Source organism: Mauremys mutica, chromosome 1, assembly GCF_020497125.1.
Source record: "Mauremys mutica isolate MM-2020 ecotype Southern chromosome 1, ASM2049712v1, whole genome shotgun sequence".
Taxonomy (NCBI): Eukaryota; Metazoa; Chordata; order Testudines; family Geoemydidae; genus Mauremys; species Mauremys mutica.
Genome location: NC_059072.1, coordinates 368488625 through 368560713, shown reverse-complemented (window position 1 = coordinate 368560713; position 72089 = coordinate 368488625). Strand labels below are relative to the sequence as shown.

At 47.6% G+C, this 72089-nt stretch overlaps 2 protein-coding genes and 1 pseudogene across 2 annotated transcripts; 1 reads left to right on the top strand and 2 right to left on the bottom strand.

Annotated features, from left to right (window-relative positions):
• Nucleotides 1-14547: 14547 nt before the first annotated feature.
• On the bottom strand, nt 14548-15492 carry LOC123376196 (olfactory receptor 52K2-like). Its single transcript, XM_045028027.1, has one exon. The coding sequence runs from the start codon at nt 15490-15492 to the stop codon at nt 14548-14550; it is 945 nt and encodes a 314-aa protein (XP_044883962.1).
• A 24417-nt stretch (nt 15493-39909) lies between these two features.
• On the bottom strand, nt 39910-42411 carry LOC123376972 (annotated as a pseudogene).
• Nucleotides 42412-54008: 11597 nt separating this feature from the next.
• On the top strand, nt 54009-57476 carry LOC123374439 (olfactory receptor 52R1-like). The gene is made up of 2 exons (XM_045024442.1): nt 54009-54093; nt 56414-57476. The coding sequence occupies exon 2, from the start codon at nt 56481-56483 to the stop codon at nt 57474-57476; it is 996 nt and encodes a 331-aa protein (XP_044880377.1). The 5' UTR covers nt 54009-54093; nt 56414-56480.
• Nucleotides 57477-72089: the final 14613 nt, after the last annotated feature.

Sequence of the window (72089 nt, the reverse complement as noted above, 5' to 3'; positions counted from 1 at the left end):
ACAGCTGAGTTGCCTGTCCAGTACAAGGGCTGGTCAGGAAAGTGGACTTTTGCTGTCTATGACAATTATCCCATCCCCATGGTACTGGGGGAAGACTTGGCCAACCATGTGGAGCTGGCCAAGAGGGGGGGAGTAGTCACCCGCAGCCAGGCCAAACAAGCTTCCACTCCCATCCCTGTTCCTGAGCCGTCCACCAGGGCCCCATCTGTGTTACCAGAGACCCAGACAGAGGTGGTGGAACCAGATCCCATGCCAACATCTACAACAGCCATAGTACAACCAGTCCCAGAACCGGAACTGGAAGAACAACCAGCGCTTGCAAACTTGTCTCCAACCTCATCGCCAGAGGGCACCAGTGAGCCTGAACTGGCAGAAGCAGCAGACAACCCTACCCAAGAGGCTCAGCCAGAGCCTGAAATATCACCTAATGCACCAGCGGAGAGCGGTCCACAGTCAACGGAAACAACCTCATCACCTACATCGCTTCCAGAGGGATCAAGCCCAAGTCCACAGTCTACGGAGGAACTGGTGTCTCCAGCCTCAAGGGAACAGTTCCAGACTGAGCAGGAAGCCGATGACAGCCTTAAGAAAGCTTGGGCGGCAGCACGGAGCAACCCACCGCCTCTCAGCTCTTCTAATCGATCCCGGTTTGTTGTAGAACAAGGACTTTTATATAAGGAGATTATTTCTGGTGGACACCAGGAAGGCTGGCATCCTCAAAAACGGTTGGTAGTTCCAACTAAGTACCGGAAACAGCTCTTAAGCTTGGCCCATGATCATCCCAGCGGTCATTCTGGGGTAAACAGAACCAAGGACAGGTTGGGAAAGTCCTTCCACTGGGAGGGGATGGGCAAGGACGTTGCCAATTATGTCCGGTCTTGTGAGGTATGCCAAAGGATAGGAAAGCCCCAAGACCAGGTCAAGGCCCCTCTCCAGCCACTCCCCATAATTGAGGTCCCATTTCAGTGAGTAGCTGTGGATATTATGGGTCCTTTCCCAAAGAAGACCCCCAGAGGAAAACAATACATACTGACTTTTGTGGACTTTGCTACCAGATGGCCGGAAGCAGTAGCTCAAGGCAACACCAGGGCTAAAACTGTGTGCCGGGCCTTAACTGACATTTTTGCCAGGGTAGGTTGGCCCTCCGACATTCTTACACATTCAGGAACAAATTTCCTGTCAGGGGCCATGAAAGACCTGTGGGGAGCTCATGGGGTGAATCACTTGGTTGCCACCTCGTACCACCACCAACCAATGGCCTGGTGGAGAGGTTTAATGGAATTTTGGGGGCCATGATACGTAAATTCGTAAATGAACACTCCAATAATTGGGATCTAGTGTTGCAGCAGTTGCTGTTTGCCTACAGGGCTGTACCACATCCCAGTTTAGGGTTCTCACCATTCGAGCTTGTGTATGGCCACGAGGTTAAGGGGCCATTACAGTTGGTGAAACAGCAATGGGAGGGGTCTACACCTTCTCCAGTAACTAACATTCTGGACTTTGTAAGCAACCTACAAAGCACCCTCCGACACTCTTTAGCCCTTGCTAGAGAAAACCTAAAGGATGCTCAAGCAGAGCAAAAGGCCTGGTATGATAGACATACCAGAGAACGTTCCTTCAAGGTAGGAGACCAGGTTATGGTCTTGAAGGCGCAACAGGCCCATAAGATGGAAGCGTCATGGGAAGGACCATTCACGGTCCAGGAGCGCTTGGGAGCTGTTAACTACCTCATAGCATTTCCTGCTTCCTCCTTAAAGCCTAAAGTGTACCATGTTAACTCTCTAAAGCACTTTTATCCCAGAGAATTACAGGTTTGTCAGTTTACAGGCCAGGGAGGAGATGACTCTGAGTGGCCTGAAGGTGTCTACTATGAAGGGAAAAGTAATGGTGGTGTGGAAGAGGTGACTCTCTCCTCAACCCTGGAACGTCTACAGCGGCAACAGATCAAGGAGCTGTGCACTCGCTTCGGCCCTTTGTTCTCAGCCATCCCAGGACGGACTGAACAAACATACCACACCATTGACACAGGTAATGCTCACCCAATTAGAACCCCACCCTACCGGGTGTCTCCTCATGCCCGAGTTGCTGTTGAACGGGAGATCCAAAACATGGTGGAGACGGGTATCATCCGCTCCTCTACCAGTGCATGGGCATCTCCAGGGGTTCTAGTTCCCAAACCAGATGGGGACATACGCTTTTGCATGGACTACCGAAAGCTTAATGCTGTTACTCGCCCTGACAACTACCCAATGCCATGCACCGATGAGCTATTGGAGAAATTGGGACGTGCCCAGTTCATCTCCACAATAGATTTAACCAAGTGGTACTGGCAAGTACCACTAGATGAACCCGCTAAAGAAAAGTCAGCTTTCATCACCCATGCAGGGGTGTATGAATTTAATGTGCTTCCGTTCGGACTGCGAAATGCACCCGCCACCTTTCAAAGGCTGGTAGATGGTCTACTAGCAGGATTCGGAGAATGTGCAGTTGCCTACCTCGATGATGTGTCCATTTTTTCTGATTCCTGGCCCGAACACCTAGAACACCTGGAAATGGTCTTTGAGCGCATCAGGCAGGCAGGACTAACTGTTAAGGCCAAAAAGTGTCAAATAGGCCAAAACAGAGTGACTTACCTAGGGCACCAGGTGGGTCGAGGAACCATAAACCCCCTACAGGCCAAGGTGGAGGCTATCCAAAAGCGGCCTGTCCCAAGGTCAAAGAAACAGGTCCAGTCCTTCTTAGGCTTGGCCGGATATTACAGGCAATTTGTACCACACTACAGCCAAATCGCTGCCCCACTAACTGATCTAACCAGAAAAACACAGCCAAATGCAGTTAAGTGGACTGATGAGTGTCAAAAAGCCTTTACCCAGCTTAAGGCGACGCTCATGTCTGACCCTGTGTTAAGGGCCCCGGACTTTGAATAACCCTTCCTAGTAACCACCGATGCATCTGAGCGTGGGGTAGGAGCAGTTCTAATGCAGGAAGGACCGGATCACAACTTCCATCCTGTCGTGTTTCTCAGCAAGAAACTGTCTGAGAGGGAAAGCCACTGGTCCATCAGTGAAAAAGAATGTTACGCCATTGTGTATGCCCTGGAAAAGCTACGCCCATACGTTTGGAGACGGCGGTTCCAGCTACAAACCGACCATGCTGCACAAAAGTGGCTTCATACTGCCAAGGGAAACAACAAAAAACTTCTCCGATGGAGTTTAGCTCTCCAAGATTTTGATTTTGAAATTCACCACATTTCAGGATCTTCCAACAAGGTAGCTGATGCACTTTCTCATGAAAGTTTCCCAGAATCAAATGGTTAAAAAGTGTTCTTGGAATGTGAAACATATCATTGTTTACATCCTTAGTAGTATATGTACTAATGCATGTGTTTTATTACTCTGTTTTAAAGTTCTAGGGAGAAATCACCGCCAGTGTGGGTTCCCCACTGTCTGCGAGATTTGGGGGGCGTGTCATAACAGATAGTTAAGGGTTAACAAGCTCAGTAACCTGATGAACACCTGACCAGAGGACCAATCAGGGGACAAGATAATTTCAAATTTCTGTTTTCCTTGTTGGCTCTTTGTTCTCTCTTTTGGATCTAAGAGAGGCCAGACAAATCTTCAAATTCTCCAAGTTTTCCTGAAGTATTTTCGTCTATTCAGTATAGTGAGTATTAGAAAGGCGAACTAGTCTTATAATTTAATTTCTGCATTTGCAATTGTGTGTTTGCTGAAGAATCTCTTTATTTCTGTTTGCTGTTACTTTGATTATGCTGAGGAGGAGGGAGGGGAAGTCTCTCCATTTTTTATAAGTGAGACCCTGTAATTTTTTCCATCCAGGTATTACAGAGATAGTGTACTTTCTTTCTTTCTTTTAATAAAATCTTTTCTTTTTAGAACTTGATTGATTTCTTCCCTTGTTTGGATTTTCAGGGGAAGGGAAGGGGGATAGGGAAGCTCTTTGCCAGGGGATGTTGTGAAGGCCAAGACCATAATAGAGTTAAAAAAAGAACTAGGTAAGTTCCTGGAGGTCCATCAGTAGATATCAGCCAGGCTGGGCAGGGATGGTGTCCCTAGTCTCTGTTTGCCAGAAGCTGGGAATGGGAGACAGCAGATGGATCACTTGATGATTCCCTGTTCTGTTCATTCCCTCTGGGGCAAATGGCACTGGCCACTGTCCAAGGACAGGATACGGGCTAGATGGACTGGTGGTCTGACCCAGTAGGGCCATTCTTATGTTCTTACGTTAACAGCCAGAGCCCTGAAATGCCAGTGGAGGGGGTGACAGTGTCTCCGCATTAACACACAGCTGGCTCTTGAGCTCTTTAATCAGCTCTTACTCCAAGGGGAATTTTTGCCTTAGCAGGGCCTGAGCAAATTATGGGCCACAGCCTACGAATTTGGGCTTGTATTGTACATCTCCTAATGCCTTTCACCCTGAAGGATCCCCTGTTCCACCGAAATGCAGCCACCTCGGGGCTGGGGAGAATCAGCCAGGGCCGCCCAGAGAATTCCAGGGGCCCGGGGTCTTCGGCGGCGGGGGGCCCCCGCTCAGGGGCGGCTCTAGACCCCAGCGCACCAAGCAGGCGCGGGGGGCGGCATTTGGCTCCGGTTGAGCTCCCGCAGGCATGCCTGCGGCAGGTCGACCGGAGCCCGGGACGAGCGGACCTGCCGCAGGCATGACTGCGGCGGGTGCCGTGGTCCCGCGGCTCCGGTTGACCTGCCGCAGTCATGCCTGCGGGAGGTCCAGCCAAGCCGCGGGACGAGCGCCCCCTCCGCAGTCATGCCTGCGGCAGGTCCACTCGTCCCGGGCTCCGGTGGACCTGCCGCAGGCATGCCTGCGGGAGCTCAACCGGAGCCGCGGGAAGAGGGGAAAAACTCCAGGGGCCCCGGAAAACACTGGTGGGGGCCCCTGCGGGACGCGGGGCCTGGGGCAAACTGCCCCTCTTGCCCCCCCCCTCTGGGCGGCCCTGGAATCAGCTGGGGCAGGTGGGGGTACACAGAAAAGAGTGACATTTTGACCCATCATAGTGGATTAAACACATCCCCTGTGGCAAGGGTCCTGGGATATTTAATGGCTGTGCAGGGTGAAAAGCACAATAGAGCTACTCTTTCTATCCCATTCACCAATGTTGCACTAGGTTTACTGAGTAGCTGAGCTCCTCAGCAAGGGATGGGTAGCTGTGAATCTTGAGGCAGAAATGTCTTCCCTGGGAATCTGTCTCAGGTAGCCATGTGCAACACCTCTCTGACGCCAGCATATGCAGCAGCATCCCATGCTAAGAGCCAACGCTGTGTATGAACTGCTTATTATATAGCTCTGTGCAATCTCTGTGGACTTCACTCGGCCTCTATGGAACACGTCACATCTGGATGTAAACATGCTGGAGACGGGAGACATTATAGCAAATGTCTCTGTTTCCATCTATGCGCTTCTGTGCTGTTTATCCAGCTTTAGGAGTAAACAGTAATTAATGGACCTTCCCAAAGAGAGATGAGAACATTCGGGCTCTGTGCTGAGTCAGAGAGCAATTGGCCGCACATTGCATTTGTTTATATTTTAAAATCATTCCTGACTAGGAAGAAAGCTCAGGATAATTTGTAGATGTCTCTACCCTGTAAATGGTCAGGGTGCCTGGTTGGACAGTAGACAGAGAGATCTGGAGAAAGATGACTGAGGGGAGACATGAGCATTTTCTGGAGACACACAGTGCTGTAACTAGGGGATCAGAAATCAATAATTCTCATCAGTAACTATCATCTTACTGTGCAGAACCTTTCACTGAAGGGTCTTAAAACACCTAGCAAAGGAAAGTGACTCTGATCATATCCTCAATACACAGGTAGATAAACTGAGAAAAGGGTGACTTTCATCGTTAGTGAAAGTCAGAGAGAGAATGACAAACTGACCTCACAAGTCCTGATTTTTCTGCCTTAACCACAGACTTTCTGTCACTAAATGAAGGCTTCAGAAGAGGGAAATGGATTCACCCATTGGGTGTGTGTGACAGAGTTTCCTGGGGTGCAAACTTGAATATGGTTATGTTGCCGGCACAGAATGCCCGAGGACAGCAACAGTGGTTCGTTGCCCGGTGTGCTTCGCTCCAATAAACACACCAAGGTGGAGAAGCAGACAAAGTTTATTTGAGCCCAAATAAGGTGCAAGGGAGACATAGCAATCTCAAATCCTGCACCCAGCTGCAAACAGCTTTTCTCTCTTTATACATAACTTCAGCTAAGCATTTCTATTACCCCCTCCTACTTCTCCCCCTTCCTCCCCCTTCTTCCCATGTAGCAGGCCAAATCATACTTGGCAGCAAACAATTCATCTTGTTAGAGACTTTTCAAGACTGTTAGCTTGTTTTACTCCCTTTGATTTGTTATCCTGCTCCCCCTTAGCCAGGCGCAAGCAGGCCTCTTTATTATCTCCTGGTACTAGTGTTACACTGATAACAAACTGTTACACATTCCATTCTCGGTTGCTGGCTGGTAAGGTCGATTAGAGTTTAACATGGAGGCCCTCTGGGCAAGCATAGAATAACTTTGGTTCATTCAGGCCTGATACAGGAAGGCTTCATTAACACTGTGGTTTTCCACACTCCTGAGTTACCTAGGGCCATGCCTGATGCCACCAACAGTTACTGTTGAACTCTCTGGAATGCTTTGCCTACCAGCCCAGGTAATGACGTCCTCCCCTCTGTCCGGTGGGTCATTGGCATTTTCACAGACAACCATTTCTTCAGTAGGAGCCACATCCTGTCTTAAAGAGACAGAGCTCGTTTTCAAAAACTCACCAGGAACAAAGTCCTGACAAATGTGGACCTGGATTAGGGTATTCTCTGTCACCCCTATCACCATCCCTGAGAAGTCAGCTGTGGGACTGCTGCCCTCCTGGAGGTCCATTACACAGTTTCCTCTCAAAGCCTCAGGTTCAGTACGTGGGTGCAGAGATGCTGAACCAGCCATTCTGTCCTGGGTATCCTCTCTCAAGTGACCAGTGAAGAGACATTCCTGTACTCCCACTATTCCTCCCCCAGTTTCCTTCTCTCCTTCCCCAGGACACAAACCCCTGTTCTCTCTAGGGTGGGATCTATCCCCTGCTCAGCTGTGAAGGGCTCACAGCTAACAGACTGGAGAGTTGTGTCACTGGGAGGCGCTACTGTCCCCTCCCTTCCTGAGATGCTGTTGCCTCCTGCTGCAGTGTCAAAGTAACCCTCCTCCACCTCCTCAGTGGTTTCTACGAGTCCATCATCCTTCTCTGGGCTCCCCTCTGGGACACATCTACCTATGTTCCCTAGCATTGGGTATGTCCCTGACTTAGCTGCAGTGTGCACATTTTTGTCCCAGACAGGCAATAGACTCTCCTCCCCATGTTAGGAGCCACTGCCTTCTGCGCTTCTCTCAACCACCCCTACCCCTACAAGCATGCAGCTTCCCCCTGCTGCAGAGGAATCAAGGAGACTCTCTCAGCAGTTCCTGGAACTTTCCTCTTTCGCTCTGAACTTCCAGCAGAACACTCCTCCTTGCAGCAGGTGGACATTTTAATAGCCTGAGCTTCATGGGAGAATTCATTGCTAATTGTCATATCAATACGTGCAGCAAAGAGCACAGATCCAGACTAACACGGCTACCCTCTGATACATATCAATACGGTTATCATCTGCTACCTCCATTGATAATACAGCTTCCAAATCCTTGGTATCTGTGTGCACTTTAGCAAAAGGCACAAGCCTTTTGCATCCTCCTACTAATAAAAGCTCTCCCATCTGTCCTGGCATCATGTCACATTCTTGCACTATGCTCCTCTTAGGGAAAAGCAGGAGCACCCTGTCCCTGGGCTCAAACTGGGGGCCCAGCCCCCCGATTGTAGGTTCTCTCCTGGCACCCTTGGGCAACCTGCAGATTTTCTTTCGTAAGGGCACCTGAAAATGCAGGACATACTGTAAGAGTCCCTGGGTTCTCGATGGGGTGTGTTACCAGGCCTCTCTCATTCGATCCAGCAGGCCATGGGGCTGTCAGTTATACAGGAGCTCAAAGGCAAAGATTGGGGCACATCCCTATTAGTGAGCAACACTGATGGGATCAATTGGTCCCACTGGCACTTTTTTTTCTTCTGAGGGAAACATTTCAGGTCCTGTTGAAATATTCAACAAGGCCATCTGTCTGGGGGTGGTACACTGAGGTTTGTAGTTTCTTACTACCCAGTATTGTACACACCTGGCAGAGCAACCAGGAAGTAAAGTTGGTCCCCTGATCAGTGAGACTCTTCTGGGGCAGCCCAACTCAGATATATATCTCTGCCAGCTCCGCTGCATAGTAGGTCGGCCTTGGGTAAATGGGTAGCATAGTCCATCAGGACAAGGCTGTAACAAAACCCAGTGTTACTCTTCGGGAAGGGTCCCACCAGGTCTAGGACGACCCTCTCAAAGGGGACCCACACTACACAAGGGGGCCATGGGAGCTTTTGACAACTCCACCAATCTGGCACTGAGGCAGGAACTACAATAATCTCTCACCTCATGATGGACCTTCAGCCAGAAGAAGGGAGCTAGGATTCGGGCCAGTGTCTTCTATTGCCCCAAATGGCCAGCTGTGGGATTATCGTGGGCAAACCTCACAACGGCCTTTCTATGACAGAGGGAGGCGACTAACTGGGATCTGACTTCCTGAGAATGGGGGTGCTGATTGATATGGTAGAGGTAATCGATTGTTAGCTCGAATTGTGGCCACGGTTCAGCTCTCAAGAGATCATTCATGGCTCTGTCAACCCGGGCTACCTGTTCGTAAGCCCAGCTGAAGGTGAGGTCATTCTTGTGGTTACAGTAAAAAATGTGAGAGGGCAGTCATTGCTGGACACTCCTGCAGGAGCTCTGGTGATAGGTGCTTGGGACGTTCGTTCATCAGGGAACACCTTGGGGGTTCCTCTGTATCCCTCCACAATGAGGTCTCCATCCATGGCTACCTGGGTACCTGTAACAGGAAGAGAGCCTGAGACATAAGCCCTCGTATCAGAGTTCTGGTATGAGGCAGAAGCTGCTCATTTCAGAGGGAGTATCTTTTTCTGGCCTTAGGGAGAACTGGAAAATCCCAAACAGGAATTCACTGAGCTGGTCCATCGTTACGGGTGTGCATGTATTAATGGTCCACGGGAGTCTTCGGGATACTAGTACCATGATTCATCGGCAATACACCAGTCTGGGTGCCTTAGTCCCTTAATGGATCTTGTGGACATTGGGCTGTTCGCTCAAGGTCTGCCTAAGCATACTGGTGACCCTGACATGATTTGGTAAGTGACCAAACTGTTCTCTGTAGGAATCTCAATTGAACATGACAGAAAATCAAAAGCTGGGGAGCTCCCTCACCCCCACCCTGAAACTCTCCACAAAGCTTAATGAAGTAAGGACCTGCTGGGTTGCTAGCAAAAGAGATTGATATTAATTTTTAAAAAATGTAATGGGGAAGGAACATGTAATGAAATGTGTAAGACTAGGGCAGAGGCTGTAGTGTTGAAATGGTTAATACTGCAAACTATAGCCAAGGCTGTTAAAGGGTTAAAAGAAAACATCACAAAACTGGCTGGACAAGTAACACAAATAAATGAAGAGTTAAAGAAGACGGAGAAGCCACAGAGCTCTGAAATGCTCCCACTCCCCTTGCAGGGCAGCAAGCCTTCCAGAGACAGTAAGCACAGGAACAGAATCAAATATTAGAAACACTTTTAAAAATCCTACCAAGAAGAGATGTGTCATCCCTTGTTATAAATATGTGTAGTCAACAGCAGGCTTCAGGTAGCTCTCCTGTGCCTGAAGAATGGGGAGAGAAATGAAGAATGGTGGCCCTAGCCAAACTACCAAGATGAGACGGGGTCCACTGCACTGCAACCACCTTAGGAGAAAACCCAGGGTCTGGTAAAACTTGAACCCAAACCTAGACTTGTGCCTGTCAGAAGTAAGTGCAGAGAAGGAAAAAGCAGCACACAACACTGGCACTGAATTAATAAACCAGATGAAAAAAATGGAACAGTCCACAAAGCACAGTAGAAGACAGGAGCTGAGACTCGACAGCAGGGAAGTAAATACAAAAGAATTTCAAAGGAAAAACAGTTAAGCAGGTTAACACCTAGAATTAATGCATTAACACATGGAGTGGCCCCAAAACAAACTGTAGCAAGACAGAGCGCTGTGCGATCCATTTGACATGCACTCAAAGGCAACACACCCCGGGCAGCAGATTCAGGTTTGACAAGAGCAGGTAACGATAACTACCCCCAATCTCCTCTCAGAGGCAGGATAAAAACCCGGGATGCGGGTTCCCAACTGCTTTGACCCGTGGAATCACACTCCGCACTCAGGGCTAGAAATAGAACCTTCCTTCTCAATGATCTCTACATCTCTTCAGACCATGTAGACACTTGCATTTTACAGCTCTCTAAGTTGCTGGCTCAGGGCTTTGCACTTTGTAGTGTCGACTCAGCCTTATTTGACAGGAGGCCCTGACGCAGGCTACGTGTGCCCTGCCCCTACGCCAGAAGGGAGATGGGGCATATTCACCCCGTGCAGGACACGGAGGGGCTAGAATGGAATCTGCTGCCTGAGGATGGGCCTAGAACTCCAGAGGCAGGGCCTGGACGCTGCTGCGACTCAAAAGCACGTGGGTCCAGCATGTGAGACCCAGACCTGGGTTCCCTCTGAGTGATGCAGCCGTGCAAAAGTCAGTCAAGTGCCGGTCACTTCACTGGGACAGCTCTGCACATCTGCGTTTAACTGCCCCTCCCGCCCCGGTCTGCTGCCACCCTGCCCTGCCCTCTGCCTTGAAGCCCCTGGCCAGCTGCTCCCGGGACCCTCCTGCTTGCTGTGCAGAGGGAGGGGGATGCTGATGTCAGGGGGTCCCCTTCCTTCCCCCATCCATGTACCCCGTCTCCACAGAGTGGGGCAGGGGAGCAGGGCTCGGAGGGGGATGGAGGTGCTGGCAGCTGCAGTTGTCTGAAGGAGCCGCCAGACAGGTGGGTGCCACAGTGCTTAAAGAGACAGAGCATGGTCCCTCGTACCCTCCCCACCAGCCAGCACACACCCACTGCGTCAGTCTCACACACACAGTCTGTGTGTGTGTCTCTCTCTCTCTCACACACACACACACTCAATATCTCAGTCTCACATGCACACACATTTTCCATCTCTTTCACAGTCACTTCCCAACACATACATGTGGTGGTGGTGTTCTTACTTCTTCATACTCCCTGCAGTGCACATCAACCCTTTGTAATTTTATTCTTCCCAAGGGCTATTTTCAGTTTTTGACTGGTCTGTGCATTTCCAAAATATATTTCGCTCTTACTTTTAAATTTAATTTTTGAAGAGTGAGTGAGTTCTAAAATACGTAACCTGTCCTGGCTGGAGTAATTAGCCCGATGGTAACATTTTAAAACTATATTATATTTAGGCTTTTTGTTTCTACTGGTGGCGCACATCTGCAAATTACCTCAATATTGATGTACATAACAAAATTCATTGTGCACGTGGATGGAAAAACTAAAAGGAAAAATTGATTTTGTAGCTTTTTATTTTATTTAAAGTGAATTTTCTAACGTGATGTTACACCACTGCGGCTTTGGCTCTGGTGGCTACTGTTTCAAGCTTAACAGAGTGAAAGTCACCTCTGCTGCTTGCTTCAAATGTACAAAAAGAGCAGGAGTCCGTGTGGCACCTTACAGACTAAGATATTGATTTGAGCATGAGCTTTCATGGGCTTCAGCCCACTTCATCGGATGCATAAACTGGAACATATAGTGAAGATATATATACACATACAGAGAGCATGAAAAGGTGGGATTTGCCCATTCTAGGAGGCTAATTAATTAAGATGAGCTATTATCAGCAGGAGAAAAAAACGTTTGTAGTTAGAATCAGGATAACCCATTTCAGAGAGTTTGACAAGAAGTTGTGAGGATACTTAGCGTGGGGAAATAGATTCAATGTGTGTAATGGCTCAGCCATTCCCAGTGTCTATTTAAACCTAAGTTGATGGTATCTAATATGCATATTAATTCAAGTTCAGCAGTTTCTCATTGGAGTCTTTTTCTGTTGCAAAATTGCCACCTTTAAATCTGTTACTGAGTGGCCAGAGAGATTGAAGTGTGCTCCTGAGGTTTTTGAATGTTATAATTCCTGATGTCAGATTTGTGTCCATTTAGACAGTCCAGTTTGGCCAATGTACATGGCAAAGGGGCATTGCTGGCACATGACGGCATATATCACATTGGTAGATGTGCATTTGAATGAGCCTCTGATGGCGTGGCTGATGTGATTAGGTCCTATAATAGTGTCTCTTGAATAGATATGTGGACAGAGTTGGCATCGGGCTTTGTTGCAAGGATAGGTTCCTGGGTTAGTGTTTTTGCTGTGTGGTGTGTAGTTGCTGGCGAGTATTTGCTTCAGGTTGGGGGGCTGCTCTTGGAACACATAAATCTACAATCTCTTGGAACAGATAAAGACTAAAGGTAGTGACCAAACATACATTCATCAGTACAACGCCTAGTCTACAATATATGTTTTATTAAAGTTACAATTAAACAAGCATATATAGAAAGTCTATAAACACCTCTGCACGAGTTACAAATCTAGTTATATTCCCATCCTTAACAATAGTGTTAGGGTCTTATGAGTCTCTCATAGCTCGATCATCAGTAGATGGGTGTTTCCCGCTGGAGTCTTCCGTAGGGACCTCAATTTTCCCACTCTGGGCATCCCCTTTTTATAATGGGATTCTGTCTATACCTACATTCTGAGTGTGTCCATAAAAGTGGACATTTTGTCTTATTGGTCAGTGTCACCTGGAAACTTAAGGGATCTCATTTTTCTATAGGTTGGGTAAGTTCCATTTATTCTCATTACCATTGACGCACAGCCTGTATCCTGAGATTAAGACACAGGTGTGCTTTTATGGTATTTTTATGACATAATATTAATCTTCTGTGTAATTTTGTGCAATACTATCCCTTAGTGCCGCTTTTCCCATAATCTTCGGGCATTGGTTTATTTTCCAGTCTCTTATGCCATCATTTGTTGCCCCCAAAGCCTACAATAGCTAAACTAAAGTCTCCCAGGCCTCAGGCTACAGGTTCGTGCGTTCCAGCTTGTCTTACTCATGTCTAGTACTTGGTCCCTCTAAATATGGATCAGTCTTGTACTTCTATAATCCACAACTTAACCCTAATTAACATACAGAGAAAGTATATACTATAACTTATTGATTAATAACAACATCACACAAAAAAGAATAATGAACTAAAATCATTGGCTACAATTTAGACCCCATCATTGTATGTGTATAGTTGGGACGATGTTGTCCAGTAGCTCTGCTTTATCCATGTCACCCTGGAACATACTTTGTGATTGGTCAGAACCTTCTAGGGTGTCTAGCGGCCACCTCCTGCTACTCCTGACTTCTCCTCCAGTTGGAGTCTGTCTCCGCTGCAGCCCTAGATTGTCTCTCTCCTGCCTCAGCTTCTTCCAGCTCATCCAGTCTCTGTGTTTTAAAGGGCTGGATGAGCCCCTCCTCTCTCTGTTCCCCCTTCTGGGGAGGTTCCATTCCTTCCACGCCCGCCCCTCTGCACAGAAACTGGAGAACGTTAAATTTAGACTGTGGTTACTCCCTTCTTCTATCTGGCGAGGGCTGACAGTCTTTAATGACCAATGTATTTATAAACAGATGCCTCTGTCCCAGCCCGCTGTCCCTTAGCACAAGGCGTGTGAGTGAAGAGTACAGGAAATCCCAAAGACATAACAATACACATGGTTCCTATAACAAAAGGTGAGGTAATAGGGTTTCCCCCCATCTAGGGTTTTATCCAGATGCTCTGTTTTTTGGCTTCTTTCTCTGGATGTCATGCAGGGTTCTCAGGTACCTGGTTTTGAACTAGAAAGTCCAGCCAAAAAGGGGATCTGGCTCTGTCTGGTTCCTGCCGGGCAGGGGGGAGGTTTGGAGTCATTAACCCACGCCTGCCCCTGCTCAGCTGGGGCCACATAATACCAACAGGCAGGCCCCTTATTCAGGCTTCAGCAGCTCCCAGCCCAGCCCCAGAGTAGAGGGAGCCCAGGTGAGGCAGGGGCAGAGGTGGGAAAGATTGAGGGAGGGAGGCAGGGAGGAAGGGGATGTAGAGAAGCCAGGACCTAGGGCAGGTGGGGTAGGAGTAGGGCCTTGGGGAATAGATACGGCAGAGGGCAGGGTCTCAGGATCCAATTGTTGCCACCTTTCTAACTGCTAAGAATTAATGAGGTATACACAGACCGATTGCCCAGCTTGTCACTCTGACACAGCACAGTAAGGTCAGGAAAGGATTTAATGTCTTTTTCACTGACCAGTAAGTGATTGAAGGAAAAGGGCCAAGCACCATGTCACCAGCCAGTGCTTCACAGAGCTCAGTCTCAGAACCAGAGCACCAGGACAAAACTTTAGTTAGAATCATAGAATAATAGAATCTCAGGGTTGGAAGGGAGATCAGGAGGTATCTAGTCCAACCCCCTGCTAAAAGCAGGACCAATCCCCAACTAAATCATCCCTTACGAGTAATGAACCGCAGCAGCCTGTCCCGGATCTCCTTGGTCTTCACCCCATAGATGATGGGGTGTAGCATGGGGGGCACCAGTAGGTTCATATTGCCAATAAGAACATGGACATGCAGGGGCACATTCTGTCCAAAACGGTATGTGAGGGAGGAGAAGAGACCCGGGATATAAAAGATTAAGATAACACAGAGGTGGGAGACGCAGGTTCCAAAAGTCTTGAGCCGGGCTTCCTTTGTGGGGAGGCTGAAGATGGCCCTGAGGATCTGGGTATAGGACATGGCAATAAAAATCCCATCCAGACCGATTACACACAATAGCACAAAGAGACCATAGTAACTGCTGATGTGGGTGTCGCCGCAGGCAAGCTTCACCACGGATATGTGTGCGCAGAATGGCTCGGGGATGATGTTGGTTCTGCAGTATCGCCACTGTCTTACCAGGAAGGGATAGGGCAGTACGAGCATGCCACTGCGCAGCACCACGGCCAGCCCCATCTTGGCCACCACGGGGATTGTCAGGATGGTGGAATGTCTCAGGGGATGGCAGATAGCCACATAGCGATCGAAACCCATGGCCACAATGATCCCGGACTCCATCAATGAGAAGCAGTAAACGAAGTACATCTGGGTGAGGCAGGCACTGAAATCGGTCTCCCTGGAATTGAACCAGAAGATTGCCAGCATTTTGGGCAGGATGGATGTAGACAGGACCAGGTCAGCGATGGCCAGCATGCAGAGGAAATAGTACATGGGCCCATGGAGGCTCGGCTCCATTTTCACAATTAACAGGATGGCAAAGTTCCCCAAGATGGCTATGATGAACATGGCACAGAAGGGGATGGAGATCCATACATGGGCTGCCTCCAGGCCAGGAATACCCTGCAGGATGAAGGTGGAGGGGTTGGTGAAGTCGGTTGTGTTGGAATTTGACATGGAGTAGGGGAGAAGGTCTCCAACTCTAAGGTAGAATGGTGTTTCCTGCATGCACTGTATGTTCTCCTGACTTCCTGTATGTGCACAGGGTCAAGGGTGATGGTCGCAGTACAAATACCTGGATGGGGAGATAATGTGAATATGAGACACTACATGCACTACTGGAGGTGTTGTCATGGGTGAAGCAGATGGGGACTAGAGCACATGACTTATGAGGAGAGGCTGAGGGAACTGGGATTGTTCAGTCTGCTGGAGAGAAGAGTAAGGATGGATTTGATAGCATCCTTCAACTACCTGAAGGGGGGTCCAAAAAAGGATGGATCTAGACTGTTCTCAGTGGTACCAGATGACAGAACAAGGAGCAATGGTCTCAAGTTGCAGTAGGGGAGGTTTAGGTTGGATATTAGGAAAACCTTTTTCACTAGGAGGGTTGTGAAGCGCTGGAATGGGTTACCTAGGGAGGTGGTGGAATCTCCTTCTCATATAACTATAAAGGGAAGGGAACAGCCCTCCTGTGTACAAAACTATAAAATCCCTCCTGGCCAGAGACACCAAAATCCTTTTACTTGTTAAGGGCTAAGAAGCTCAGGTAGCCTGGCTGACGCCTGACCCAAAGGACCAATAACGGGACAAGATACTTTCATATCTTCTGTGTGTGGGGCAGGCTTAGTTTGTGCTCTTTGTTTTGGTGGTGTTCACTCTTGGGACTAAAAGGGACCAGACATCAGTCCATGTTCTCCAAATCTTTCTGAGCAATTCTCTCATATTTCAAACTTGTAAGTAACAGCCAGGCAAGGTGCGTTAGTTTATCTTTGTTTTCTCAACTTGTGAATGTTCCCTTTCCTAGAGGGAGATTTATCCCTGTTTTTATTTTTTCACTTTGAAACTAAGGCTAGAGGGGGTTCCTCTTGCCTCTTTGACTCTGATTACCCTTTAAAGTTATTTTCCATCCTGATTTTACAGAGATGATTTTTACATTTTCTTTTTAATCAAATCCTTCTTTTAAGAACGAGACTGATTTTTCCATTGTTGAAAGACCCAGAGGTTGGGTCTTTGATCACTTTGTAACCAATTGGTTAGGATATTGTTTTTAATCCTCCCCATGAAAGGGGGGGTAAGAGCTTCGGGGGATATTTTGGGGTCCTCTCTCTGTTTCTTGTTAAATCACTTGGTGGTGGCAGCATACCAGGCTTTAACCTAAGGTGGTAGAAATATTTAGACTATTAAGGGATAGCTCAGCCGGTTTCAACCGGCTGAGTGAGCTCTCTGTTTCTGTAAATAAAATGGAGGTTTTGGTTAGCTGTCTGCTCTCTGGCCTCAAGTGATTGCTTCCTACACCGGCTGCCCCTAGGACATAACACATTGGTGGCTAAAACAATGTTCAGCTACCTAATGAAAGGGATGGGGAATAACCTGCTCTGGAAACGCACACAGTTTTTGTCACCCAGTCTCCATAAAGGATGTAGCAGATAAAAATGGGATTTCTGAGACAGGCTGTGAAAATGGAGGAGGCTGCCATATGTGGACAGAATGAAAAGTCTGGGACTATTTAGTTTAGAGAAGAGACAAAGAAGGGGGCATTTGAGAGAGGAGAGAAAAATAAAGAATGGAACTGATCACATTCAAATCGAGAGAGAACAGTTCCCACCAGTAACATCTATAGACACTTAGTGCTTCAACAAATTCGCCAAAGCTGAGGTAAATTATCAGCAAAACTGACTGGGAGGAAAGACTTGAGAGACAAAAATGGGAATGAAAAAATTGTAAAATAAACCTTATTTCTTCCTTTAATGATGATACACATTTGGTGGATCAAGAGAACTGCGTAGATGCAATAGACTGAGATTTTCTGAGGCATTCCAATTAGTAGGGGAAAATATTCAGATAAAAAAAATGTAGACCAGGGGTCGGTCACCTATGGCACCCGTGCCAATTTTTAATGTCACACTGGAGCCTGCTGGAACCCCAATGTGCCATTAAAAATCCTGCCAACGCGGCAAGCTGCAGGATCCTTGATCCAGGGCTGGAGCCCAGGGCCGAGTGCAGCAAGCCGCCGGCCCCATGAGCCCTGCCGCTGCGTACAGCGCTCAGGGGGCCGGGGCTGCGGGCTCCCGCGGGGCAGCGTTTGGCTCCGTGGGGAGGGAAAGATGCTCATAGACTCATAGACTAATAGACTTTAAGGTCAGAAGGGACCATTATGATCATCTAGTCTGACCTCCTGCACAACGCAGGCCACAGAATCTCACCCATCCACTTCTATAACAAACCCCTAGCCTATGTCTGAGTTATTGAAGTTCCAAAATTGCGGTCTGAAGACTTCAAGCTGCAGCGAATCCTCCAGCAAGTGACCCATGCCCCATGCTCCAGAGGAAGGCGAAAAACCTCCAGGGCCTCTGCCAATCTGCCCTGGAGGAAAATTCCTTCCCGACCCAAATATGGCAATCAGTTAAACCCTGAGCATGTGGGCAAGACTCACCAGCCAGAACGAAGGAAAAAATTCTCTGTAGTAACTCAGATCCCAACCCGTCTAACATCCCATCACAGACCACTGGGCGTACTTATCTGCTGATAATCAAAGATCAATTGCCAAATTAATTGCCAAAATTAGGTTATCGCATCATACCATCCCCTCCATAAATTTATCAAGCTTAGTCTTAAAGCCAGATATGTCTTTTGCACCCACTACTCCCCATGGAAGGCTGTTCCAGAACTTCACTCCTCTAATGGTTAGAAACCTTCGTCTAATTTCAAGTCGAAACTTCCTAGTGTCCAGTTTATATCCATTTGTTCTTGTATCCACATTGTTACTAAGCTTAAATAATTCCTCTCCCTCCCTAATATTAATCCCTTTGATATATTTATAAAGAGCAATCATATCTCCCCTCAACCTTCTTTTGGTTAGGCTAAACAAGCCAAGCTCTTTGAGTCTGCTTTCATAAGACATGTTTTCCATTCCTTGGATCATGCTAGTAGCCCGTCTCTGAACCTGTTCCAGATAGAATTCATCCTTCTTAAACATGGGAGATCAGAACTGCACACACTATTCCAGATGAGGTCTCACCAGTGCCTTCTATAATGGTACTAACACCTCCTTATCTTTGTTGGAAATACCTAGCCTGATGCATCCTAAAACCGCATTCGCTTTATTAATGGCCATATCACATTGGCGGCTCATAGTCATCCTGTGATCAACCAATACACCGAGGTCCTTCTCCTCCTCTGTTACTTCCAACTGATGCGTCCCCAATTTATAACTAAAATTCTTGTTATTAATCCCTAAATGCATGACCTTGCACTTTTCACTATTAAATTTCATTCTATTACTATTACTCCAGTTTAAAAGGTCATCCAGATCTTCCTGTATGATATCCCGGTCCTTCTCTGTGTTAGCAATACCTCCCAGCTTTGTGTCATCCGCAAACTTTATTAGCACATTCCCGCTTTTTGAGCCAAGGTCAGTAATAAAAAGGTTAAATAAAATTGGTCCCAAAACTGATCCCTGAGGAACTCCACTAGTAACCTCCTTCCAGCCTGAGAGTTCACCTTTCAGTATGACCCGTTGTAGTCTCCCCTTTAACCAGTTCCTTATCCACTTTTCAATTTTCATATTTATCCCCATCTTTTCCAATTTAACTAATAATTCCCCATGTGGAACCATGTCAAATGCCTTACTGAAATCGAGGTAAATTAGATCCACTGCATTTCCTTTGTCTAAAAAATCAGTTACTTTCTCAAAGAAGGAGATCAGGTTGGTTTGGCACGATCTACCTTTTGTAAAACCATGTTGTATTTTGTCCCAATTACCATTGACCTCAATGTCCTTAACTACCCTCTTCTTCAAAATTATTTCCAAGACCTTACATACAACAGATGTCAAACTAACAGGCCTATAGTTACTCGGATCACTTTTTTTTCTTTTCTTAAAAGTAGGAACTATGTTAGCAATTCTCCAGTCGTATGGTACAACCCGTGAGTTTACCGATACATTAAAAATTCTTGCTAATGGGCTTGCAATTTCATGTGCCAGTTCCTTTAATATTCTTGGATGAAGATTATCTGGGCCCTCCGATTTAGTCCCATTAAGCTGTTCGAGTTTGGCTTCTACCTCGGATGTGGTAAAATCTATCTTCATATCCTCATTCCCAATTGTCATCCTTCCATTATCCCTAAGCTCCTCATTAGCCTTATTAAAGACTGAGGCAAAGTATTTATTTAGATATTGGGCCATGCCTAGATTGTCTTTAACCTCCACTCTATCCTCAGTGTTTAGCGGTCCCACGTCTTCTTTCTTTCTTTCTTTCTTTCTTTCTTTTCTTCTTATTTATAAGGCTATAGAACCTTTTACTATTGGTTTTAATTCCCTTTGCAAGGTCCAACTCTACATGACTTTTGGCCTTTCTCACTTCATCCCTACATGTTCTGACCTCAATAAGGTAGCTTTCCTTGCTAATCCTTCCCATTTTCCACTCCTTGTAGGCTTTCTGCTTTTTCTTAATCACCTCTCTGAGATGCTTGCTCATCCAGCTTGGTCTACACCTCCTGCCTATGATTTTTTTCCCCTTTCTTGGGATGCAGGCTTCTGATAGTTTCTGCAACTTTGACTTGAAGTAATTCCAGGCCTCCTCTGCCTTTAGATCCACAAGTTCTTCAGTCCAATCCACTAGCCAAACTAATTTCCTTAATTCTTTAAAGTTAGCCCTTTTGAAATCAAAAATCCTAGTCCCAGATGTATTTTTGTTGATTCTTCCATCTAGTTTGAACTGAATTAACTCATGATCACTTGAACCAAGGTTGTCCCCTACAACGATTTCTTCTATGAGGTCCTCACTACTTACCAAAACCAAATCTAAAATGACATCCCCCTTGTTGGCTCTTCAACTACTTGATGAAGAAATCCATCAGCTATCACATCCAGAAAAATCTGAGCCCTATTACTACTACTAGCACTTGTCCTCCAGTCTATATCTGGGAAGTTAAAATCTCCCATGATCACACAATTCCCATTAGTGTTTACTTCATTAAAAACATTAAAGAGGTCTCTATCCATCTCCAAATCAGATCCTGGTGGTCTGTAGCACACCCCAAGCACTATCTCAGGGGAGGCTCTAGTAGCTTTCTTTCCCAATGTGATTTTTGCCCAGACAGACTCTGTCTTGTCCATTCCATCCCTTCTTATTTCTTTACAGTTAACCTCATCATTGATATACAATTCTACTCCACCACCTTTGCCTTTATTTCTTTCTTTCCTAAACAGCACATACCCTTCAATACCTGTACTCCAGTCATGACTACTGTTCCACCATGTTTCTGTTATCCCTATAATATCCGGTTTCACTTCCTGCACCAGTAGCTCTAGTTCCTCCATTTTGTTTCCTAGGCTCCTCGCATTAGTGTACAGACAGCTTAATTTTTGCCGTTTGGCTTCACTGACATTCTTTGTCTAGTTAGGCACAGACATTCTACCACCAGTATCACCTATTAGACTGGTATCGACACTACCCTTCCTCCTTATGTCCATTCTTCTGCTCATGGCTGTATCCTCTCTTACTTTGTTTTCTTCCCTCTCGGTGTTAAATTCCGGCGTGGAGATTACCTGGACATCTCCCAACCATCTCCCCCAAATTCCTAGTTTAAAGCTCTCTTAATCAGTTGGGCGAGCCTCCATCCTAGAAGTCTATTTCCCTCCTTACTCAGGTGAAGTCCATCCCGAGAGAACAGTCCTCTGTCCATGAATGCTTCCCAGTGGCCGTACATCCCAAAGCCCTCCTTATAGCACCACTGCCTGAGCCATCTGTTGATTGCCATGATCTTGTCACACCTTTGTTGCCCTTCTCTAGGAACAGGAAGAATCCCACTGAAGATCACCTGAGCCTCGATTTCCTTAAGCGTTTTTCCCAGCCTGGCATAGTCTCCCTTGATACGTTCCAGTGAGAACCTAGCCATATCATTCGTTCCCACATGAAGGATAATCAACGGATTCTTTCCCGCTCCCATTAAGATCCTTTTCAGCCTCAGGTCCACATCCCGTATCTTAGCACCCGGCAGACAGCACACCCTTCTGTTCTCCGGATCAGCTCTGGTTACAGGCCTGTCTATTCTTCTCAGTAAGGAGTCCCCAATCATGTAGACCTGCCTTTTCCTGGTGACAGTCTGATTCTCTGGTCTATCCCCTGCTCCCACTGGCTGCAAGTCCTCTCGATTCCTGTTCACCCTTGCAATCCTCCGCAACCCATCCTGTATCCTCCTGGGGCTCATATTTGGTGTTGTCTCCATTGACTCTTCCCCTCTTCCTGTAGGGCTAGCTGCTCTTCTCTTCTTCCTTGCCCTCTCACCTTCAGTGACCACCTGCTGTGTCCCTTCTTCATTTTCCAACTCTGCAAACCTGTTCTTGAGCTCTATTTCTCCTTCACTGGCCCATCTTTCCTCTGCCTGGTTCTCTTAGTTACATGCTTCCACCGTCCACTTTCCTCACTCAGCAATCTCCCCTCAGAATTCTTTGGTTCTGCTTCCAAATGCAAGTCTGTGATTGTCCCTTCAGCCGCCTCATTTCTTCGCTCCATCATCTGCTCGAACCCCCTTCTAAACTTGACCAGAGTTTCCACCTGCAACTCCAGTCCTCGGATCTTTTCTTCCATCAGCTCTATGAGGCGGCACTTCATGCAGACAAAACTCTTTTCAGGTACCCCCTCCAGGATCATGTACATGCTGCAGCTTCCACATCCGGTCATCCTCATTGTGTCTTTCACTTCTGCCTCTGTATCGGTCATTGCCTTAGTAAAAAAAAACCTCAAAACCAAAACAAACCCCCAACAGGCACCAGAACACTGGCAGACTACCACCTCCTCCCATCACTAGCCTGTCAGTTCTTCTGCCTAGGTCGAAGTCTTCCCCGATCACTCCCCCTGTAAACTCCCAGTGAAACTCCCCTGTTTACAGCTCTGTTTGCTGGCTGCTCCCCGCTCATCCAGAGCCCCGCCACCACGTGCATCCCCGCCCCACACCTCAGAGCTCCGGATCAGCGGGGGACCTCATGGTAAGGGGTCTGAGTTCAGGGGCAGGTTGGATAAGGGGTGGGGGCAGTCAGGGGACAGGGAGCAGGGCGGGTTGGATGGAGGAGTGGTTAGGGGCAGGGGTCTCTGGAGGGGACAGTCAGAGAGCGGGGGGGTTGGATCGGGCATGGGAGTCCCTGGGGTCTGTTAGGGGGTGGGGAGTGGATAGGGGTCAGGGCATTCAGGGGACTGGGAGCAAGGAGGGTCCTTGGGAGGCAGTTAGGTAGGGGGGTCTCTGGAGGGGATGGTCAAGGGATAAGGAGCTGGGGGGGTTGGGAGTTCGAGGGGGCTGTCAGGAGGTAGGGGTGTGGAGAGGGGTTGGGGCAGGCAGGGAGCAGGGGGGGTTGTATGGTCCAGAGTCCTGGGGGTCCTGTTGGGGGCGGGGAGTGGTTAGATAGACATGGGAGTCCAGGGGGTCTGTCTGGGTGCGGGGGTGTGGATAAGGGTTGGGGCAGTCAGGGGACAGGTAGGGGGTAGGGTCCTCGGGGGACAGTCAGGGGACAAGGGTCAGGGAGGCTTAGATAGGGGTCCCAGGAGGGGGTAGTTGGGACAAGGAGTGAGGGGGTTTGGGAGTTCTGGGGGGGCAGTCATCCAGCTCTCTGCCCTGAGCCCTGCACCCCCACACCCACCCCAGACCCCTGCCCTGAGCCTTGTACCAGCTAGTCCTCTGCTGACTCATTCACGCCCCCGCATGACCCCAGCCCTGACTCTGGCACCCCCACACATACCCAGCCCCCCTACCCTGACACCTGCACCCCCCTCACATGTGCCTAGCCCTCTGCCCTGATTCTTGCACCCCCACATCTCCAGCCCCCCCGCACAGCCCATGCACCCCGCATATCCCCATCCCCACCCTGAGCACCAACCCGGAGCTCCTGCACCCCCACTCACATTCCCACCTGCACCCCTCACACCAAATGGGAGCTGCCCAGGTAAGTGCCCTCACACCCAAACCCTGAGCCCCCTCCCTCATTCTAGCTCCTGGCCAGACCCTTCACCCCCAGCCCTGTGCTCGGTCACTCCCACCCTCAGCTCACTGCAGAGAGAGGAAGAGAATGGGCCAGAACCAGGGAGCAGGTAGGTACCCACTGTATGTGGGCAGGGCCGGGACCCCAGACCAGCAGCGGGCTGAGCGGGTCCGGCAGCCAGGATCCCCGCTGGCAGGAGCCGGTGGATGGAACCCCTGAGCGGCAGTGGGCTGAGCCGGTCAGCCCACTGCCAGTCTGGGGTCCCAGCTGCTAGCCCTGCACAGCCCACTGCCGGTCTGGGCTGCCAGATCCTTCCCAGCTGGGGTCCCGGCCGCAGGTCCCACTCAGCCCACTGCCAGCCTAGATGAACAGAACCCCAGACCAGCAGCGGGCTGAGCGGGCCAGCGGTGTAAGATCAACATTTTAATTTAATTTTAAATGAAGCTTCTTAAACATTTTGAAAACCTTGTTTATTTTACAATACAACACTAGTTTAGTTATATAAATATAGACTTGTAGAGAGAGACCTTCTAAAAAACATTAAAATGTATTACTGGCACGCAAAACCTTAAATTAGAGTGAATAAATGAAGACTCGGCACACCACTTCTGAAAGGTTGCCGACCCCTGATGTGGACTGTACAATATCAGTGGAGCGGACCAAAAATTTACTAAAAAGTGGCTAGTGGAGAGATCTCAGCAAGCAGTTGTCAATGGGCCATTGTCAGTCAATGGTGGGGCTCTGCAGGGTTCCGTTCTAGGCCTGAGGCTATTCAATATTTTCATTAATGATATAGGAGCAAATAGAAAATTACTGCAGATAAAATTGGTGGACAACCCAAAGATGGGCTGAGTGGTTACAATGAGGAGGTCAGGGCAGGCACACCGATTGATCTGGTGTGTTTGGTGAGTACGGCCCATGCAAAAAAATGTTTTCATACAAGCAAAGGTAAACTTACCATCTCAAAACAGGGAATGCAGGTCTGACCCACAGACTAGGGCACTGTATTATCGAACGCAGGGACCCTGAAAAGGATTTAGGGGTCACTGTGGACGACCAGCTCATTGTGAGCTCCTAGTGCGATGCTGTGGCCAAAAGGGCTGACACAGTCCTTGGATGCAAAAAGAGCTGAGTGGTGAGTTGGAGCCGGGGAAAGATTTTACCTCTGCACCTGGCATTGGTGAAACCAATGATGGGCAGTCCTGGGGGCTAGATTTCAAAAGGGATGCAGAAAAATTGGAGAAGGTGCAGGAAAGAGCCACCCAAATTTTTAGAGGCTGGAGAAAATGCTGGACAGTGAGAGAGAGACTAAAAGAAATGCATGCATTTATCTTAAATAGTAACAATGGGCTCTTAAATCAGGAGGGAAAAGGCAGAACAAGGCCCAGTGGGTGGAAGCTAAACACCAGACGTATTTCAGCTGGAAATAAGGACCCATGTTCATCATTCAGGATGATTAAGCATTAGAACAATCTGCGAAGGGAATTGGTGGATTCTCCAATTCCACATGTCTACAGAGCAGGACAGGATGCTTTCCTGGAAGATCTGCTTGAGGGCTTCTCAACACATAACATGCCACAGCAACGCTGCCATAGCGCTTCAGGGTGGTAATAGCTAGGTCAATGTATAGGAAAGATGTAGGGAAACTGGATCCAGCGGCAAGGGATGAAGATGTCCAAGGGATGGTGTACGACCCATATGCGAAAGCTGAAGGGACTAGATATGTTTAGTTTGGATAAGTAGAGATTAAGGAGGGACATGATAACCGTCCTCAAATACTTCAAAGGCTGCCATAAAAAAGGTGGTAGAGAGTTGTTCTCTCTTGCCAGAAAGGGTAGGACGAGAGGCAATGGGTTTAAACTACAGCAGAGCAGATTTAGATGAAATCTCAGGAAAAACTTCCTAACTGTATGAACTGTAGGACAATGGACCAGAAGACTCAGAAGGTTGTGGAAGCGCCTTTGCTGGAAGTTTTCAGAATGAGGCAGACAGCCATCTGCATTGGGAAGGTTTAGACCAAACACATCCTGTTTCTTGGCAGGGGGTCAGACTAGCTAATCATTTGATCCCTTCTGACTCTGGGGCTTTATGATTCTACAATGTAAAATCCTACTGTGGAACAGGCCTCAGTGACAAACAAGTCAAAAGGCTTAAAATAGGGGTAACTGGGTGAAAGTTAATGGCCTGTATTATATAGGAGGTCAGACTGGATGATCTAATGGTCCCTTCTCATCTTAAACTCTATGAATCTATTGATAAAGAAAGCAGACCAGGCATTTCTATTTGCTGTGACAATTCAATTCCCTTTAAAGTCTGAACGTGTGACACTGATGAAAGGTAATTGTTTACATAATCCACTATTGGCCTGTGTAACTTCTTGCCACAGACATTATTGGACATTATCGGCCAGAGCCCTGAAATGCAAGAGGAGGAGGTGACAGTCTCCATACATTAACACACAGCTGGCTCTTAAGGTCTTTACTCACTTCTTGTTCCAAGAAGAGTTTTGTCACAGTGGAGCCTGAGGAAACTATAGGCCAGGGCTCCAAAATTCGTCCTTTGTATTATACATCAACTAATATCTTTCTCCTGGAGGATCCATTGGGCTGCTGGAAAACATGCATTCACCTTGGGTTGGAAGCCATCAGCTGGGGCGGACAGGTGTGCGCAGAAAATACTGGAGCAAACTCATTCACTGTGGCAAGGGCCATGGGATGTTTACTGGCTATGCAAGGCAGAAAGTACCTCAAACTTATTGTCTATCCCATCATGCCCACGTTGCACTAACTTTGTCAAGGAGGTGAGCTCCTCAGCAAGAGATGGTTCCTGTGAATGCTGAGATGGAAGTGTCCTCCCTGGAAATCCCCCTCACGTAGCTGTGACCCATAGCATCTGCAGCAGCGTCCTACGCGGAGAGCAGACACAGGTGTGTGCACCATTTATAATATAGCTTTGTGCAGTCTCAGGGGGGTTCACTCAGCCTCTAGGGGAGAAGCAGCATCTGAATGCAAACAGGCTGGAGACAGCCAGTCTGTGCTTCTGTGCTAATTATCCAGCTTTAGGAGTAAACAGTCATTACGGGACCTTCCCAAAGGGAGATGAGAACTCTTGGGCTCTGTGCTGAGTCAGAGAGCAATTGGCTGCTCTGTGCATTTGTATATATGTAAAAATTATAGTTGATTAGGAAGAAAAATTAGGCCATAGTCCTAGATCTCCATAGGGTCTGATACCTTATCAATAACCAGGATGAAGGGGTAGATAATAGACAGATAGATCTGGAGACAGATGCCTGTGGGGAGCACCCGGGTTTTAAACACTGTTATGGACTGAGCACATTCTCCTCTCTGAGTTGAACAGAGGGACATTTCTTCCTGTATTCAACTGACTAACACTCTGTAGCTGCCAAGCATGGATTGACCTAATCTGTAGCTAAAGGCAATGAAGGGTGGTGGGAGCTAGGCCCTTGCTTGTGTGGATTATTGTGTTTACTATTTATTGTCACTATTTGTGTGGAAGCCTCCAGAGGTCCCGCTGAAGTTCTGGGCCCATTGTGCTGGACCCTTCACGCACACAGGAGAAACAGCCCCTGTGTGATGTCATTGACAGGAACTGTGACTGTATAGACCATTGTTGCAACCAAGATCCCATAGTTACCCCAAATCTTCTACAAAGGATGTGTCTGTGGAAAGGGTGTAATTTGCTGGTTAGGATTATGCTGTCTGTAAGTGTGTATCATGTTTGTATCTGAAGTTATGAATATTGGCTATGTACTAGTATCCCAATGTGTTTGATTCTGAGTAGCATGAGTGAAGCATTTGGTCAGCTTCTTGAGAAATGACTATTCTGGATAAGTGCCCATTCAAAAAACATTTAACTGACATTAGACCTTGTGAGACTCCAATCCACATCTGAGGAGCCTTCCTGGGAACGTTCAAGGTAGCATAGAATCCTGTGGCACCTTATAGACTAACAGACGTTTTGCAGCATGAGCTTTCGTGGGTGAATACCCACTTCTTCGGATGCAATCCGAAGAAGTGGGTATTCACCCACGAAAGCTCATGCTGCAAAACGTCTGTTAGTCTATAAGGTGCCACAGGATTCTTTGCTGCTTCTACAGAACCAGACTAACACGGCTACCCCTCTGATACAAGGTAGCATGTGAGCAATGGCTGCTCTACCTGCAAACTGAGTCATGCATGGACATGTGACTTGCTCATGTGACTCCAAACTCCATCTTGCTGCTGTGATTTTCCACAGTAAGTACAGAGGCGTCCTTCCACCTGGCAGAGGATATAAAAGGCCCGTGAAACCCATCCCTTTTGTCTTCTATCCTGCTTCTGACCTCTGGAGAAACTTTACTACAAATTGAAGCTCTGAACAAAGGACTGAAGGACCCATCCAAGCTGAGATGTTTGTACTCCAGAGACTTGATTGGTTTAAATCAGCAGTAATCCCATCAAGCCTGTAACAAGCCTGAACTAAGAACTTTGCAATTGTTGTGTGTATTTGTTTCCATTTAACCTATTTTAACTCTCATCTATATTTCTTACTTTTTATGAATAAATCTTTAGATATTAGATTCTAAAGATTGGCAACAGCGTGATTTGTTGGTGAAATCTGAATTATATATTGACCTGGGTCTGGGGCTTGGTTCACTGGGATCAGGACAAACTTTTTTTTTCTTTTACTGGGGTAATGGTTTTCAAAACCATTCATCCCCACAAGGTGTGGTGCTGGTGGTGATACTGGAAAACTGGAGTGTCTGAGGGAATTGTCTGAGAACCCCTAATAGATCAGGCCAGTGATTTAATGTGGGGGAGACTGTGATGGAGTAGGGACTGTCTGTGTGGGGGTTGGGAGAGCTAGGGAGGACTTTAGGTGAGGGACAATACCTGAGCCTGTAACCTGAGCTAGGCACAGGGGAGGGGAGGTCAACACCTTTGCCCGGGAAGCTGGACAAAGGCAGAGAGCCGAGTGGAGAGGGTTGGGTCAGCTTCGGTTTGGGGCTGGGGGGTGCAGTGCAGGGAATCCCAAGCTGGGAACTAAGCTCCCTGCACCCCCAGAAGGACCAGATTGAGGGGTCCTGGCCGTATTTCCAAGCTCTGCTGTAGCCTGTGCTCCTGTTGTTCAATAAACCTTCTGTTTTACTGGCTGGCTTAGAGTCACTGTGAGTCCCAGGAAGAGGGGAGCAGGGCCGGACTTCCCCACACTCCGTGACAACTGGTGTTAGCGGTGGGATCTACTGCACCCCGTGGACGGCGCTTCCTGCAGTAAGTGACTGGGGAGCAGTAAAACAAAGGGTCGATTGTACGGATGATTAACCCCTGGGAGTGTGTGCCCAGTGAGAAGGACTTTGCAGTAACAGGGTCCCCCATGGGATTGCAGCGAGCGGTCCCAAGGGTGGAGGAGTCTGGCCGAGAGGCGGGGACCTGGAGGTCTGGCCAAGCAATGCCCGGGGTGCCATGGTCGTGACCAGTGGTTTCCCCAGGAATTGAAATTAGGGGGGGTGTTCGAATTTACAGGGGGGGTGTCAGGACCAATGAGATATATAAAAGAGATATGAATAAAGTAAATGTTTTGTTAGGATTATGCAAATTTAACATAAGAATAATGCAAGTTACACCAAAACACATAACAGATCTAGATTTCTAAAAAAATATACATTTAAAAAAAAGTATTTAATATAAATTGACTTTTGAAAGGTAAGCCATCATGGGGTAAGAGGAAAGTCCTCTCATGGATCACTAACTGGTTAAAAGATGGGAAACAAAGGGTAGGAATAAATTATCCGTTTTCAGAATGGAGAGAGATAAATAGTGGTATCCTTGAGGGGTCAGTACTGGGACCAGTGCTGTTCAACATATTCATAAATGATCTGGAAAAATGGGTAAACAATGAGGTGGCAAAATTTGCAGATGATACAAAACTATTCAAGATAGTTAAGTCCCAGGCAGACTGCGAAGAATTACAAAGGGATCTCATAAAACTGGGTGACTGGGCAACAAAAATGGCAGATTAAATTTAATGTTGATAAATGCAAAGTAATGTACACTGGAAAACAATCTCAACTATACATACAAAATGAAGGAGTCTGAATTAGCTGTTAACACTCAAGAAAGATCTTGCAGTCATTGTGGATAGTTCTCTGAAAACATCCACTCAGTGTGCAGCGGCAGTCAGTGATTCCCAACATTCTGTTTGCTTTTTTAAAAAGAACAGGAGCACTTGTGGCACCTTAGAGACTAACACATTTATCTGAGCATAAGCTTTCGTGGGCTACAGTCCACTTCATCGGATGTAGCCCACGAAAGCTTATGTTCCTTTTGCAATACAGACTAACACAGCTGCTACTCTGAAACCTTTGCTTTTTTAAGAAAGGGATAGATAATAAGACAGAAAATATCATATTGCCTCTATATAAATCCATGGTACGTGCACACCTTGAATAGTGTGTGTAGATCTGGTCACCCATCCTAAAAAATATATATTGGAATTGGAAAAGGTACAGAGATGGGCAACTAAAATGATGAGGGGTATGAAACAGGAGGAGAGATTAAAGTGACTGGGAATTTTCAGCTTAGAAAAGAGATGACTAATGGGGATATGATAGAGGTCTAGTATCAGAGGGGTAGCCGTGTTAGTCTGGATCTGTAAAAGCAGCAAAGAGTCCTGTGGCACTTTATAGACTAACAGACGTTTTGCAGCATGAGCTTTCGTGGGTGAATACCCACTTCTTCGGATGCAAGTAGTGGAAATTTCCAGGGGCATATATATATATATATATATATATATATATATATATATATATATATATATATATATATATTATATATATATATATATATATATATATACACATATATATGCATGCAAGGAAGAAGCAAGCTAGAGATAACGAGGTTAGTTCAATCAGGGAAGATGAGGCCCTGTTCTAGCAGTAGAGGTGTGAAAACCAAGGGAGGAGAAACTGGTTCTGTAGTTGGCAAGCCATTCACAGTCTTTGTTTAATCCTGAGCTGATGGTGTCAAATTTGCAGATGAATTGAAGCTCATCAGTTTCTCTTTGAAGTCTGGTCCTGAAGTTTTTTTGCTGTAGGATGGCCACCTTAAGATCTGCTATTGTGTGGCCAGGGAGGTTGAAGTGTTCTCCTACAGGTTTTTGTATATTGCCATTCCTAATGTCTGATTTGTGTCCGTTTATCCCTTTCCTTAGAGACTGTCCAGTTTGGCCGATGTACATAGCAGAGGGGCATTGCTGGCATATGATGGCGTATATTACATTGGTGGACGTGCAGGTGAATGAACCTGTGATGGTGTGGCTGATCTGGTTGGGTCCTGTGATGGTGTTGCTGGTGTAGATATGTGGGCAGAGTTGGCATCAAGGTTTGTTGCATGGATTGGTTTCTGAGCTAGAGTTACTATGGTGCGGTGTGCAGTTACTGGTGAGAATATGCTTCAGGTTGCCAGGTTGTCTGTGGGCGAGGACTGGCCTGCCACCCAAGGCCTGTGAAAGTGTGGGATCATTGTCCAGGATGGGTTGTAGATCCGTGATGATGCGTTGGAGGGGTTTGAGCTGGGGACTGTATTTGATGGCCAGTGGAGTCCTGTTGGTTTCTTTCTTGGGTTTGTCTTGCAGTAGGAGGCTTCTGGGTACACGTCTGGCTCTGTTGATCTGTTTCTTTATTTCCTCGTGCGGGTAGTGTAGTTATGAGAAGGCTTGGTGGAGATTTTGTAGGTGTTGGTCTCTGTCTATGGGGTTAGAGCAGATGCGGTTGTACCTCAGTGCTTGGCTGTAGACAATGGATCTTGTGGTGTGCCCGGGATGGAAGCTGGAGGCATGAAGGTAGGCATAGCGGTCGGTAGGTTTTCGGTATAGGGTGGTGTTAATGTGACCATCACTTATTTGCACCATGGTGTCTAGAAAGTGGACCTCCTGTGTAGATTGGTCCAGGCTGAGGTTGATGGAGGGGTGGAAGCTGTTGAAATCTTGGTGGAATTTTTCCACGATCTCCTTCCCATGGGTCCAGATGATGAAGATGTCATCAATGTAGCATAGGTAGAGAAGGGGCGTGAGTGGACGGGAGCTGAGGAAGCGTTGTTCTAGGTCGGCCATAAAAATATTGGCATATTGTGGGGCCATGCGGGTGCCCATAGCGGTGCCACTGATCTGGAGATATATATTGTCATCAAATTTGAAATAGTTGTGTGTGAGGATTAAGGCACAGAGCTCAGCAACCAGTTGTGCTGTGGCATGATCAGGGATACTGTTCCTGACAGCTTGTCTTCCATCTGTGTGTGGGATGTTTGTGTAGAGAGCCTCTACATCCATGGTGGCTATGATGGTGTTTTCTGGAAGGTCACCAATGCATTGTAGTTTCCTCAGGAAATCAGTGGTGTCACGGAGATAGCTGGGAGTGGTGGTGGCATAGGGTCTGAGTAGAGAGTCCACATATCCAGACAGTCCTTCAGTGAGAGTGCCAATGCCCGAGATGATAGGGCATCCAGGATTTCCGGGTTTGTGTATCTTGGGTAGTAGATAGAATAACCCTGGTCGGGGCTCTAAGGGTATGTTGATTTGTTCCGGTGTTAGTGTAGGGAGTGTCCTGAGTAGATATAGAGGTCTACAAAATCTTGACTGGTGCGAAGAAAGTGAATAAGGAAATTTTATTTAACCCTTCACATAACACAAGAGCTAGCAGTCACCCAATGAAATTAATAGGCAGCAGATTTAAAAAAAACAAAAGGAAGTATTTCTTCACACAATATAAAGTCAACCCAGGGAACTCTTTGCCAGGGGATGCTGTGAAGACCAAAACTATAACAGGATTTTAAAAAGAACTAGATAACTTCCTGGAGAACAGGTCCATCTGTGTCTATTAGTCAGGATGAGAGGGATGCAACACCATGCTCTGAGTGTCCCTAGCCTGTTTGCCAGAAGCTGGGAATGGGCAACAGGAGATGGATCACTTGATGATTCCCTGTTCCATTAATTCCATCTGAAGCACCTGGCCTTGACCACTGTTGTAAGACAGGGTACTGGGCTATATGGACCATGGGTCTGACCCAGTATGACCATTCTTATGTAAAAATTAATTATAATAAAAATGTTTAGTACAGAAACTCCCCAACATAATGACCTCCCAAGATAGCAACAATGTGAGATAACAACCTTGGCAAATACTGCATTTTTTAAATCTTGGCCTACTGGGAAACATATTTATATACGTTTCATTCCCAGTCACAAATCTAGCATTCTGGAGCAAAGTGACTAAAATATAGTCCAGCAAACAAATGTTTATTTAACATGCCCCTCACTTTTCCCTCCACTGCACTCCACTCACCGGTGTTGTCCTTGGTCAGTGGAGACTCAGAGTTCAGAGGTGCTTTCACGTAAGTACACCTCCCAAGTGGGGGACAAAAAGGCACAGTTCACTCTGGCCACGGCTGTTCGTTGTGCCACCGTTCACTCCACCACTCTGTTGCCAATGGCCCTGCACAGTCACCTTCTGCTGTCACCTACCACTGTGACCTCTGCGAGTTGGTCTCTTGAGGTTCCACCAGTTCGCAGTGATTTCAGCTGAGCTCTCAGTGCGGGAACCTCGCTGCTAGTGCAGTCTGGGCTGTCTCTTACACAAAAACACTGTACCCATAGGAACACTGTCCCCACAACAGGACTAAGCACTTAGACCTGATTGTCAGTGATTTCGGCTGCAGTGGTCACTTAACAGAACAAAAGACTATCTATTGGAGCCTAATCAACTCTGTCTTTAAACAGTGGAGAGGGACAGGTCCCCACCCTCTCTCTTGATGCCTTCAAATCATCACAGGCTAAGTACAGTTCTATTGCCCTTTACTCATACAATAAGAACAACATTTCATCCCCCTTTACCCCCACATTCAAGTGGTTTGTAACCCAACCCCAGCTAAAATCTATCACTTGGACAACACAGCTCTGTTTGCTGGATACCTAGGTAGATTAGGTGTGAATGTAAATATAATCTGGCCCTGAAGCCTTAGCCCCCAGCTCATCACTAGCTGTCAGGGAGAACTCATTTAGACTTCGCTTACAAATCATCATTTGAAATTATTAGGTTGGCCAACATCACTGAAATGAATGCACTGACGTCATAAAAAACAGCTGTATAAGGAAGCAAGGAAGCTAGTCTATGTTCATACTTTTCAAATCTATTATACTTTTTCAGATACACATATTTTATCATACACTGTATAAGCTTTTGAAGTATTAATGTTTCAGTTTAAATTCAGATTTCCAAACAGTCACTAAATTGGTATGTAACTAGCTCACAAAACTAGGGGGGGTGTTGGGAAAATTCAGGGGGGGTGTACACCCCCCTGGGGGGGTGTAGGGAAATCACTGGTCATGACCCATAATCAGAGTCGGCGCAGGGCTCTGTGCCCTGACAACGGGGAAGGTACTCTGCCCGAGGTGCAGAACCCTAACCTGGTGGGGAGGGAATGCCCAGGGACACGGCTCAGAGAGGCTGTGGCCTCAGACCCAGCCAGCGCGAGAGAGACGGTCCCCATCCCTGTCCCAGCTGCTTAGTTCCAGGCCGAGTTGCAGAAAGATCCCTCCTCGAGGAGGCCAAGGGACCTGGCTGACCTCAGTGTGGTACAGACCATGAGGAGAGGATGCAAGGAGAGGTTCCTGTGGGAGAAGGGGTTCCTGTACTGAGAATGGGCTCCCCCAGGGGAAGTAGAGTCATGGGGGATCAGGAGGCAGCTGGTGGTTCCCCAGAAGTTTCGCCACAAGTTCCTGTACCTGGCCCATGACATCCCCCTCGCAGGGCAGCAGGGAATCCGGCGCACTAGGCAGAGGCTTCTACAGAACTATTACTGGCCTGGGGTCTTTACCCATGTCCGACAGTATTGCCAATCCCGTGACCCCTGCCAGAGGGTGGGGAAGGCCCAGGACAAGGGGAAAGCGGCTTTGAGGCCTTTGCCCATCATAGAGGAACCTTTCTAGAAGGTGGCTATGGACATAATGGGACCCCTCAGCAAGATGACCCGGTCAGGGAAGAAATACATTCTGGTGGTGATAGATTTCGCCACTCGCTACCCCGAGGCAGTGTCCTTGTCCTGTATTGAAGCAGACACTGTGGCAGATGCGCTGCTGACCATTTTCAGCTGAGTGGGGTTCCCCAAGGAAGTCTTAACAGACCAGGGGTCCAACTTCATGTCGACCCTGCTCCAGTCCCTATGGGAGAAAAGTGGGGTCCAGCACAACTGGGCCTCAGCGTATCACCCCCAGTCCAACAGGCTGCTGGAGAAGTTCAACGGGACGCTAAAGATGATGCTAAAAACATTTATGAACCAGCACCCACAGGGCTGGGACGAGTACTTACCTCACCTGCTGTTCGCGTACAGGGAGGTACCCCAGGAATCTACTGGGCTTTTGCCTTTGGAACTGTTATATGGAAGGCGGGTAAGGGGGCCCCTGGACCTGATGAGAGACGAATGGGAGGGGAAGGCCGCTCCCGATGGAGAGTCAGTGGTGGAGTATGTCCTGAGCTTCTGGGAAAGACTTGCCGAGATCATGGGCCTGGCCAAGGAGAATCTGGCCCGAGTCCAGAGGAAGCAGAAGGTCTGGTACGACCGCACGGTGCGGGCCCGTGCCTTAGCCACCGGGGATCAAGTGATGGTTCTCATCCCTGTGAGGAAAAACAAACCCCAGGCTGCCTGGGAAGGGCCCTTCAATGTTATCAAGCAACTAAATGAGGTAAACTATGTGGTGGAGCTGTCGAGCTGGGCGTACCACCGCCAGGTCTACCATGTGAATATGATAAAGCCATACTATGACAGGGGGAATGTGGTGTTGGCCGTCTGTGGACACTGGGAGGAGCAGGGAGATGACCCTTTAGTGGATCTATTCCCTGGGACAAAAGCTGGTTCCCCCCTGGAGACAATTCCCGTTTTTGATCAGCTGACCCTGGCCCAGCAGGCTGAGATCAGAGGGGTGCTGCATCTGTACCAACAGCTGTTTTCCAACCAGCCTGGGTGCACTAATTTGACTGTCCACCGGGTGGATACTGGGTCACACTCCCCTATAAAATGCTCCCCTTTTCGGGTCACCGGGAAACCTGCCTAGGACCTAGAAAGAGAGGTCAGGGACATGATGGCCTTGAGGTGATCCAGCCGTCCGCCAGCCCTTGGGCCTCACCAGTGGTGCTGGTCCTCAATAAGGATCGGTCGATCCAGTTCTTTGTGGACTATCGAAAGCTTAATGCCATCACTGTATCTGATGCCTACCCCATGCCCAGGCTTGACGAGCTCCTAGACAAGCTGGGAGGCGCTCGGTACCTCACCACCATGGATCTTACGAAAGGCTACTGGCAAGTGCCGCTGGACGCAGATGCCAGGCTGAAATCGGCCTTCATCACCCCTCTGGGGCTCTATGAGTTTCTGACCCTGCCCTCTGGCCTCAAGGGAGCGCCAGCCACCTTCCAGAGCCTGGTGGATCAGCTACTGAGGGGGATGGAGAGTTTTGCTGTGGCGTATATTGACGACATCTGCGTCTTCAGCCAGACCTGGGAGAACCACGTGTCCCAGGTTAGACGAGTGTTGGACAGACTCCGAGAGGCTGGGTTAACCATAAAGGCTAAGAAGTGCAAGGTGGGGGATGGCTGAAGTATCTTACCAGGGCCATCGGGTGGGGAGCGGCTGCCTAAAGCCGGAACCAGCCAAGGTGGAGGTGATCAGAGACTGGCCTGTTTACCAGACCAAAAAGCAGGTCCAAGCCTTTATCGGGATGGCGGGGTACTATCGAAAGTTCGTGCCCCACTTTAGCGCCATAGCCACCCCCATCACTGAGCTGTGCAAGAAGGGGAAGCCGGATAAGGTGGTCTGGACCGAGCAGTGCCAGCAGGCTCTCCAGGCGCTGAAGGAGGCTCTGCTCAGAGGCCCAGTTCTGGCAAATCCAGACTTTGACAAGCCCTTGATGGTGTTCACTGACGCCTCAGACACGGGACTGGGGGCAGTGTTCATGCAGGAGGATGAAAAGGGGGAGAGACCCCCCATCGTGTACCTGAGCAAGAAGTTGCTACCCCGGGAGCAGAGCTACGTGGCCATCGAGAAGGAATGCCTGGCCATGGTGTGGGCCCTTAAGAAACTGGAGCCATATCTCTTTGGGCGCCACTGCACCGTGTGCACCGACCACTCTCCCCTGACCTGGCTGCACCAGATGAAAGGAGCCAACGCCAAGCTCCTTAGGTGGAGCCTGCTCCTGCAGGACTATGTCATGGACATGGTCCATGTGAAGGGAAGTGCCAACCTGATAGCGGACGCGCTGTCCCGGAGAGGGGGCCCCGAACTTCCCCGGGTCACTGGGCAGAGTGACCTCGCTCAGTTCAGTCTGGAAGGGGGGAGAGGTGTGATGGAGCAGGGGCTTTCTGTGTGGGGGATGGGAGAGCCGGGGAGGACTTTAGATGAGGGACAGGACCTGAGCCTGTAACCTGAGCTAGGCAGGTGGGAGGGGAGGTGTAATCGATTGCACCGGGGCTCGACCCTCCTGAGGGCAGCAGGGGAGCCACGCCGACTCACTCCCCGTCTCCTGTTGAACCGGCTGAACAACAGTAAACAGTGTTTAGGAAGCTCAGGCCCTCTGTTGCAGGGGCTGAGCGGCAATACAGTACATGGAGCTCAGGCCCTTTGGTGCAGGGCTGAGCAGTAAACACACAGTCAGGAAGCTCAGGCCCTTTATGGCAGGGGCTGAGCAGCAATCAGCACAACAGGCTCAGGTCCTTGCTTGCAGGGGCTGAGCAGCAAACAGTAGTTCTATAGGCCCAGGTCCTTACACCTGAGTGTTGGGTGAGGGGGAAAACTGCCACCCGTGAGTGGGGTGGCAGGGGGGACACAGGCCCGCCCACTCCACTGTGTCCTAGCCCAGGGCCCTGGCAGCGGCTATCACCGCCGCTGGTCAGTGGGGTCCTGACTGCAACACACTGACATCGGGACCTCTGCATCTGCAGCCTGACAGGGGTCGGCTACCCCCGGGCTACTTCCATTTTCCCCCTCAGGGCCTACCTTGTCCAGGGCACCCGCTCCAGGCCAGTCAATCAGCATAGGCTCCTCGGGACCAGGGCTTAGTGGCAGGTCTGGCAGCTCCTCGGGGAAGTCCGGCCAGGCGTGCTCCGACGGCTCCTCCGGGTACCAGCAGGGCTGGGGAAGCTCCGGCGGCTCCTCTTCGTAGCGGGCGCGGGGAAGCTCCGGCCAGTCAGGACAGCTGCCTCAGGCCCTGGAGGGTTCCCAGTCAGGAGCTCCCGCCAGCACATCTGCTCGTGGCGGTGGCTCGACTCTGACTGAGCTCTGGCGGCCGGCTTTTCTACTTCCTGTCCCGCCCCTTGACTTCCGGGGGCGGGGATTGGTGGTGGCTCCACCCACTTGGGTGTCTGCAAGGGTGCTCCCTCTGCTGGGCAAGAGGGGAGCCACACCAACTCACTACAGGAGGACAACACCTTTGCCCGGGGAGCTGGACAAAGGCAGGGAGCTGGCTGGAGAGGGGTGGGTCAGTTTCGGTTTGGGACTGGGGGGTGCAGTGCAGGGAATCCCAAGCTGGGAACTAAGCTCCCTGCACCCCCAGAAGGACCAGTTTGAGGGGTCCTGGCCATATTTCCAAGCTCTGCTGTATCCTGCATTCCTGTTTTCCAATAAACCTTCTGTTTTACTGGCTGGTTGAGAGTCACTGTGAGTCCCGGAAGAGGGGTGCAGGGCCGGACTCCCCCACACTCCGTGACAGACACCTCGTGGAATCCCACCAGAATTGAGGCCTGAGCGAAGACTCTGAACAGCTCATTAGCTGTGGAGCAGCATCAGTGCTCAGGTTGCTTTGTGCAGGCTACGGACGGAACCTTAAGTTCCTGCAGGGTCAGGCAGCAGATGAGCCGGGTTTGAGAAATGCAGTGGTGCATAAATTCCCCTGAGTGCTTTTGTGGATCTAGCCCTGGATGCCTTTTTTGAAGAAGTTTTAGTCAAACACAAGTTAAGGTTGTTCAAAACCAGGGGGGCTGGCTGGGACGCTTGGAGGAAACAGCCAAGTCCACGGACATCCACCACGCACTTTAAAGCCCACTTTCCTCCTATCTTTGTACAAGGTACAGGTTCCCTGCAGCAAAAGAAGCTTTTACCTGTTCTTCCCGTCCTCCAGTGCCTCTGGTGTCACAGCTGCTTGCCCTGCTAGAACCCGGGCAATGTCCCTTCCTTAGGTGGCTGGCAGGTGTAACACCATCGTGGGACGAGAACATGGCGTGATGCTCTATGATTGAATATGACCATTGTTATTATTTTTGCTACCATGATTATACAATTGCAACAAATGTTGTACATTACATGTCCTCTCAGGTGTCAATGGGAAAGATCTGATTTGCAAAGTATGATTGTCCTGTTTATATATCATCCTTGTGTCTGAACTTATGGTTACTGTTGAGGTATTGGTATGAGAGGACCAATGGCAGGTCATGGCCACAGCAGTGGTGCTGGGGGGCTGAGGACTCCTAGTTTGTTATTCTCAGCTCTGCCATCAGCTTATTATGTGGCCTTGGGTAAATCACTTAACCTCTGTGTGGCTCAGTTGGTCCGTGACATGGGGATAGCGCTGCCTGGCTGCCTAGCTACAGAGCTTCTAGATGTAGTGACTAAAAGCATCACACAGAGCATACATTAGACTCATCTTCACTGTTCAGCTTCAGGCCCTGGGCAATGGATGCCCTGTAGCTCCAGATAAGGTGCCATATACGTGTGTGAGTAGCCGGCTAATGGCAGATCTGTCATTTATCTCCCTCCCTGTGAGCTACAGAACCCACTCCAGGCTCTGCCGCACCACCCACCCTCCCAGGTATCCCAGCTAGCGCAGGGGATTATCCTACAGCCTCTCCCAGCTGTTCTCCTTCTACCGTCAAATCTGATCCCTTGCCCTGCCCCCGAGGCCTGGGACAGGGCAAAGAGCTCCCAGCACATCCCCATTGCAGGGACTCTGCCTGCTACAGGCTCCCAGGAGGAAAAAAGGGAGCTGAAATCAAAGCAGGTAATCCACAGGATGGTCTCTTCCCTTCAGAATTTGTAGCTGAGTAACAGGGGCAGGGTCTTGAGGGAATAGGGAGAGAATAGGGGGAGAAGGAGGCTGGGCTGTTAGGGAAGAGGACAGGCAAGGTGCAGGACATCAGGGGTCTAGTTACCAGCAATATGAAAGGTGGAAGCCCTATGAGTTAATGAGCTCTACACAAATGAATTCCCTACTTTGTCACCCTGAGACAGCCCAGTAAGGCAAGGAAAGGGTTTAATGTCTCTTTGACTGTCCAATCAGTGATTCAGGGAAGAGGGCCCAGAACCACGTCACCAAACAGCTCTGCATGGAGCTCAGTCTAAGAGCCAGAGCACCAGGAGAAAACTTTAGGTCCTTTTAAGAGTGAAGAGCCGGAGCAGCCTGTCCCGGATCAATTTGGTTCTCACCCCGTAGATAATGGGGTTTAACATGGGGGAAATCAGAAGGTAAATGCTGGCAATGATAATGTGGAAACGCGGGGCCATATTCTTTCCATACCGGTACATGAGGGCAGAGAAGAGACATGGGATGTAGAAGGCTAAGATGGCACAGAGGTGGGAGATGCAGGTCCCAAAAGTCTTGAGCCGGGCATCCTTTGTGGGGAGGCTGAAGATGGCCCTGAGGATCTGGATATAGGACACAGCAATAAAAAATGGATCCAGACCTAATGCGCAGAATATCACAGAGAGGCTTTAGTAATTACTGACATGGATTTTGGCACAGGCCAGTTTCACCACGGCCATGTGTTGGCAGTATAAATGGGGTATGATGTTTGTTCTGCAATAAGGTCACTGCCTTGCCACTAGAATATAGGGGAGCACGAGAATGCTGCCATGCAGCACTATGGCTACGCCAATCTTGGCCACCATGGAGTTTGTCAGGATGATTGAATGTCTCGGGGGATCACAGATGGCCACATAGCAGTCAAAAGCCATGGCTGTGAAGATTCCAGACTCTTTTATTAAGAACCAATGAATGAAGTAAATCTGGGTGAGGCAGGCACTGAAATTGATCTCCTTGGAATTGAACCAGAAGATGCTCAGAAGGGTGAGCATGGACAGTGTTATGGGCAGGGTGAACATGGACAGTGTTACCCGGGGTTCTTTCAATCCAAAGCTCTTGGTAACTTTACTCTGTGCGAGGAGGTGTCAGGAAATAAATCAGGGGAGACACGGCCGTCCGACCGATCGATGGCTGCACAAACAGGACAATACAAGAGTGCTTTCACTTATAGCTAAACTTTACTTAGTCTCAAGCACTTACACACGTCCGCAACAGGTTAGTAAAATACCCCCAACCCTCGATAATTACCAAAGCTGAGTCTGGCTTTCGAGTGATACAGCGACAGGCCATCTGCCGCTGGGGAACAGAAGATGCATCCAGAGGGAGATGCCAGTCCCAAAACGAATCCCACTTGTCTCAAGCTTTTCCCCCTTATTTACACATTAGTAATTATAGAAACCTTGTTAAGTAAGCAGTGTCAAGCTAGAGGTTCCTTCTGATTATTGATTAACCAGGTGTGGGTTTTTCCAGAACTTGCAGCCTTGAGACCTGTCATAAATAAACAGATCAGGGTTAAGGTCTCTTTTCCCTGGAAAGGGTTAACAAGCTCAGTAACCTGAGAAACACCTGACCAGAGGACCAATCAAGGGACAGGATAATTTCAAATCTCTGTGGAGGGAAGCCTTTGTCTGTGTTCCTTGTTGGCTCTGTGTTCTCTCTTTGGATTTAAGAGAGGCCAATCATGTCTCCAAGTTCTCCTGGAGTAGTTCCTACTATTCAATAGTGAGTATTAATTAGAAAGGCGGATTAGTCTTATAATTTGATTTCTACATTTGCAATTGTGTGTTTGCTGAAGGAAATTCTTTATTCCTGTTTGCTGTTACTTTGCTTTTACTGAGAAAGAAAGGGGGAGGGGGAATGCTCTCCAGGTTTATAGGTTAGACTCTGTGTATCGTTCCATCTTGGGATTACAGAGACAAGTTACTTTCTTTTTGTTCTTTTAATAAATTCTTTTCTTTGGACTTGGTTAATTCCTTCTCTTGTGGAAATTCAGGGGAAGGGGAGGGGGGAAGAGAGAGTTCCTCCTGGGTTTGATTCAAGGAGTTTGAATCAAGGTATCTCTCTCCAGGACCAGGGAGGGGGGAGGAAGCAGGGGGGAATGGTTTATTTCTCCTAGGTGTAAGAACTCCATGGATTTGGGGCTCTTGGGATCCCCAAGGATTTTTGGGGAAGGACTGTGTCCCAATACACATACATTATTGGGTGGTGGCAGTTTTTACCAGATCTCAACTAGGATTTAAGTTTAGAAGGATCCATGCAGGTCCCCATATTGGAACCCAACAGCTCTAAGTGGGGGTGAGACCTATGACAAGACCTCAGTAGACATTCCTGGTGCATATCCTACTCTTTGAAAACGCATGTATCAGCAATTTTAACTCAATTCTTATCAGGGAGGATGCAAGGCCAAGCTGCCCTTTCGGTGGCACCCAAATCCCCCTCCTCTCCTGCCTTGGTCAAGCTGAGACTTGCTTTTAACAGCTTGCTGATTGGCTGCCTTTAACAATAAGCCATAGTGGTTTCAGGCACTTTACTGGTTTGACAAAGTCTCCCTGTACAGACAGAACCAGGTCAGTGATGGCCAGCATGCAGAGGAAATAGTATATGGGTCCATGGAGACTCGGTTCCCTCTTCACAATGAACAGGATGGTGAAGTTCCCCAAGATGGTTATGGCGTACATGGTGCAGAAGGGGATGGAGATCCATACATGGGCTGCCTCCAGGCCAGGAATGCCAAGCAGGATGAAGGTGGAGGGGTTGGTGAAGTCGGTTATGTTGGAATCTGACATGGAGTAGGGGAGAAGGTGTCCAACTCTGAGGTGGAATGGTGTCTCCTGCATATACCTGGATGTTCCCTCACTTCCTTTATGTGCCCAGGGTCTAGGGCGACGTTTGCAGTACAAATGCTTGGATGGAGAGACAATGTTAATATGAGACACTACATGCACTGTCGGGGGCTGTTCTCATGAGTGAAGCAGATTGGTCGCTCTTCACACAAATAAAAATGTTATTTTTATTATTCTGTGAAATAAACTATGAACTTACCATACTAAAAGTAATTTTCTACTTTATGATGCGCCATAAATCAATAATTCCCACACATTGTGGTGGGGGAAACCTTAATAGGCAGCAGCAGTAAATAGAAGTGTGGATACTTGCTTCGTCTGTATGAAGTGCAAGCTGGTCTCCATATTGGAAGAGAAGGTTAAAGGACTAGTGAAACCTGCGTTGAATCAGAGAACATGAAGATTTTCTGAATAGAAGTCAATGTTTCATTCTGGAAGAAAAACATACCGAAGAATCAGAGAGTACAGCGCTGAACGGGGAAGAATATTGGCAGCATGTGATCTCCAGAAGAAGAAAGAGGAGAACCTATGTACCCACAATGCAGATAGAAGTGCAAAACCGTTTCCAGGCTCTCTGCACAGGTACTACTGTGAAGAAGGATTTGGAAGAGCCCTGTGAGGGAAGGGATCAGAAGGAGACCCCATTGGCCGAAAGGCATGGGCTACATTGTCCTAGGGATGGGAGTTCCATGACCAGCACTCCCAAAGAGAGGAGACGGGTGGTGGTGGTCATGGACTCCATCCTAAGGGGGACGGAGTCATCCAACTACTGACCAGACAGGGAGATTTGCGAAATGTGCTGCTTGCCTGGAGCTAGAAACCAGGATGTGGTGGAGTATCTGCTGAGACTGATCAAGACCTTGGACTGCTACCCCTTCCTACTTCTCCACGTGGGCATCAATGATACTGCCAAGAATGTCCTTTAGTGGGTCACTGCAGACTACACGGCTCTGGGAAGAAGGAAAAAGGAGTTTGAGGCACGAGTTGTGTTCTCGTCCATCCTCCCTGTGCGGGGAAAAGGCCCATGTAGGGATTGCCGAACTGTAGAGGTGAGTGCGTGGTTACCCAGGTGTCGTAGGAGAGAGGACTTTGGATTCCTTGACCATGGGATGTTGTTCCAGGAATAACTATTTCTAGGGAGAGTTGGGATCCACCTAACAAAGAGAGGGAAGAGCATCTTTGTAGGCAGGCCTGCTAACCTAGTGAGGAGGGCTTTAAACTAGGTTTGCCAGGGGATGGTGACCTAAGCCCAGAAGTAAGTGAGGAAATGGGATACCAGGAGGAAATACAAGGAGGAGGGTACAAGACATGAAGCCTCCTGATTCATGCTGAGAAAGTAGGACAATCAGCTAGTTACCTTAGGTGCATATACACAAATGCAAGAAGCCTGGGAAAGAAGCAGGAAGAATTGGACGTCCTGGCACAATCAAGGAACTATGATGTGATTGGAATAACAGAAATTTCGTGGGGCAGTTCACATGACTGGAGTACTGTCATGGATCGGTACAAACTGTTCAGGAAGGACAGGTGGGGGAGGAAAGGTGGAGGAGTTGCATTGTATGTAAGAGAGGGGTATGCTTGCTTGGAGCTCCAGTATGAAACTGGAGAAAATCCTGTTGAGAGTCTTTGGGTTAAATTTAGAGGTGAGAGCAACAAGGGTGATGTTGCAGTGGGTGTGTGCTATGGACCACAGGATCAGAAGGATGAGGTAGATCAGACTTTCTTCAGACAACTTACTGAAGTCTCCAGATCACAGGCTCTGGTTCTCATGGGACCTTTCCCATTGACACTTGAGAGGACATGTAATGTACATTTGTTGCAATTGTATAATCATGGTAGCAAAAATAATAAAAATGGTCATATTCAATCATAGAGCATCACGCCATGTTCTCGTCCCACGATGGTTTTACAGCTGCCAGCCACCTAAGGAAGGGGCATTGCCCGGGTTCTAGCAGGGCAAGCAGCTGTGACACCAGAGGCACTGGAGAACGGGAAGAACAGGAAAAGCTTCTTTTGCTGCAGGGAGCCTGGTCCTTGTACAAAGATAGGAGGAAAGGGGGCTTTAAAGTGAGAAACGGATGTCTGGGGACTTGGCTGTTTTTTCCAAGCGTCGCCAGCTAGTCGCCCTGGTTTTAAACTACCGTAACTTGTGTTTGACTAAAGCATCTTCTAGAAAGACGTCCAGGGCTAGATCCACAAAGGCACTTAGGGAAATACTGAATTTATGACCACTGCATTTCTCAAATCCAGCTCATCTGCTGCCTGACTCTGCAGGAGCTTAAGGCTCTTCCAGTAGCCTGCACAAAGCAACCTGAGTGCTGACGCTGCTCCACAGCTAATGAGCTGCTCAGAGTCTTTGCTCAGAGCTCAGTTCTGGTGAAATTCCACGAGGTGTCTCCCCCACATTAAATCACTGAGAAGAAAAACATCATCACCACCTTGGTGGTCTAGTGGGTAGGATTTGGCACTTTCACTACTTTGGCTTGGGTTTGATTATCAATCAGGGAAACCAGACTAACATGGCTACCCCTCTGATACTTGACACCATGCAAGGCACTGCATTTAGCCGTATGGAGTGGAAATCCATCAACCTCATGAAGAAACTTGCACAAATACAGACAGATATCATCTTCCTTTCCAAATGTAAACGGATGGACATCATACCTAATGGACTAAAGGTAAAAAATCCACTGCTATCTACATACTACACAGACCACAGTGAGAGATTATGCCATACTCTATCAAAGAAACTGAGGAACCACCTGATCAGCATCCTATACAGCAAACAGGAAAACATCCAAAAAGAGCTCTCCAACCTGGAGACTCTCATCAATAACCAAACTTCCATACAAACAGACTTCAATAAAATAAGACAGGAGATCTACATTACTCACTTCACCTCTCTATAAAGGAAAAAGGACTGTAAGCTGTCTAAACTCCTACCTGCCACATGGGGCCACAACCGTGGTACCCCCAACCCACCCAGCAATATCGTCAATCTATCCAACCATACACTCAGCCCAGAAGAACAGTCTGTCCTATCTCGGGGTCTCTCTTTCTGCCCTGCCACCCCCACCAACATGATACAGTTCTGCGGCGATCTGGAAGCCTACTTTCGCCGTCTCCGACTCAAAGAATACTACCAGGACAACACTGAACAGCGCACTGATACACAGTTACCCTCCCACCAACAGCACAAGAAGAAGAACTCCACATGGACTCCTCCTGAGGGTCGAAATGACAGTCTGGACCTATACATTGAATGCTTCCGCCGACGTGCACAGGCAGAAATAGTGGAAAAACATCATCGCTTGCCTCACAACCTAAGTCGTGCAGAATGCAATGCCATCCACAGCCTCAGAAACCATCCTGACATTATAATCAAAGAGGCTGACAAAGGAGGTGCTGTTGTCATCATGAACAGGTCGGACTACCAAAAGGAGGCTGCCAGACAACTCTCCAAAACCAAATTTTACAAGCTACTTCCCTCAGATCCCACTGAGGAATACACTAAGAAACTGCACCATCTACTCAGGACACTCCCTACACTAACACCCGGAACAAATCAACACACCCTTAGAGCCCCGACCAGGGTTATTCTATCTACTACCCAAGATCCACAAACCCGGAAATCCTGGACGCCCCATCATCTCGGGCATTGGAACTCTCACTGAAGGACTGTCTGGATATGTAGACTCTCTACTCAGACCCTATGCCACCACCACTCCCAGCTATCTCTGTGACACCACTGATTTCCTGAGGAAACTACAATGCATTGGTGACCTTCCAGAAAACACCATCCTAGCCACCATGGATGTAGAGGCTCTCTACACAAACATCCCACACACTGATGGAATACAAGCTGTCAGGAACAGTATCCCTGATGATGCCACAGCACAACTGGTTGCTGAGCTCTGTGCTTTTATCCTCACACACAACTATTTCAAATTTAATGACAATATATATCTCCAGATCAGTGGCACCGCTATGGGCACCCGCATGCCAATATTTTTATGGCCGACCTGGAAAAACGCTTCCTCAGCTCCCATCCACTCATGCCCCTTCTCTACCTATGCTACATTGATGACATCTTCATCATCTGGACCCATGGGAAAGAGACTCTGGAAAAATTCCACCACGATTTCAACAGCTTCCACCCCTCCATCAACCTCAGCCTGGACCAATCTACACAGGAGGTCCACTTCCTAGACACCACGGTGCAAATAAGTGATGGTCACATTAACACCACCCTATACCGAAAACCTACCGACCGCTATGTCTACCTTCATGCCTCCAGCTTCCATCCCGGACACACCACAAGATCCATTGTCTACAGCCAAGCACTGAGGTACAACCGTATCAGCTCTAACCCCGCAGACAGAGACCAACACCTAGAAAATCTCCACCAAGCATTCTCAAGACTACAGTACCCACACGAGGAAATAAAGAAACAGATCAACAGAGCCAGACGTGTACCCAGAAGCCTCCTACTGCAAGACAAACCCAAGAAAGAAACCAACAGGACTCCACTGGCCATCACATACAGTCCCCAGCTAAAACCCCTCCAACGCATCATCAGGGATCTACAACCCATCCTGGACAATGATCCCACACTTTCACAGGCCTTGGATGGAAGGCCAGTCCTCGCCCACAGACAACCTGCCAACCTGAAGCATATTCTCACCAGCAACTGCACAACGCACCATAGTAACTCCAGCTCAGGAACCAATCCATGCAACAAACCTCGATGCCAACTCTGCTCACATATCTAAACCAGCAACACCATCACAGGACCTAACCAGATCAGCCACACCATCACCGGTTCATTCACCTGCACCTCCACCAATGTAATATATGCCATCATATGCCAGCAATGCCCCTCTGCAATGTACATCGGCCAAACTGGACAGTCTCTAAGGAAAAGGATAAATGGACACAAATCAGACATTAGGAATGGCAATATACAAAAACCTGTAGGAGAACACTTCAACCTCTCTGGCCACACAATAGCAGACCTTAAGGTGGCCATCCTGCTGCAAAAAAACTTTAGAACCAGACTTCAAAGAGAAACTGCTGAGCTCCAGTTCATCTGCAAATTTGACACCATCAGCTCAGGACTAAACAAAGACTGTAAATGGCTTGCCAATTACAGAACCAGTTTCTCCTCCCTTGGTTTTCACACCTCAACTGCTAGAACAGGGCCTCATCCTCCCTGATTGATCTAACCTCGTTATCTCTAGCTTGCTTCTTGCTTGCTTATATATACCTGCCCCTGGAAATTTCCACTACTTGCATCCGAAGAAGTGGGTATTCACCCACGAAAGCTCATGCTTCAAAAACGTCTGTTAGTCTATAAGGTGCCACAGGATTCTTTGCTGCTTAATCAGGGAAAAGTAACTTTAAACCAAAATAGTTTCAGTTATTCTTCACTTGCAATCTAAACAAATCCATTAATCACAGGCCTGATCTATTAGGGGTCCTCAGACATTCCAGTTTTCCAGTATCACCACCAGCACCATTCCTTATGGGGATGAATGGTTATGAAAATCAATCCCCCAGTAAAAGAAAAAAAAGTTTGTCCTGATCCCAATGTGCCAAGCCCCAGACACAGGTCAATATAGAATTCAGATTTCAAAAACAAATCACACTGTTGCCAATCCTTGAGAATTTCATATCTAAAAGCTAAAGGTTTATTTATAAAAAGAAGGAAAATAGATGAGAGTTAAAATAGGTTAAATGGAAACAAATACACACAACAATTGCAAAGTTCTTAGTTCAGGCTTGTTTCAGGCTTGATGGGATTACTGCTGATTTAAACCAATCAAGCTCTGGAGTATAAACACCCCATCTTGGATGGGTCCTTCACTCCTTTGTTCAGAGCTTCAGTTTGTAGTAAAGTTCCTCCAGAGGTCAGAAGCAGGATAGAAAACAAAATGGATGGGTTTCAAGGGCCTTTTATATCCTCTGCCAGGTGGAAGGAAACCCCTTTATTCTTACTGTGAAAAATCACAGCAGCAAGATGGAGTTTGGAGTCACATGAGCAAGTCACATGTCCATGCATGACTCAGTTTGCAGGTAGAGCAGCCATTGCTCACATGCTACCTTGAACGTTCCCAGGAAGGCTCCTCAGATGTGGATGGGAGTCTCCCAAGGTCCAATGTCAGTTAAGTGTTTCTTGACTGGGCACTTACCCAGAATAGTCCTTTCTCAAGAAGCTGACCAAATAAATGCTTCACTCATGCTACTCAGAATCAAACACATTGGGATACAAGTACATAGCCAATATTCATAACTTCAGATACAAGCATGATACACACTTACAGACAGCATAATCCTAACCAGCAAATTAGAACCTTTCCACAGACAGCTCCTTTGTACAAGCTTTGGGGTAACTATGGGATCTTGGTTGCAACAATGAAACAGCCACAGTTCCTGTCAATGACATCACACAGGGGCTGTTTCTCCTGTGTGCGCAAAGGGTCCAGCACAATGGGCCCAGAACTTCAGCGGGACCTCTGGAGGCTTCCACACAAATAATGACAATAAATAATAAACACAATAATCCACACAAGCAAGGGCGTAACTCCCACCACCGTTCATTGCCTTTAGCTACAGATTAGGTCAATCCATGCTTGCCAGCTACAGAGTGTTAGTCACTTGAATACAGGAAGAAATGTCCCCCTGTTCAGCTCCGACAGGAGAATTTGTTCAGTCTCATAACAGTGCTTAAAACCCAGGTGCTCCCCACAGGCATCTGTCTCCAGATCTATCTGTCTATTATCTACCCCTCCATCCTGGTTATTGACAAGGTATCAGACCCTATGGAGATCTAGGACTAAGCCCTAGTTTTTCTTCCTAATCAACTATAATTTTTACATATATACAAACACACAGAGCAGCCAATTGCTCTCTGACTCAGCACAGAGCCCAAGAGTTCTCATCTCCCTTTGGGAAGCTCCCTTAATTACTGTTTACTCCTAAAGCTGGATAATTAGCACAGAAGCACAGACTGGCTGGTCTCCAGTCTGTTTGCATCCAGATGCTGCTTCTCCCCTAGAGGCTGAGCGAACCCCCTGAGACTGCACAGAGCTATATTATTAACTGTGCTCACCCCTGTGTCGGCTCTTGGTGTGCGATGCTGCTGCAGATGCTGGGCTGACAGAGGTGTGAGACATGGCTACCTGATAGGGATTTCCAGGAAGGACACTTCCATCTCAGGATTCACAGGTACCATCTCTTGCTGAGGAGCTCACCTCCTTGACAAACTTAGTGCAACGTGGGCATGATGGGATAGACAGTAAGTTTGAGGTACTTTCTGCCTTGCATAGCCAGTAAACATCCCAGGGCCCTTGCCACAGTGGATGAGTTTGCTCCAGTATTTTCTGCGCACACTTGTCCGCCCCAGCAGATGGCTTCCAACCCAAGGTGAATGCATGTTTCCCAGAGGCTCAATGGATCCTCCAGGAGAAAGGTATTAGTAGATGTATAATACAAAGGATGAATTTTGGAGCCCTGGCCCATAGTTTGCTCAGGCTCCACTGAGGCAAAACTCCTCTTGGAATAAGAAGTGACTAAAGACCTTAAAAGCCAGCTGTGTGTTAATGTATGGAGACTGTCACCTCCTCCTCTTGCATTTCACGGCTCTGGCTGATAATGTCCAATAATGTCTGTGGCAAGGAGTTACACAGGCCAATTGTGGATTATGTAAACAATTTCCTTTCATCAGTGTCACATGTTCAGACTTGAAAGGGAATTGAATTGTCACAGCAAACAGAAATGCCTGGTCTGCTTTCTTCATCAATAGATTCATAGAGTTTAAGGTGAGAAGGGACCATTAGATCATCCAGTCTGACCTCCTATATAATACAGGCCATTAACTTTCACCCAGGTACCCCTATATTAAGCCTCTTGACTTGTTTGTCACTGAGGCCTGGTCCACAGTAGGATTTTACATTGTGGAATCAAAGAGCCCCAGAGTCAGAAGGGACGAAATGATTAGCTAGTCTGACCCCTTGCCAAGAAACAGGATGTGTTCGGTCTAAACCTTCCCCAGACAGATGGCTGTCCTGCCTCATTCTGAAAACTTCCAGCAAAGGCGCTTCCACAACCTTCTGAGTCTTCTGTTCCATTGTCCTACAGTTCATACAGTTAGGAAGTTTTTCCTGAGATTTCATCTAAATCTGCTCTGCTGTAATTTAAACCCATTGCCTCTCATCCTGCCCTTTCTGGCAAGAGAGAACAACTCTCTACCACCTTTTTTATGGCAGCCTTTGAAGTATTTGAGGACCGTTATCATGTCCCTCCTTAATCTCCACTTTTCCAAACTAAACATATCTGGTCCCTTCAGCTTTCGCCTATGGGTCGTACACCATTCCTTGGAACATCTTCGTCCCTTGCTGCTGGATCCAGTTTCCCTACATCTTTCCTATACATTGACCTAGCTATTACTACACTGAAGCGCTATGGCAGCATTGCTGTGGCATGTTATGTGTTGAGAAGCCCTCAAGCAGATCTTCCACAAAAGCATCCTGTCCTGCTCTGTAGACATGTGGAATTGGAGCATCCACAAATTCCCTTTGCAGTTTGTTCCAATGGTTAAATCATCCTGGATGCTAAACATTGGTCCTTATTTCCAGCTGAATTACGTCTAGTGTTTAGCTTCCACACACTGGGCCTTGTTCTGCCTTTCTCCTCCTGATTTAAGAGCCCATTATTACTATTTATGACAAATACATGCATTTCTTTCAGTCTCTCTCTCACTGTCTGGCATTTTCTCTAGCCTTCAAAAATTTGGGTGGCTCTTCCCTGCACCTTCTCCAGTTTTTCTTTATCCCTTTTGAAATCTAGCTCCCAGGACTGCTCATCATTGGTTTCACTAATGCCAGGTGCAGAGGTAAAATCTTTCCCCGGCTCCAACTCACCACTCAGCTCTTTTTGCATCCAAGGACTGCATCACGCCTTTTGGCCACAGCTTCGCACTAGGAGCTCACAATGAGCTGGCCATCCACAGTGACCCCTAAATCCTTTTCAGGGTCCCTGCGTTCGATAATACAGTGGTCTAGTCTGCGGGTCAGACCTGCATTCCCTCTTCTGAGATGGTAAGTTTGCATCTGATTGTATTAAAACATTTTTTTTGCTTGGGCCCTACTCACCAAACACACCAGATCAATCGGTGTGCCTGCCCTGGCCTCCTCATTGTAACCACTCCGCCCATCTTTGGGTTGTCCACCAATTTTAGCTGCAGTTATTTTCTATTTGCTCCCATATCATTAATGAAAATATTGAATAGCCTCAGGCCTAGAACGGAACCCTGCAGAGTCCCACCAAAAACAACCCCATCGACTGACAATGGCTCATTGACAACTGCTTGCTAAAATCTGTCTGCTAGCCAGTTTTTACTCAATTTTACGTCCGCTCCACTGATATTGTACATTCTTCATTTTTTTATCTGAATATTTTCCCCTACTAATTGGAATGCCTCAGAGAAATCTCAGTCTATTGCATGTACGCAGTTCCCTTGATCAACCAAATGTGTATTGTCATTATTGGAAGAAATAAGTTTTATTTTACAAGACCTGTTGTTGACTGGCATTAATTAAATTCCTAAAGTTTTTTTAAACTAACCCCATACCAGCTTTTCCATTGTTTCTTATCCTTCTTAAATCTTTTTTTAAACTTTCTCTTCATTTTTTCATACTTTACGTTTAATACAAAATGTTTATGATTTGCCTTTTTTTAAAATTGTGAATGAGAGGTGTTGCTGATTGTCAGTTTGTAACTCTGGTGTTTGTTACTCTAAGGTTCTATTGAAAATGTTGTTTAACACCCTCCTTGACTGCTCTTAGACAGGAAAGTGTTTCATCCTCTTGTGATATGAGCACCTCATTCTGCTTCTTTCCAAATGCAGAACAAAACTATGCCATGAACACATCTACCTTTTCTGAAACATGACCAAGGTTCCTTTCTCTCTCTAGGAATTGTCTTAAACCTTTTCCAGGATTTCTTTTGTTCTTTAATAACCTCCTTTTGATTACCCTTAGCATGGATTTTCCCCTGATGTGTTTAACATCACGTATCAATTTGTATTTGCTGTTTATTTTCTCTTTTCACCATTTGTTTGATGTTGTTTTCACCCTAATTGCTACCTTTGCTTTGTCAATGAACCAGGTTTTTGTCCAAAGTTGTCCACTTTCTTGATTGTGGAATCTTGGATTTTTAACTATCTAATAAACTCTTTTTAAAGAACTCTTAGTTTTCATTCCCATTTTTGTCTTTCAAGACTTTCCTCCCAGTCAGCTTTGCTGATAATTTACCTCAGCTTTGGCGAATTAGTTGAAGCACTAAGTGTCTATAGATGTTACTGGTGGGAACTGTTCTCTCTCGATTTGAATGTAATCAGTTCCATTCTTTATTTTTCTCTCCTCTCTCATATGCTCCCTTCTTTGTCTCTTCTTGAAACTAAACAGACCCAGACTTTCAGTCTGTCCTCATATGGAAGCCTCCTCCATTTTCACAGCCTGTCTCAGAAATCCTCTTTTGATCTCTACATTCTTTATAGATACCGGGTGACAAAAACTGTGCGCGTTTCCAGAGCAGATTATTCCCCATCCCTTTCATTAGGTAGCTGAACATTGTCTTTGTTTTACCCACCAATGTGAACGAGCAAGTGTCAAGGCTGAATCCCCACGCTGGCACCTTGAGTGCGGAAGGTGGGAGTCTGCAAAAGACCTTAAAAATACCTGGATACTCCAGGCTTGTATTAAACTCCCAAGGTTACAGATCCCCCTGGACTTGGTAGTAGTGCTGCCACCAACCAAGTGAAAAAAATGCCTCTTAAAATCCAGGAAAACTCACCTGGGAACTTTTCCCTGAAGCCCCTTGGCTTTTCCAGCCCTCTCTCAGGGAAGCCGAGAAAGAAAACAAACAAAAGAAAACCCAGCTGTTGTACCAGCTGATCTCCGAACCCTTGATTCACGTAACTATGTCAGTAGCGTGTGCATAGACCTCTTGTTTTTAAACTCAAAAATCAAATCATGTTCCTAAAAAGATGATTTTATTAAAAAAATAAAGAAAACACATCTGGAAAATCAGGGTGTTGCAAGATATTAAAAGAGCAACTGAAATCATTAATACCCAATAACGTCTTCCTTGGGGTCCAGTTTAAAGGTTACAAAGCAAACAGAAGCCCCTGCGTTTAGCACAGAAGACGCCACAATCCCAAAATAAAGCGATAAACCTGATCACGTCTAACTAAACATTTCCTGTTCTACTTGCTTATCTGTAGTTCCAAATGAGCAATTTTTAGGTATAAATGCTGATGGTTTTTCAGATGTGGTGCAATCTTTACAGCACACCTGCTGCTCTCTGTCTCTCCAGCTGAGAGAAAACATCAACTCTCACAAAGATGGGAAGTTTTTTCTCAATTTTCAAAGTTTCTCATCTTCCCATTGGCTCTTTTGGCCAGGTGCCAACTCACTTCCTCTTACCTAATCATTTCAGTGAGACGTCTTCACTCTTTTCAGCTAAGACAAGTACAGAACAGCTCCGAAGAAGGATTTTCATGGCTAACTGACTGGCTGGGTGTTCATAAAAGGGGTTCTACCACAGTAGACCACATTTACCACAGTAGGTGTTTCCACTGAGTTGCTATCAATGATGCCCAGTTCTTTTCCTTGGGGTGCGTCTAGCTGGGATGTTTCCCCCGGAGCATGACTTGGCAAAAGTGTTTTTTGTTTATTTGTCTGTTTCCCCACCTCCCTTCTCAGGTTTTGAACAACGGGGTGAATGGGGATCTCCCTACAGCATGGACTCCCTAGCCTGTCTTTCATTGTATTAAGGAACAATGATGGATAACCAGTACCCAACATCATGTTTCCTGCTATTGCCTATTAAGCTTTACCACATCACGACATGTAGGAATTATTGACACATACCATAAAATATGGAATTGGCATTAGTAGGGTCAGTTGTTCATAATTAATTTCTATGAATAATGAAAATGTCTTTTTTTCAGTGTGTGAAGAATCACAGAATCATAGTATATCAGGGTTGGAAGGGACCTCAGGAGGTCATCTAGTCCAACCCCCTGCTCAAAGCAGGACCAATTCCCAACTAAATAATCCCAGCCAGGGCTTTGTCAAGCCTGACCTTAAAAACCCTCTAAGGAAGGGTAATCAGATTCAAAGAGCGCAAAGGAACCCCCTCTAGCCTTAGTTTCAAAGTTACAACAAATCAGGGATAAACCTCCCTCTCGCAAAGGGAAAATTCACAAGTTGAGAAAACAAAGATAAACTAACACCCCTTGCATAAGAACATAAGAACATAAGAGCGGCCGTACCGGGTAAGACCAAAGGTCCATCCAGCCCAGCATCTGTCTACCAACAGTGGCCAATGCCAGGTGCCCCAGAGGGAGTGAACCTAACAGGCAATGATCAAGTGATCTCTCTCCTGCCATCCATCTCCATCCTCTGATGAACAGAGGCTATGGACACCATTCTTACCCATCCTGGCTAATAGCCATTTATGGACTTAGCTACCATGAATTTATCCAGTCCCCTTTTAAACATTGTTATAGTCCTAGACTTCACAACCTCCTCAGGTAAGGAGTTCCACAAGTTGACTGTGCGCTGCATGAAGAAGAACTTCCTTTTATTTGTTTTAAACCTGCTGCCTATCAATTTCATTGGGTGACCCCTAGTTCTTGTATTATGGGAATAAGTAAATAACTTTTCCTTAGCCACTTTCTCAACATCACTCATGATTTTATATACCTCTATCATATCCCCCCTTAGTCTTCTCTTTTCCAAGCCTCTTAAATCTTTCCTCGTATGGGACCCTCTGCAAACCCCGAATCATTTTAGTTGTCATTTTCTGAACCTTTTCTAGTGCTAGAATATCTTTTTTGAGGGGAGGAGACCACATCTGTACACAGTATTCGAGAGGTGGGTGTACCATGGATTTATATAAGGGCAATACTATATTCTCAGTCTTATTCTCTATCCCCTTTTTAATGATTCCTAACATTTTGTTTGCTTTTTTGACCGCCTCTGCACACTGCGTGGGTATCTTCAGAGAACTATCCACGATGACTCCAAGATCTTTTTCCTGACTCGTTGTAGCTAAATTAACCCCCATCATATTGTATGTATAGTTGGGGTTATTTTTTCCAATGTGCATTACTTTACATTTATCCACATAAATTTCATTTGCCATTTTGTTGCTCAATCACTTAGTTTTGTGAGATCTTTTTGAAGTTCTTCACAATCTGCCTGGCTGTTACTTACAAATTTGAAATATGAGAGACTTGCTCAGAAAGATTTGGAGAGCATGGATTGATGTCCGCTCCCATTTAGTCCCAAGAGCGGACAAGCCCCCAAACAAAGCCTCCCCGCCCTGCCACAAGATTTGAAAATATCTTGTCCCCTTATTGGTCCTTTGGGTCAGGTGTCAGCCAGGTTACCTGAGCTTCTTAGCCCTTTACAGGTAAAAGGATTTTGGTGTCTCTGGCCAGGAGGGATTTTATAGTATTGTACTCAGGAGGGTTGTTATCCTTCCCTTTATAGTTATGACAGAAGGAGATTCCACCACCGCCCTAGGTAACCCATTCCAGTGCTTCATCACCCTCCTAGTGAAAACGTTTTTCCTAATATCCAACCTAAACCTCTCACACTGCCATTTGAGACCATTGCTCCTTGTTCTGTCATCTGGTACCACTGAGAACAGTCTAGATCCATCCTCTTTGTGACCCCTTTCAGGTAGTTGAAAGCAGCTATAAAATCCCACCTCACTCTTCTCTTCCGCAGACTAAATAATCCCAGTTCCCTCAGCATCTCCCCTTACGTCATGTGCTCCAGTCCCCTATCTGCTTCACCAATCTGCTTCACCAATGAGAACAGACTCCAATAGTGTATGCAGTGTCTCATATTCACATTGTCTCTCCATGCAGGCATTTGTACTGCGACCATCACCCTTGACTCTGGGAACATACAGGAAGTCAGGAGAACACACGGTACATGCAAGAGACACCTTTCTGCCTCAGAGTTGGACACCTTCACTCCTTCTCCATGTCAAATTACAACACAACCGACTTCACCAACCCCTCCATCTTCATCCTCCTGGGTATTCCTGGCCTGGAGGCAGCCCATGTCTGGATCTCCATCCCCTTCTGCACCATGTATGCAATAGCCATCTTGGGGAATTTCACAATCCTGATCATTGTAAAGAGGGATCCGAGCCTCCACGGGCCCATGTACTATTTCCTCTGCATGCTGGCCATCACCGACCTGGTCCTGTCTACATCCGTCCTGCCCAAAATGCTGGCAATCTTCTGGTTCAATTCCCGGGAGATCGATTTCAGTGCCTGCCTCACCCAGCTATACTTCATTCACTGCTTCTCGGGGATGGAGTCTGGGATCTTTGTGGCCATGGGTTTCGATCGCTATGTGGCCATCTGCCATCCCCTGAGACATTCCACCATCCTGACAAACCCAGTGGTGGCCAAGATGGGACTGGCCGTGGTGCTGCGCAGTAGCATGCTTGTACTGCCCTATCCCTTCTTGGTAAGACAGTGGCGATACTGCAGAACCAACATCATCCCCGAGCCATTCTGCGCACACATATCCGTGGTGAAGCTGGCCTGCGGCGACACCCAGGTCAGCAGTTACTATGGTCTCTTTGTGCTATTGTGTGTAATGGGTCTGGATGGGATTTTTATTGCCATGTCCTATACCCAGATCCTCAGGGCCATCTTCAGCCTCCCCACAAAGGACGCCCGGCTCAAGACTTTTGGAACCTGCGTCTCCCACCTCTGTGTCACCTTAATCTTTTACATCCCAGGTCTCTTCTCCTCCCTCACGTACCGTTTTGGACAGAATGTGCCCCTGCATTTCCATGTTCTTATTGGCAACATGAACCTACTGGTGCCCCCCATGATAAACCCCATCATCTATGGGGTGAGGACCAAACAGATCCGGGACAGGCTGCTCCGATTCATTACTCATAAGGGATGATTAGTTGGGGATTGGTCCTGCTTTGAGCAGGGGGTTGGACTAGATACCTTCTGAGGTCCCTTCCAACCCTGAGATTCTATTATTCTATGATTCTATGATTCTAACTAAAGTTTTCTCCTGGTGCTCTGGTTCTGAGACTGAGCTCCGTGAAGCACTGGCTGGTGACATGGTGCTGGGCCCTCTTCCTTCAATCACTTACTGGTCAGTGAAAGAGACATTAAATCCTTTCCTGACCTTACTGTGCTGAGTCAGCATGACAAACTGAGGAATTGGTCTGTATAGAACTTATTAATTCTTAGCAGTTAGAAAGGTGGCAACAAATTGGACCCTGAGACCTGGCCCCCTGCCATACCTATTCCCCAAGGCCCTACTCCTACCCCACCTGCCCAAGGTCCTGACTTCTCTACTCCCCTCCCTCCCTCCCTCAATCTTCTCCACCTCTGTCCCTGCCTCAGCTGGGCTCCCTCTACTTTGGGGCTTGACTAGCAACTGCTGAAGCCGGAATAAGGGGCCTGCCTGTTGGTATGATGTGGCCCCAGCTGAGCAGAGGCAGGCGTGGGTTAATGACCCAAAACCTCCCCCCTGCCCGGCAGGAACCAGGCACAGTCCGATCCCCTTCTTGGCTGGACTTTCTAGTCCAAAACCAGGTATCTGACAACCCTGCATGGCACCCAGAGAAAGATGCCAAAAAACAGAGCATCCGGATAAAACCACGATGAGGGGGAACCGTATTACCTCACCTTTTGTTATAGGAACCATGTGTATTGTTATGTCTTTGGGATTTCCTGTACTCTTCACTCACACACCTTGTGCTAAGGGACAGTGGGCTGGGGCGGAGGCATCTGTTTATCAATACGTTGGTCATTAAAGACTATCAGCCCTAGCGAGATAGAAGAAGGGAGTAACCACATTCTAAATTTAACGTTCTCCAGTTTCTCTGCAGAGGGGCGGGCGTGGAAGGAATGGAACCTCCCCAGAAGGGGGAACAGAGAGAGGAGTGGCTCATCCAGCCCTTTAAAACACAGAGCCTGGATGAGCTGGAAGAAGCTGAGGCAGGAGAGAGACAATCTCGGGTTGCAGCAGAGACAGACTCCAACTGGAGGAGAAGTCAGCAGTTGCAGGAGGTGGCCCCTAGACACCCTAGAAGGTTCTGACCAATCACAAAGTATGTTCCAGGGTGATGTGGATAAAGCAGAGCTACTGGAAAACATCGTCCCAACTATACATATACAATGATGGGGTCTAAATTGTAGCCAATTATTTTAGTTCATTATTCTTTTTTGTGTGATGTTGTTATTAATGAATACGTTATAGTATATATTTTCGCTGTATGTTAATTAGGGTTAAGTTGTGGATTATAGAAGTACAAGACTGATTCATATTTAGAGGACCCAAGTACTAGACATGAGTAAGACAAGCTGGAATGCACGAACCTGTAGCCTGAGGCCTGGGAGACTTTAGTTTATCTATTGTAGGCTTTGGGGCAACAGATGATGGCATAAGTGACTAGAAAATAACTTAATGCTCTAAAATAATGGGAAAAGAGGCACTAAGTGATATTATTGTGCAAAATTACTCAGAAGATTAATATTGTCATAAAAACACCGTAAAATCACGCCTGTCTCAGACATGTGTCTTAATCACAGCATACAGGTTGTGCTTCAAAGGTAAAAAGAATAACGGGAACTTACCTAACCTATAGAAGATTGGGGTCCCTTAAGTTTCCAGGGGACACAGACCAATAAGAGAAAAGAGGGTGGACACTTTTAGGGACATGTGCTGAATGTAGGTATAGACAGAATCCCATTATAAAAAGGGGATGCCCAGAGTGGGAAATTCAGCCCCTATGGGAGACTCCAGCAGGAACCACCCGTCTACTGATGATCGAGCTCTGAGAGACCCATCAGACCCTAACACTATTGTTAAGGATGGGAATAGAACTAGATTTGTAACTGGTGCAGAGGTGTGTATTAATTGCTATATAGCCTTGAGTAATTGTAACGTTAATAAAACTTATATTGTAGACTAGGCCTTGTACTGATGAATGTATGTGTGGTCACTACCTTTGGACTTTATCTGTTCCAAGAGACTGTAGATTTATGTGTTCCAAGAGACAGCCCCACAACCTGAAGCAAATACTCACCAGCAACCACACACCACACAGCAAAAGCACTAACCCAGGAACCTGTCCTTGCAACAAAGGCCAGTGCCAACTATGTCCACATATCTATTCAAGTGACACCATCATAGGACCTAATCACATCAGCCACACCATCAGAGGCTCGTTATGCCATCATGTGCCAGCAATGCTCCTTTGCCAAACCGGACAGTCTAAATGGACACAAATCTGACATCAGGAATTATAACATTCAAAAACCAGTAGAAGCACACTTCAATCTCTCTGGCCCCTCAGTAACAGACTTAAAGGTGACAATTTTGCAACAGAAAAGCTTCAAAAACAGACTCCAACGAGAAACTGCTGAACTTGAATTAATATGCAAATTAGATACCATCAACTTAGGTTTAAATAGAGACTGGGAATGGCTGAGCCATTACTAGAGTGACCAGATGACAGAGGTGAAATATTGGGATGCCGGGGGGGGGGGGGGAGACAAAGAAGAAAAAAACAAGCCGGCAGCGAAGCAAAACAAAAACACAAAAAAACAAAAACGCCGGAGCACAGGAAAAGTTGGTGGGGGCTGAGATCCCACGGGCAGCTCCCCCCCCTGCACCATCTTGGCTCCGCTCCGTCTCCACCTCCCCCCTCGGGGAGGGAGGGGGCAGCACGCAGAGGGGCCTGCCAGGGGGCCAAGTGAGTCCCTAGTTTTACCTGGAGCGGCTCCCAGGAAGCATCCAGCAGGCAGGTCCCGTCTCTCTGGCGCCTAAGGTCACGCGGGTCGGGTCAGGTCAAGGGGGGTGAGGGCAGGGGTGCGGGGGGGGGGCTCTCTGCTGGTTGCCGGCATCTACAAGCCCCGCCCCTGCAGCATGCAGCAGAGACCTCCTCACCGCCTCTGTGCGTGCCTGGGGACTGGGGCTGCAGCACTGTGCCGGCTCTCGCCGGCTGGTGGGCGGGTGCCCCAGGGCCCAGGAAGAAGAGGTGAGCTGTGCCGGCAGCACCGGCTTGCGTCCTCCACCAGACGGTCAGTCCCCCAAGATCAGGACAAAGTGCGTCCCGACCGATGTAAGGTCGGGACGCGGGACAAGTCACCTAAAATCGGGACTGGCGTCTGGTCACCCTAGCCATTGCACACACTGAATCTATTTCCCCACGCTAAGTATCCTCACAACTTCTTGTCAAACTGTCTAAAATGGGTTATCCTGATTCTCACTACAAACATTTTTTTTCTCCTGCTGACAATAGCTCATCTTAATTAATTAGCCCCTTAGAGTGGGAAACTCCCTCCTTTTCATGCTCTCTGTATGTGTATATATATATATCTCTTCACTATATGTTCCAGTCCATGCACCCGATGAAGTGGGCTGTAGCCCACGAAAGCTCATGCTCAAATAAATATCTTAGTCTGTAAGGTGCCACACGTACTCCTGCTCTTTTTGTAAATTTGAAGCAAGCAGCAGAGGTGACTTTCACTCTGTTAAGATTGAAACTGTAGCCAGCAGAGCCAAAGCCACATTAGAAAATTTACTTTAAATAAAATAAAAGGCTACAAAATCAATTTTTCCTTCCATGTACACAAAGAATTTGTTATGCACGTCAATATTGAGGTAATTTGCAGATGTGTGCCAGCAGTAGAAACAAAAAGCCTAAAAATAATATAGTTTTTAAAAGTTACTATTGGGGGGAGGTTAGCTCAGTGGTTTGAGAATTGGCCTCCTAAACAAAGGGTTGTGAGTTCAATCCTTGAGGGGGCCACCTAGGGATCTGGGGCAAAAATCAGTACTTGCTTCTGCTGGTAAAGGCAGCAGGTTGGACTCAATGACCTTTCAAGTTCTAGGCAATTGGTATATCTCCTACTATTACAGCTAATTACTCCAGCCAGGACAGGTTATGTATTTTAGAACTCACTCACTCTTCAAAAATTAAATTTAAAAGTAAGAGCGAAATATATTTTGGAAATGCACAGACCAGTCAAAAACTGAAAATAGCCCTTGGGAAGAATAAAATTACAAAGGGTTAATGTGCACTGCAGGAAGTATGAAGAAGTAAGAACACCACCACCACATGTATGTGTTGGGAAGTGACTGTGAAAGAGACAGAACATGTGTGTGCATGTGAGACTGAGATATTGAGTGTGTGTGAGAGAGAGAGAGACACACACAGACTGTGTGTGTGAGACTGACGCAGTGGGTGTGTGCTGGCTGGTGGGGAGGGTACGAGGGACCATGCTCTGTCTCTTTAAGCACTGCGGCACCCACCTGTCTGGCGGCTCCTTCAGACCACAGCAGCTGCCAGCACCTCCATCCCCCTCCTGAGCCCTGCTCCCCTGCCCCACTCTGTGGAGACGGGGTACATGGATGGGGGAGAAGAGGGACCCCCCTGACATCAGCATCCCCCTCCCTCTGCACAGCAAGCAGGAGGGTACCGGGAGCAGCTGGCCAGGGGCTTCAAGGCAGAGGGCAGGGCAGGGTGGCAGCAGACCGGGGCGGGAGGGGCAGTTAAACGCAGATGTGCAGAGCTGTCCCAGTGAAGTGACCGGCACTTGACTGACTTTTGCACGGCTGCATCGCTCAGAGGGAACCCAGGTCTGGGTCTCACATGCTGGACCCACGTGCTTTTGAGTCGCAGCAGCGTCCAGGCCCTGCCTCTGGGGTAGTAAGCTCATTGACTAGTTCTATTTGTACCAATCAGGCCCAGCTTCTTTCTGTGTTGTTGGCATGAATTGCAGCATCGCATCCACACAGCTACCACCCACAACTAGCCTCATTAGATTCTATGCCCGTTTCAGTGACTAGGCACCCAGTGGGACAGTGCTGTACATAAGTATAACTTATCAAAGTTCCCACACTTTTGGCATAATACTAGGGTGACCAGATGTCCCAATTTTATAGGGACAGTCCCGATATTTGGGGCTTTGTCTTATATGGGTGCCATTTGCCCCCCAACCCCGTCCAGATTTTTCACCCTTGCTACCTGGTCACCCTACATATTACACTTTGACTGGTGAAGAGCAACCTAGGAAGGTAGTGAGAGCTGAGCCAAGAGAAATTAACTCTATAAAGTTATTTTAAGATACAAGCAGCAGCAGCAGCAAGTTTAGCAAAGGAAGGCTGAGTCGACACTACAAAGTGCAAAGCCCTGAGCCAGCTAGTTAGAGAGCTGTAAAATGCAAATGTCGACATGGTCTGAAGAGATGTAGAGCTAGTTGAGAAGGAAGGTTCTATTTCTAGCTCTGAATGTGCAGTGTGATTCCATGGGTCAAAGCAGTTGGTAACCCGCATCCCAGGTTTTTATCCTGCCTCTCAGAGGAGAGTGGGGGTAGTTATTGTTACCAGCTCTTGTCAAACCTGAATCTGCTCCCTAGGGTATGTTGCCTTTGAGTGCATGCCAAATGGATTGCACAGTGCTCTTTCTTGCTGCAGTTTGTTTTGGGGCAACTCCATGTGTTAATGCATTAATTCTAGGTGTTAACCTGCTTAATTATTTTTCCTTTGAAATTCTTTTGTATTTACTTTCCTGCTGTTGAGTCTCAGCTCCTGTTTTCTACTGTGCTTTGTGGACAGTTTCATCTTTTCTTCATCTGATTTATTAATTCAGTGACAGTATTGTTTCTACTTTCTCCTTCTGTGCACTTACTTCTGACAGGCACAATTCTAGGTTTGGGTTCAAGTTTTACCAGACCCTGGGTTTTCTCCTAAGGTGACTGCAATGCAGTGGACCCCGTCTCATCTTGGTAATTTGGCTAGGGCCACCGTTTTCCATTTCTCTCCCCATTCATCAGGCACAGGGGAGCTACCCGAAGCCTGCTGGTGACTACACACATTGACAACAGGGGATGACACATCTCCTCTTGGTAGGCTTTTTAAAAGTGTTTCTAATATTTTATTCTGTTCCTGTGCTTACTGTCTCTGGATGGCTTGCTGCCCTGCAAGGGGAGTGGGAGCATTTCAGAGCTCTGTGGCTTCTCCGTCTTCTTTTAACTCTTCATTTCTTTTTGTTACTTGTCCAGCCAGTTTTGTGGAGTTTTCTTTTAACCATTTAACAGCCCTGGCTATAGTTCGCAGTAATAACCATTTCAAGACTACAGCCTCTGCCCTACTCTCACACATTTCATTATATGTTTTTTCTCCCATTAGATTTTTTAAAATTCATATCAAACTCTTTTGCTAGCAACCCAGCAGGTCCTTACTTCATTAAGCTTTGTGGAGAGTTTCAGGGTGGGGGTGAGGGAGCTCCCCAGCTTTTGATTTTCTGTCATGTTCAATTGAGATCTCTACAGAGGACAGTTTGGTTACTTACCAAATCATATCAGGGTCACCAGTGTGCTTAAGCACACCTTGAGCAAACCGCCCAATGTCCACAAGATCCATTAAGGGATGAAGGCACCCAGACTGGTGTTTTGTTGATGAATCATGGTACTAGTATCCCACAGATTCCCGTGGACCATTAATACATGCACACCTGTAACAATGGACCAGCTCAGTGAACAGTGAGATTTTCCAGTCCTCCCTAAGGCCAGAAAAGATACTCCCTCTAAGATGCTGCTTTATATCCTAATACAAATAAATTATGAACTGTTATCCTGACCTTATCTTTTAGAATGGCTCAGTCTACTCCTGTTATCCTTCGAGAATGTTTTTATACCATCCTTGATATCAGGATGTTCTGGTATTACTTGATATTGGCATGTGTTTGCGTGAGCACTCTGTAACTAGAACTTCTTATGAATGGGTGTTTCTGCAATATCAGCCCTGTTCTTGCCAGATTTTGTGAGCAGATCCTGCCTCATGCCAGAACTCTGATACAAGGGCTTATATCTCAGGCTCTCTTCCTGTTACAGGTACTCAGGTAGCCATGGAGGGAGATCTCATTGTGGAAGGACACAGAGGAACCCCCAAGGGGTCCCCTGATGAACGAACGTCCCCAGCACCTATCACCAGAGCTCCTGCAGGAGTGTCCAGCAATGACCGCCCTCTCACATTTTTGCTTACGAACAGGTAGCCCGGATTGACGGAGCCATGAATGATCTCTTGAGAGCTGAACCGTGGCCGCAATTTGAGCTAACAATCGATCACCTCTACCATATCGATCAGGACACCCAAACTCAGGAAGTCAGAACCCAGTTAGTTGCCTCCCTCTGTCATAGAAAGACTGTTGTGAAGTTTACCCACAATAATCCCACAGCTGGCCATTTGGGGCAATAGAAGACAATGGCTCGAATCCTAGCTCCCTTCTTCTGGCTGGAGGTCCATCATGAGGTGAGAGATTATTGTAGTTCCTGCCTCAGTGCCAGATTGGTGGAGTTGTCAAAAGCTCCCATGATCCCCTTGTGTAGTGTGGGTCCCATTTGAGAGGGTCGTACTAGACCTGGTGGGACCCCTCCTGAAGACTAATGCTGGGTTTTGTTACAGCCTAGTCCTGATGGACTATGCTACCCATTTACCCAAGGCCGACCCACTATGCAGCGGAGCTGGCAGAGATATATATCTGAGTTGCACTGTCCCAGAAGATTCTCACTGATCAGGGGACCAAATTTACTTCCTGGTTGCTCTGCCAGGCGTGTACAATATTGGGCATTAAGAAACTACAAACCTCAGTGTACCACCCCCAGACACATGGCCTTGTTGAATATCTCAACAGGACCTGAAATGTTTCCCTCACAAGAATCATGCCAGTGGGACCAATTGATCCCATCAGTGTTGCTCGCTAATAGGGACATGCCCCAATCTTTGCCTTTGAGCTCCTGTATAACTGACAGCCCCATGGCCTGCTGGATCGAATGAGAGAAGCCTGGTAACACACCCCATCGAGAACCCAGGGACTCCTGCAGTATGTCCTGCATTTTCAGGTGCCCTTACGAAAGAAAATCTGCAGGTTTCCCAAGAGTCCCAGGAGAGAACCTACAATCAGGGGGGCTGGGCCCCCAGTTTGAGCCCAGGGACAGGGTGCTCCTGCTTTTCCCTAAGAGGAGCATAGTGCAAGAATGTGACATGATGCCAGGACAGATGGGAGAGCTTTTATTAGTAGGAGGATGCAAAAGGCTTGTGCCTTTTGCTAAAGTGCACACAGATACCAAGGCTTTGGAAGCTGTATTATCAATGGAGGTAGCAGATGATAACCGTATTGATATGTATCAGAGGGTAGCCGTGTTAGTCTGGATCTGTGCTCTTTGCTGCACGTATTGATATGAAAATTAGCAATGAATTCTCCCATGAAGCTCAGGCTATTAAAGTGTCCACCTGCAGCAAGGAGGAGTGTTCTGCTGGAAGTTCAGAGCGAAAGAAGAAAGTCCCAGGAACTGCTGAGAGAGTCTCCTTGATTCCTCTGCAGCAGGGGGAAGCTGCATGCTTGTAGGGGTAGGGGTGGTTGAGACAAGCTCTTGCCCCAGAGCAGAAGGCAATGGCTCCTCACGTGGGTTAGGAGAGTCTATTACTTGTCTGGGAGAAAAATGTCCATGTTGCAGCTAAATCAGGGACAAACACAAAGCTAGTGGGCATAGGAAGATGTGTCCCAGAGGGGAGCCCAGAGAAGCGTGATGGAATCGTAGAAACCACTGAAGAGGTGCATGAGGGTTACTTTGACACTGCAGCAGGAGGCAACACCATAGCATGAAGGGAGAGGAGAGGAGCGCCTGTTAGCTGTGAGCCCTTCACAGCTGAGCAGGGGATAGATCCCACTATCTACTACGCAGCGGGGACAGAAGGCCAGCGAGGATAATTGGCGGCATGTGACTTCCAGAAGGGGAAAGAGTACCAGAAACATCCATGTACTAGAAACACAGATACAGGTGAGCAACCGTTTTCATGTTCTCTCCGCAGGTACTAGTGCAGACGGTGGAGTGGATGATACACCTGAGGGAACAGAGCAGAAGGAGACTCCACTGATTGGAAGGCATGAGATGCACCGTCCTAGGGATGGGGGTTCCACGACCACAACTCCCAAGAGGAGGAGGAGGAGGGTGGTGGTGGTTGGGGACTCTCTCCTCAGGGGGACTGAGTCATCTATCTGCCGCCCTGACCGGGAAAACCGAGAGGTGTGCTGCTTGCCAGGGGCTAGGATTCACGATGTGACGGAGAGACTACTGAGACTCATCAAGCCCTCGGATCGCTACCCCTTCCTGCTTCTCCATGTGGGCACCAATGATACTGCCAAGAATGACCTTGAGCATATCACTGCAGACTACGTGGCTCTGGGAAGAAGGATAAAGGAGTTTGAGGCGCAAGTGGTGTTCTCGTCTATCCTCCCTGTGGCAGGAAAAGGCCAGGGTAGAGACCATCGAATCGTGGAAATCAACGAATGGCTACACAGATGGTGTCGGAGAGAAGGGTTTGGATTCTTTGACCATGGGATGGTCTTCCAAGAAGAAGGATTGCTAGGCAGAGACAGGCTCCACCTCACGAAGAGAGGGAAGAGCATCTTTGCAAGCAGGCTGGCTAACCTAGTGAGGAGGGCTTTAAACTAGGTTCACCGGGGGAAGGAGACCAAAGCCCCGAGGTAAGTGGGGAAGTGGGATTCCAGGAGGAAGCACAAGCAGGAGACTGCAAGAGGGGAGGACTCCTGTCTCAGACCGAGAAAGCGGGACAATCAGCGAGTTATCTTAAGTGCCTATACACAAATGCAAGAAGCCTGGGGAACAAGCAGGGAGAACTAGAAGTCCTGGCACAGTCAAGGAATTATGATGTAATTGGAATAACAGAGACTTGGTGGGATAAGTCACATGATTGGAGTACTGTCATGGATGGATATAAACTGTTCAGGAAGGACAGGCAGGGCATAAAAGGTGGGGGAGTTGCGTTGTATGTAAGAGAGCAGTATGACTGCTCAGAGCTCCAGTATGAAACTGCAGAAAAACCTGAGAGTCTCTGGATTAAATTTAGAAGTATGAACAACAAGGTGGGAGTCTGCTACAGACCACCGGACCAGGAGGATGAGGTGGACGAGGCTTTCTTCCAGCAACTAACAGAAGTTGCTAGATCACAGGCCCTGGTTCTCATGGGTGACTTTAATCACCCCGATATCTGCTGGGAGAGCAATACAGCAGTGCACAGACAATCCAGGAAGTTTCTGGAAAATGTAGGGGACAATTTCCTGGTGCAAGTGCTGGAGGAACCAACTAGGGGAAAAGCTCTTCTTGACCTGCTGCTCACAAACAGGGAAGAAATAGTAGAGGAAGCAATAGTGGATGAGAACCTGGGAGGCAGTGACCATGAGATGGTCGAGTTCAGGATCCTGACATAAGGAAGAAAGGAGAGCAGTAGAACAGAGACCCTGGACTTCAGAAAAGCAGACTTCGACTCCCTCAGGGAACTGATGGGCAAGGTCCCCTGGGAGAATAACATGACGGGGACAGGAGTCGAGGAAAGCTGGCTGTATTTTAAAGAAACCTTATTGAGGTTGCAGGAACAAACCATCCCGATGTGTAGGAAGAAAAGTAAATATGGCAGGCGACCAGCTTGGCTTAACAGTGAAATCATTGCTCGTCTTAAACACAAAAAAAACAGCTTACAAGAAGTGGAAGATTGGACAAATAACCAGGGAGGAGTATAAAAGTATTGCTCAGGCATGCAGGAGTGAAATTAGGAAGGCCAAATCACGCTTGGAGATGCAGCTAGCCGGAGATGTTAGGAGTAACAAGAAGGGTTTCTTCAGATATGTTAGCAACAAGAAGAAAGTCAAGGAAAGTGTGGGCCCCTTGCTGAATGAGGGAGGGAACCTAGTGACAGAGGATGTGGAGAAAGCTAGTGTACTCAATGCTTTTTTTGCCTCTGTCTTCACAGACAAGGTCAGCTCCCAGACAGCTGCACTCTGCAGCACGGTATGGGGAGGAGGTGACCAGCTCTTTATGGGGAAAGAAGTAGTTCGGGACTATTTAGAAAAGCTGGACGAGCACAAGTCCATGGGGCCGGATGCGCTGCATCCGAGGGTGCTAAAGGAGTTGGCCGATGAGATTGCAGAGCCATTGGCTATTATCTTTGAAAAATCATGGCGATCGGGGAAGGTCCCGGATGACTGGAAAAAGGCTAATGTAGTGCCCATCTTTAAAAAAGGGAAGAAGGAAGATCCAGGGAACTACAGGCCAGTCAGTCTCACCTCAGTCCCTGGAAAAATCATGGAACAGGTCCTCAAGGAATCAATTCTGAACCACTTAAAGAAGGGGAAAATGATCAGGAACAGTCAGCATGGATTCACCAAGGGCAAGTCATGCCTGACTAACCTAATTGCCTTCTATGATGAGATAACCGGCTCTGTGGATGAGGGGAAAGCAGTGGATGTACTATTTCTGGACTTTAGCAAAGCTTTTGATACAGTCTCCCACAGTATTCTTGCCAGCAAGTTAAAGAAGTCTGGGCTGGATGAATGGACGGTAAGGTGGATAGAAAACTGGCTAGATGGTCGGGCTCAACGGGTAGTGATCAATGGTTCCATGTCTAGTTGGCAGCCGGTATCAAGTGGGGTGCCCCAAGGGTCGGTGCTGGGGCCGGTTTTATTCAATATCTTCATTAACGATCTGGAGGATGGTGTGGACTGCACCCTTAGCAAGTTTTCAGATGACACTAAACTGGGAGGAGTGGTTGATACGCTGGAGGGTAGGGATAGGATACAGAGGGACCTGGACAAATTAGAGGATTGGGCCAAAAGAAATATGATGAGGTTCAACAAGGACAAGTGCAGAGTCCTGCACTTAGGACATAAGAATCCCATGCACTGCTACAGACTAGGGACCGAATGGCTGGGCAGCAGTTCTGCAGAAAAGGACCTAGGGGTTACGGTGGATGAAAAGCTGAATATGAGTCAACAGTGTGCCCTTGTTGCCAAGAAGGCTAATGGCATTTTGGGTTGTATAAGTAGGGGCATTTCCAGCAGATCGAGGGATGTGATCATTCCCCTCTATTCAGCACTGGTGAGGCCTCATCTGGAGTACTGTGTCCAGTTTTGGGCCCCACACTACAAGAAGGATGTGGATAAATTGGAGAGAGTCCAGCGGAGGGCAACAAAAATGATTGATTAGGGGGCAGGAGCACATGACTTATTAGGAGAGGCTGAGGGAACTGGGATTGTTTAGTCTGCAGAAGAGAAGAATGAGGGGGGATTTGATAGCTGCTTTCAACTACCTGAAAGGGGGTTCCAAAGAGGATGGATCTAGACTGTTCTCAGTGGTAGAAGATGACAGAACAAGGAGTAATGGTCTCAAGTTGCAGAGGGGGAGGTTTAGGTTGGATATTAGGAAAAACTTTTTCACTAGTAGGGTGGTGAAGAACTGGAATGGTTTACCTATGGAGGTGGTGGAATCTCCTTCCTTAGAGGTTTTTAAGGTCAGGCTTGACAAAGCCCTGGCTGGGATGATTTAGTTGGGTTTGGTCCTGCTTTGAGCAGGGGGTTGGACTAGATGACCTCCTGAGGTTCCTTCCAACCCTGAGATTCTATGATTCTAGAGAGCACAGGGGTTTGTGTCCTGGGGAAGGAGAGAAGGGAACTGGGGGAGGAATAGTGGGAGAAGGGGAATGTCTCCTCACTGGTCACTTGAGAGAGGATACTCAGGACAGAATGGCTGGTTCAGCATCTCTGCACCCAGGTACTGAACCCATGGCTCAGACTTTGAGAGGAAACTGTGTAATGGACCTCGCAGAGGGGAGCAGTCCCACCGCTGACCTCTCAGGGATGGAGAGAGGGATGACAGAGAGAATCCTAATCCAGGTCTCCATTTGTCAGGACTTTGTTCCTGATGGGATTTTGAAAACAAACTCTGTCTCTTTAAGACTGGATGCAGATCCTACTGAAGAAATAGTTGTCTGTGAAAATGCCAATGACCCACCTGACAGATGGTAGGAGGTCATTACCTGGGCTGGTAGGCAGAGTATTCCAGAGAGCTCAACAGTAACCATATTCCAGTTTGCACCCCAGGAAATACTGTCACACACACCCAATGAGCAGGCACCGATAGACTGTGAATCCATTTCCCTCTTCTGAAGGCTTCATTTAGTGACAGAGAGTGTGTGGTTAAGGCAGAAAAATCAGGACTCGTGGGGTCAGTTTATCATTCTCTCTCTGACCTTCACCAAGTCAAGTCACCCTTTTCTCAGTTTACCTACCTGTGTATTGAGGATATGATCAGAGTCACTTTCCTTTGCTAGATGTTTTGAAGACCCTTCAGGGACAGGTTCTGCACAGTAAGATGATAGTTACTGATGAGAATTATTGATTTCTGATCCTCTATTGACAGCGCTGTGTGTTTCCAGAAAATGCTCATGTCTCCCTTCAGTCATCTTTCTCCAGATCTGTCTGTCTACTATCCAACCAGGCATCCTCGCCATTTACAGGGTAGAGACATCTACAAATTGTCCTGAGGTTTCTTCCTAGTCAGGTATGATTTTAAAATATAAACAAATACACTGTGCAGCCAATTGCTCTCTGACTCAGCACAGAGCCCGAATGTTCTCATCTCTCTTTGGGAAGGTCCATTAATTACTGTTTACTCCTAAACCTAGATAAACAGCACAGAAGCACATAGATGGAAACAGAGACATTTGCTAGAATGTCTCCCGTCTCCAGCATGTTTACATCCAGATGCGACTTGTCCCATAGAGGCTGAGTGAAGTCCACAGAGATTGCACAGAGCTATATAATAAGCAGTTCATACACAGCGTTGGCTCTTGGCATGGGATGCTGCTGCATATGCAGGCGTCAGAGAGGTGTTGGACACGGCTACCTGAGAAGGATTCCCACGGAAGACATTTCTGCCTCAAGATTCACAGGTACCCTTCCCTTGCTGAGGAGCTCAGCTACTCAGTAAACCTAGTGCAACATTGGTGAATGGGATAGAAAGAGTAGCTCTATTGTGCTTTTCACCCTGCACAGCCATTAAATATCCCAGGACCCTTGCCACAGGTGATTTGTTTAATGCACTATGATGGGTCAAAATGTCACTCTTTTCTGTGTACCCCCACCTGCCCCAGCTGATTGTCCCCAGCCCCGAGGTGGCTGCATTCGGTGGCACAGGGGATCCTTCAGGATGAAAGGTGTTAGGAGATGCACAATATAAGCCCAAATTATAGGCTGTGGCCCATATTTTCCTCAGGCCCTGCTAAGGCAAAAATTCCCCTTGGAGTAAGAGCTGATTAATGATCTCAGGAGCTGATTAAAGATCTCAGTGTTAATGCGGAGACACTGTCACCCCCTCCTCTGGCATTTCAGGGCTCTGGCTGTTAACATAAGAACCTACGAATGGCCATAATGGGTCAGACCACCGGTCCATCTAGCCCATATCCTGTCCTTGGACAGTGGCCAGTGCCAGGTGCCTCAGAGGGAATGAACAGAACAGGGAATCATCAAGTTGTGGAAGCAGGGAAAGAATTAATAAGGATTTGAAGGGGATTTTATTGCATGTCAGTCAGTTAGCAAGAGTCAGGCCATACTGTAACCCTAATGACGTGCGACTTGTAGAAGCAAGGATAGTGTGAGGCGAGAGGACAAGAACTGTGTACAAAGTTATTACGACC

Bases quoted from the DNA above. Each gene is read 5' to 3' on its own strand.
- LOC123376196 (XM_045028027.1), bottom strand. From the start codon at position 15,492: ATGTCAAATTCCAACACAACCGACTTCACCAACCCCTCCACCTTCATC.
- LOC123374439 (XM_045024442.1), top strand. From the start codon at position 56,481: ATGCAAGAGACACCTTTCTGCCTCAGAGTTGGACACCTTCACTCCTTC.